The sequence below is a fragment of the Bacillus rossius genome, chromosome 3 (genome assembly GCF_032445375.1).
Source record: "Bacillus rossius redtenbacheri isolate Brsri chromosome 3, Brsri_v3, whole genome shotgun sequence".
Taxonomy (NCBI): Eukaryota; Metazoa; Arthropoda; class Insecta; order Phasmatodea; family Bacillidae; genus Bacillus; species Bacillus rossius.
In genome coordinates this window covers 4,062,504-4,134,592 of record NC_086332.1, presented here as the reverse complement: position 1 = coordinate 4,134,592, position 72,089 = coordinate 4,062,504, and the positions used below count along the sequence as shown (strand labels likewise).

At 41.5% G+C, this 72,089-nt stretch overlaps 2 protein-coding genes across 2 annotated transcripts in view; one reads left to right on the top strand and one right to left on the bottom strand.

The window, feature by feature from the left end:
- Positions 1-12,133: 12,133 nt before the first annotated feature.
- Positions 12,134-46,908, bottom strand: LOC134530005 (basic salivary proline-rich protein 1-like). The gene is made up of 4 exons (XM_063364531.1): positions 46,659-46,908; positions 20,647-21,591; positions 18,851-18,903; positions 12,134-12,928 (listed from the first exon to the last, which is right to left on the bottom strand). The coding sequence occupies exons 1-4, from the start codon at positions 46,906-46,908 to the stop codon at positions 12,134-12,136; spliced, it is 2,043 nt and encodes a 680-aa protein (XP_063220601.1).
- A 9,137-nt stretch (positions 46,909-56,045) lies between these two features.
- The window catches only part of LOC134530004 (proline-rich protein 36-like), a 258,535-nt gene continuing 242,491 nt past the window's right edge, over positions 56,046-72,089 (top strand). The window contains exon 1 of the mRNA XM_063364530.1: positions 56,046-56,718. Coding sequence (XP_063220600.1) covers positions 56,473-56,718 — 246 coding nt within the window. The 5' untranslated portion in view covers positions 56,046-56,472. The remainder of the gene's footprint in view (positions 56,719-72,089) is intronic.

Sequence of the window (72,089 nt, the reverse complement as noted above, 5' to 3'; positions counted from 1 at the left end):
TAAACCTTAGGCGTCACACAGATAAATGGTCTTACAAATGATAGCTTATTGCAGCTCTACACAAAATGTATTCCATAAAGGCAATCATTACGGTTATCTTTCTGTCATGAAACCAAAATAATCAACAGATTTCTATCTGAACATATTGTAAAAAATCGAACTATATTTAGGTACGTCAATAACGAATTTAAAAGGCTTTTTTTTTTTCAAATTTACGGGAACCCACGTGCATTTTACATAAAAGTATGGGTCTATGTGAAAATCACCACAGTCTCGGCAGTCTCGACAGTGTTGACAATGATGTTGTTCCTCTGGGGCGGCCAAGGTACATCTCTGCTTCAGCTCAGGCAATGGGAAATGGGAACGGCGAATGCTGACAAGCTGGGACAACTCGCGCGAGCAAGTAGCGCCGGTAGCGCCGGTAGCGCCGGTAGCGCCGGTAGCGTGCGGGCCTGGCAGCTGCAGATGGCATCTCCCGGCGGGCCCGGACCGGGACAGCTGCGCCCCATGCGGGTCACCCGCTCGCCGCTCACGCAGTGACGCGAATAACTTTTAGTGAACATGCTCGATGCTAACTGTCGTGTGGCTACAAGAAACAAACTATTTCTGTAACGACTCATTACATTATTACTGAATACAAAATTAGTGCTATGAGTAGTGGAGAAAACCGGGCTCGTAGGGAGAGTTTTATTTATTACTAATATTTACATCACTAATTAAGTCACCACACAGTTCGCACTCCTCACAGGAGCTAGGCTCAACAGTGGTTCGCCCCTTACCGCGCGCCTGTCCACACACACGGTCTCGCGCCACTCGGTCGCACTCTCACGGTCCCGTCGCTCCACGTCTGCGCCGCTCACATTACTCGCACTTAACTCAACTTGCGGAGGCCGGCGTCACCGCTTTTATACCCGTTGGTCGTATTTCTGGAACCGACTGGCGTGGTTGCGACGTGTCTCGTTATCCCCGGCCGACCCGACGATCGAACCATCCAGATGACAGCGCATTATTCACGCCGCTCCACGCGGCGGCCTCCCAAGCCACTCGAGGATGTATGACGGCGCCGAGGAAGGAAGGAGCGGGGACAGGGGGGCCCAGAGCCTCCAAATGTATGTGCATGTGACGTCAGTAGCCGTGCGGGCTCGCCAGGCGCGCGTCGCGTCCCGGTCTCCCGCGTTCGTGTCATAATTTTGTTGCCACCTCAATATATTTTGGCGGAGTGATTTCCAGAAAAATAGCATATTATCGTAGGGGCAGGCATTTTTCGCGAAAAGATCTGAACACATTTTAGACTGCAACAAGGTATACCCGCACCTGTGTTTTCTGCCTTGTGATTGGCGGCCGTCTGCGAGAGAAGTCGTTGCCTTATTTGACCGAGCCACTCAGGACGCGTTTGCTTCCGCACTGAATCACTGTGATTGGTGTTGTCACAATCGATATGTACCTGGGAGAAACTCACCCAATCACGAAACACAGACGATGCTAAAGTGCTTTAACTTAAATCTAGTCGCGAAATCTTTTCGCGAAATCTGCATGTCTCTACGGTATCAGTCATTAAACGATATTTGTATTTCGTTGGGACCTGAGTACCATCAGATAAGTTACTAATATTTTTTTTTGACGTGACAACGTCTAATAAATCGATGAACGCTGGCTGCACGCACGAAAAATTGCCCCAATACGGATGTCCCACTACGGATGTTCCACTACGGATGTGTCCTGTAATTTTTTTTTTTTTTTTCCTAACCTAAGTTAAACTAAGTGTATTGGGAGGGGTCCGGGTTAGGGAGAGACTCTAAGTGCGTCTCAGGCCGAAGCCTATACGCTCTAATCATGCAGGGGGTACCATGCAGAGAAGGGAACATGCATATGTGCTAAGGAGGGGGATTGGCCAGCCATGGCAGCAATTGGCGCCATGACTAACTCCCCTCACTTGACTATTCTAGGCTAAAACTAGAGATAAGTTGGGCCCAGGTAAAACCTCCATAGACAGAGGGAAAACCCTGGGCACTGACATGCGGGATGCAAAATTCATGCATTAATAGCAAGCAGGTTGGCTACGGGAACAGAGGGATGGTTCAGGAAGAAGAGTTGGACAGAGTAGAAAGTCACTACTTAGCAAGTGTTGCAAGCTTACTGTAATGCAGGGCTGTGAAATGATAACAACATTGTTCACTGCAATATTTACTGGGCATCTTTGTGTGCAGTCACACGCAGAGCCTACAGACACACTGTCCCCTCGCGAGCTCTCCCGCTCCCGCTTCACGGCACCCCTCTGTCCGCTACCCTTCAAAACCGGTTTCAATCCTCCCCTGCCTGACCCTCTTCTGCCAGTACAGTCTGTCCATCACCATTATTGATACACAACATCAAACATTCTCCACCCCCTTGAAACCATTGGTTTCAAATTTAAAATGCTAAGTACACACACAATTTGTTGAGAACAAACTCACAAAAACTAGTCTGTAGGTAAAATCACAAGTTTCTGAACAGGTCGCTTCAAGATGCCACTGGAAGTTTTTACATTCACCACCCTGACTACACCATCAGTTCCAGGATATGTCTCCTGGACAACTGCTAGTCGCCATCCAAGAGGAGGCATGTTGTCTTCCTTGACAAGGACCACCATTCCTGACTGAATGTTGGCATTCTTAGACTGCCATTTACTTCTTTGTTGTAGTGAGTTCAGATAGTCTTTAGACCAATGGGTCCACAACTGTTGAGATAACCTTTGAACATATTGCCACCTGGATAGCTGCTTCATTGGTAAGTCAGACACATCAGGCTCAGGAAAGGACATGAGTGGACAACCAATTAGGAAATGTCCAGGACTAAGGTAACTAGGGTCATTAGGGTCGTCGCACAACACTGTCAGTGGCCTGGAATTGAGACATGCCTCTATTTGAGCGAGCAATGTAGTCAGCTCTTCAAAGGTAAGAAGGGATTTTCCTGCCACCCTTCTCAAATGATGCTTCAATGATCGCACTCCAGCCTCCCATAGCCCACCAAAATGAGGGGAACTTGGGGGAATAAAGTGCCATGTGATACCCTCTGATGATGCAAACCCATGTAGCATTTGGCTGGATTCATCATTAAAGAAAAGTTTCCGAAGTTGTTGTAGTTCCTTGTTAGCACCAACAAAGTTGGTAGCATTGTCACTATAAAGATTTAACACCTTGCCTCGGCGAGCTATAAACCGCCGGAGTGCCGCAATAAAAGCCTCTGACGTAAGAGAACTGACCAGTTCTAAATGGATCGCTTTTGTTGCCAAGCAGACAAAAACAGCTATGTAGCACTTGACCACAGATTTGCTCCTGACACTACCAGATTTTACTGCCAGGGGTCCTGCATAGTCAATACCAGTGTTCAGAAATGCACGAGCAGGCCGAACCCTTGCTGCTGGTAATTGGCCCATCAGTTGTTGGGTAACAACTCCCTTCAGTTTTGAACATGTCACACACTTGTGGATGACAGAGCGCACATTTTGACGAATTTTTGGTATCCAGAACTCCTGGCGCAATGATGCTATCAAAAGTTGAGGCCCCGCATGTAGCAGACGTTTGTGTTCAGCTGTAATTATGAGTCTTGTAATGTGGTGTTTGGGTGGCAGGATAAGTTGGTGCTTGTTACCGAAAGGCAGCTCCGAATGATGTAAACGTCCACCCACACGTAAGCACCCCTTTGTGTCAATGAAGATATTCAAGTCCTTTAACTGACTTTTAGAGTTGACTACATTAATTTCCTTTAAATCATTTATTTCCTTTAGAAACTCCTCATGTTGTGCAATCTTGATGCAGGTTTGCAAAGATTTCTGTAACTCTTCAGCTGTCAAGAAGCCTGTCTTTTTGTTCACTGTATGTCTTGCATTGTATGCAAATCTTTGGACGTATGCAATTACTCTTTCCAGTCTAGCTAGTGAGGAAAAGTCTCTCAGAGTGTTTTGAAAACAGTTCATGGTTGGTTTTGTTGCCATTGCAGAGATCACTGGCATTCGTTGTTCTGGAGTATTTTTGTCTTGATCCTTGCTGGCTGTACAGGGCCAAGCATCTGGTTGCTGCAGAAGCCATGATGGACCATACCACCACAGATGTAAGTGATGCAATGTCACTGGATCAACTCCTCTAGAGATTAAGTCAGCAGGGTTGTCTTGCGATCTTACATGTCTCCATTGACATCCATTGGTTAAATCCTGAATATGTTCTACTCTGTTTGCAACAAATGATTTCCATCTTGCAGCTGGTGAGTCTAACCAGGACAGGACAATTGTGGAATCCGACCAAAGTGTGATACTGGAAACACTGAGTTCTAGAACTGGCAATGTCCTGCTTAATAGGTCTGCAAGTAGTACTGCACCACATAATTCCAATCGAGGAAGAGTTGTGTGTTTAACTGGAGCAACCCGAGATTTGGAAACCAGTAACTTCACTGCCACGTTACCACAACTAGAAACAGATCTGAGGTACAGACAGGCCCCATATGCTTGTTCGCTGGCATCTGAGAACCCATGAACTTGCACATCACAGTTTAGACCACTGACAAGTACATGTCTATCGATTTCGATGTCTCTGACAGCTGCTAGTCTCACATAGAGCTTTTGCCACTGCAATGTAAATTCTGGTGGAATGATTTCATCCCAACCTAACTGGAGGGACCAAAGTTTTTGTAGAAATATCTTGAAACAAATGACCACTGGACTAATCAGTCCCAAAGGATCAAATATGGATGAAACTGCTGAAGATATCATGCGCTTTGTTGTACCACTTAACTGATCATGTGTCCTCATAGCTGGTCCTATAGTATTCGTTGCTACATGAAATGTGTCAGTCACTGGCTGCCACAATAGACCAAGAGTTCTTACTTCATCTGAAGTTTCAAATGAGTGCAGTGCTTGATTTTCTCTATACTCTGGTGAAATTGCTTCTAGAACAGCTGGGTGATTAGAACAAAATTTTCTTAAGGGAAAGCCACCAGAGTTAAGAAGTTTGATCAGTTGATCTTGTATGCTAAGTGCCTCTTCTACTGTGTTAGCCCCACAGAGTACATCATCTACATAAAAATCCCTCTTCAATATTTCTGCTGCTTTAGGGTACTGGTGACATTCATCTGCAGCAAGCTGCTGCAGGCACCTTGTAGCCAAAAATGGCGCAGAAGCTGTGCCATAAGTTACAGTTTGAAGCTCATAGATCTTGACTAGATCATCTGGAGATTTTCTCCATAAGATTCGCTGAAGTCTGGTGTCATTAGGATGAATGTTGATCTGTCTATACATTTTTTCAATATCTGCTGTAAAGGCTATTGCATGTGTTCTGAATCTCACGATTATTGAATACAAGTCCTGCTGTATGGTTGCACCAACCAGAAGTGTATCATTGAGGGATACACCTGTTGTGGTTTTTGCAGATGCATCGAAAACTACCCGTGTTTTTGTTGTTGAACTTGATGCCTTTACCACTGCATGATGGGGAAGATAATATGCCATATTTTCATTTCTACTCGTATCCCTTATTTCTGACATGTGCCCTAACATCTCATACTCCTCCATAAATTTATTGTATTCAGTACGAAGTTCTGGTTGCTTGTGTAAACGATGTTCCAATTGCTGCAACCTTCTAAGTGCATGATCATGCGAGTCACCCAATTTAAGTTCATCTTGACAACGTGGTAATCTGACTGTGTACCTGCCATTGGAGTCCCTAGTGGTGTGGTTTATGAAGTGCTCCTCACACTGAATTTCTTCCTTTGAGCCTAGTGCTTGATTAACTTCTTCTATTTCCCAAAATTTTTGTAGTCTCCTGTCAAGTGTTAAGTCACGTCTGGAAAGGAAAGACTTAGAATGTGAAGATGGAACCTTTGTGTTATGTGATTTAACACGTCCAGATAGGATGTAGCCTAGCTCTGTGTTTTGAAGTACTGGATAATAACCTGTCCTGGTTCTTTTATCCCCCTTTAACAAATGACAGAAAAGCTCAGCTCCAATCAGAAGATCAATTCTTCCTGGCTGATCAAACTTATCATCGGCTAGCACAACATCATGAGGAATGTTCCAGCCTTGGGTGTCTATGGATACTGCTGGAACATTGTCAGTTATTTTTTGCAGAATTGCACAGTTGAGATTTGTCCTAAAGTTGCTAGTGTTAGAATGCAGCTCAATGTTTACACTATGAGTTGCTTGAGCCAGGACATTACCGATTCCATGTATGGGCATTCTGTCGTATGACCGCCGTAGATTAAGTAACTTGGCTAATGAGTCTGTTATGAAGTTGCTTTGTGATGCCGAGTCAAGTAGGGCACGGCACAGGTGCAGCTTTCCTGAACTGTCGCATACCTTAACTATGGCTGTTGACAGTAAAACATGAGTGGTACTTCTGATTTTCAAGCTACAATAACTTGCTGTTGAGCCCTTTAGGCTATTTGCATTGCCAATGCCAGATTCTTGTGTTGATGCAGTGCTGTTCTCTAGGTATGATATTTTATTGTTATGATTCTGGCGGGTTTCTTGATTTTCTCGATGTAGCAGTGTGTGGTGCCTTTTTGTGCATTTTCCACAATGGCCAGACCAACATTTTGCTTCATGATGAGATGATCTAAGACAATTGAAGCATAAGTTGTGCTGCCTTGCATATTCGTACCTCTCTTCTACACTGGCTTCTGCGAATGAACTACATTTGTAAAGTGAATGATTCTGATTACAGAATGGGCAATTATCAGTGTTAGTTGCCACAAAAATGTTAGTATTTCTAGAAGTGCTAGCATACTTGATTTTGGAATCATTTGAAGTGACACTGGAGGCATTATTGAACCTTGCATTTTGACTTGACTGAATAAGTTCCAGTGCCTGGCATCGCTTTTCCAGAAATCCCAACAGTCTCTCAAGGGAAGGAAATTCACAAGATGCAGTTTCGTGTTCCCACTCCCTTCTTGTATTGATATCTGTATGATCAAGCAATATATGTATGAGCAGGGTTTCATGAAGTGGTGTGTCAGTCTTGAGACTAGTTATAGCATTTAGATTACGCCTGACATGGCTAACAAGCTGTCGTAATTGTGGTCCTGACTCTTTGGTTACTTTTGGTGGTGTTAACAGTTCTGTTACATATTTGGCCACAATAAGCTTGGGATTGTTATAACGCTGGTTTAGTAACTGCCATGCCACTTGAAAGTTTTCGTCGGAAATAGTCAAATTTTGCACCATTTCAAGTGCTTCACCTTTCAATGAAGAAATCAAGTAGTGAAGTTTCTGTACTTCTGGGAGAGATTTATTGCCAACGATCAAACCCTTGAACGTGTCCCTGAATTGTACCCATGTTGCAAAATCACCAGAAAATGTAGGCAGATTGACTGCAGGGAGATGTAAATAATTGGGTTTGCCATGGGTAGATTTATCTGTTGAACTGAGTGTCATAAATGTTTCTAAGTGGGCCTTAACATGATAAAACATAGCTTCAAATTCCGCTCTGTGTTCACTATGGTCAGTTTCTTCATCATCCAATTCCAATTTTAATTGTACATCGTCAAACCGTGACCATAAGTCGGGAAGTGCCTGTAATCTACTTAGAATCTCACCAATGTTCTGAGATTCACTGTAATTGGATGCAAAGGTTTGCATACGAGTCAATGAACCCTTGTACACAGCGCGTTGTTTCTTAAGTCGTTTGCACTGATCCTCATCCATGGTCAAAAATCGACATACAATATACAATGGATATGAGTAGGAGGATTAGTAGGGACAAGGGAGGCCTGTCATGATGTCTGACTAACCTGTCTCTGTTCAATGTTGATCCTGAAGAACCCCAGTAGTAGTCCAAATTATACTTCGTCTGCTGGCATTTGCACTTTATTGCTGGGAATACTTGTCGCGGATGAACGCTAGTTCAGATGCGCGCGTAGTTGCGTTTTTACTGCTCGTGCCTCGCCGGAAACATGCGTGGACGCGACCGGGAATGATTGCGATGACGTAACACGGGAAGCTCCCAAACTGCACCAAGTCTCTTACACAAACACATTGACTGTTCGTTACATTTGTATAAATTACGCCACTGTATTGTTAGTCGTGTTTTCATAGTGCGCGGAACCGGTAAACACTCACTTGTCGTACCGATCCGGCCCGGAGGACCAAAATGTTGCAAGCTTACTGTAATGCAGGGCTGTGAAATGATAACAACATTGTTCACTGCAATATTTACTGGGCATCTTTGTGTGCAGTCACACGCAGAGCCTACAGACACACTGTCCCCTCGCGAGCTCTCCCGCTCCCGCTTCACGGCACCCCTCTGTCCGCTACCCTTCAAAACCGGTTTCAATCCTCCCCTGCCTGACCCTCTTCTGCCAGTACAGTCTGTCCATCACCATTATTGATACACAACATCAAACAGCAAGTTTGGGAGGGAACTTGGACTTTTTGTCCGCATTAAACTTTATTTGGTTGGGTACTGATCTTTAGGGGGCGACTTCGTCGTTTCCCGCCTGGCTGCCAGCTAGCCTGGTTTTGAGAAGGGGGAAAAAAAATTTGTGTTATGTATATATATATATATATATATATATATATATATACACGCTCAGGCGTATATACATATATATACACACGCATACATATGGTTGGTATGCATGTTGTGTGTGTGCGATGTCACACTAGTTGCAATGGTAGCTGGTATTCAAAATCTCATGCCATCAGAAACACGACCGTCACTGCAGGTGAGGCCTGCAGGCGAGCCATGCCCATCAGGCATAAAGAGTCAGCCCTAACCACACAGGCAGTGGACCTCTGCATAAGTCAAAACCTACACCTGCGTGCCTCGGACCATTTTGAATAAGCATCATGTTTGGTTATCACATGTATTACAGCCATCTGTGTGTTTATTTAGGTGTAATTCAAAATCTCATGCCATCAGAAACACGACCGTCACTGCAGGTGAGGCCTGCAGGCGAGCCATGCCCATCAGGCATAAAGAGTCAGCCCTAACCACACAGGCAGTGGACCTCTGCATAAGTCAAAACCTACACCTGCGTGCTTCGGACCATTTTGAATTATTATAATCATGTTTGGTTATTACATAATCACATATTTAATTGTCATGTATGATAATTAGGGCGCTTATGTTCTTAATTTACTTAACTTATAACTAAGGGGGTGAAACCTTAAATTTATATTAATTTAACTTTTACTTATTATCGAGGAGCTGCCAGCACACATGTGTATTGTGCGCGAACTTTGTTTCATTTGTTATGCACACACTGCCCTTAATTATGCGGAAGCATAGGCAGATTTGTTTTGCCGGCCTGCCACGAGTCCGTGGAAGGCCGGCGCGGGAGGTGCTGCTCCGAGCGCCGGCAACTAGTTTTGTTTGGAGGGGGTCGTGCGCTGATTGGCTGTCAGGCTCGGCCAATCAGAGGGCGCCTCGCCCGCAGCTACGGCGGGCGGTGCGCCAGGATTGATTTCGGAAGCTTATACTTCTGTGTATTATTTGGATCGTAGTTTCCAAGGGAGGAAATATGTGGATTTAAATTATTCACACATTTATCGTAAAAATTTTGGGTTGTGCGGATATAAAAATCTTGCAAAGTTTCAGTGTTAGTTTCACTCTGCAAGTTCTCTATTGGACAGTATATCGGGGCGTCTGCAGCGATTCGAATGCATCTATTCTGAACTCGCTGCAGTTTTATTAGATGGCAGTATGCTGCAGTAGCCCATACTGGGGCTGCATACGTGATTATCGGGCGTATGAGAGCTTTGTAGAGCAGTAATCCATTTTTGACTGTGCTGCCACATCGCCTGCTCATTACAGGATATAATGCGCGCATTCTAACCTGAGCTTGGGTTCGTTTAATGTCAATGTGCTGTCTCCACAGGAGCTTCCTATCCATGTGGACTCCTAGGTATTTAACTACGTCCTTGTGAGGGATTGGCTCATCAAATAGGCGTAGTTGCGGCCTGTTGTCGGCTGGCGGGAGGTTTTTGCGTGTAAACACAATCGCCTCAGACTTGGTCGTGTTTACTTTTATGCGCCAGGCTGTACACCACTGTTCAATTTCAGTGAGCGCAGTCTGGAGCCTGGTAGTGGCTAGCTGTAGGTTATGAGATCTGCTATACAGTACGGTGTCGTCTGCATAGCAGCCTAGCTTGACTAGTCTGTGTGCGGGGCGAGGCATGTCGCGTACATATATATTAAATAGTACAGGGCCTATGATGCTGCCCTGCGGCACTCCGGCTTTAATTAATTTTAGGTCAGACGTTGCCCCTTCAGATGACACTCTAAAGGTTCTGCCTGCTAGATAGGATGCTATGAGTTTAGTGTAGCAATCCGGGAAGTTTGCTGCATACATTTTATGTATGAGCCCTGCATGAAAAACTCTATCAAAGGCCTTTTCTACATCGAGAAACGTAGCAACTACGTAGTCTTGGACGTTGAATGCGCTGGTTATCTCTTCAGTAAGACGGACCAGTTGGTGGGTAGTCGAATGAGCACTGCGAAAGCCAAATTGCTCATTTGGCAGCAAGTTTTGTTCGTGTATGTGTACTTTGAGTCTGTGTAAAATTATGCGCTCCGCAACTTTAGACACAGTACTTAAGAGGCTTATTGGCCTGTAATTCTGGGGCAGTGTTTTGTCCTTGCCCGGCTTGTGGAAGACTATTACTTTAGCTTCCTTCCACTGGGAGGGAAAAATATTCAGTCTGAGCATTGCATTAATGCATTCAGCCAGATATTCTAAGGCTTCGTCTGGAAGCTGTTTGAGAACAACTGCTTGTATGCCGTCGTTCCCAGGGGCTTTTCGCGGCTTCATATTCTTGATAGCACGCTTAATTTCTTGGGCCTGGGTGGGGAGAGGCTCAGAGATAGTGGGCTGGTGCAGTTTAGCGCGGAGTTCGCGGTAAATTTGTGCAGTGAATGGCCTGTCGCAAGGCTGCAAATTGGGCTGGAATGCTGTTTCTAAGGTGCTTGCGAAAGCATGCGCCTTGTCCTGGGGAAGAAATGCAAGTCCATTATTTGTTTGGAGGGGTGGAATTTTATCAAATTTATTCAAAATTCGCTTAGTCATTGCCCAGGCACTCCCGTCCTGTACATTGAGCTTCGCGATTTTGGCTTCCCACTGGCTGCTACGCCACAACGAGAGTTCATCTGATATAGCAGTTTGAAGCTCGTTGATTCTGCGTTTGATAATGTGCGTGCGTCGCCGTGTGTATTCGCGGCGCAGTCTGTTCTTTTGCGATATCATATCGCAAATGTATGCTGGCAGCTCGTCATGCACTAACTTAACCTCCTTTTCTGGGATGCACTGGCTAATTCCGTCTTGAATTTTCGCGGTAAAATTGGTTATAGCGGTTTCTAAATTATCGCTATTATTTATTTCATCAAGTTCTGAAAGATTTAGTGACAAAAAATTTTTAAAACTGACCCAATCTGCATTTTTGTAATCCCTAACTTTGCGAGGTGGATTTGATTCGACATTTGCGTCGTCAAAAATTAAGTGAATAGGGAAGTGGTCAGACGTTAAGTCGTGTACAACTTCGAGTTCGAATCCCGAGTTCACACGCTTATTAATAACGATGTCTAGAACATCTGGGAGAACCCCCACACGCCCTGTGTCGTGTGTGGGCTCTATGGGAGCATGAATTTGGTAGTTGTGATTTAATTGGTGGTTATAAAGAATTGTACCATTCTGTGTGGCTCGCCTGCTGTTCCACTCTCTGTGTTTAGCATTTATGTCTCCTAAAGCGAGGAAGGTCGGGGCCGCCCCATACAGGGCGTCCAGATCAGCCTCGCTCAGGGACCTACCTGGTCGCGCATACATAGAAATATTTTTTATGTTTTGCCTGTTAATAGTTAAGTTAATTGCTACTGCTTCGAGATTCTGAAAATCGGGGAGCTGCCATTCAGTGTTTTTTATGCTTTTATGGACAATAAGGGCTACTCCCCCTCCTCTTTGATTAACTCTGTCGCGCCTATAGATTGCATAATTTAGTATAGTAATTCTATCAGTCGGAATTAAGTGGGTTTCATTAATCGCAGCTATTTTTATTTTGTATTTTTCTAAGTGGTGAATTAATTCCGGTATTTTATTTTTAATGCCGCGTGCATTCCAGAATAGGAGGGACTTAAGATTATGGGCCGCGGTTGGTATGCAACACTGGGCCGGATTACGAGCTGCCATTAAGCTTGGCAGCAAGTGTTTGTACGAAGCCCATCATGGCTTGGACTTTGTCAGGCAGGGAGATGGCTGGGTCGCACCATATTACCATCAACTGGCACATGGGGACGATTGTTTCGGCCAGTGTCGAGTCCTTGTTAAAGGTACTCGACTTTGTCAGTACTTGCATGAAGTCAGCCAAGCCAGGTTGGGCTGGCTGCTCCGTGCGCATGGGCGGGGCTGTCGGCTGCTCTGAGGCCAAGTCGATCAGCATGTCAGCCTCAGGAGCAGGTGCTACCTGGGGCTGCCTGGGCGGGGGCGTTCGCTGCGCCGGGGCTGCTGGAGCCAGTCTGGTGGCCAGCGGCTTGGGCTGGGCAGGCTGCTTATCGCGAGCAGGCTGCTGTGCCCTCTCCTGGGGGGGCTGCTGCGGTTTGCCCTGGCCATTTTTGTGGCCAGTGGCATTTTTCTTGGGCCCCTGGGGCCCCCTTGGCTTGCGCAGCCAAGGGTTGTTGGCCAGGACTGGGTACTCCAGCTCGTTGTACCCCTGGCTGCACTGCTGCAGAGGTGTCCAGGGGTTGACGCCAGCCTGGGCCATGTACTGGCCGAAAGTGGCGGGCGGTGGGTACCTGGGGGGGCCCCAGGGATTCTGCCTGGGGGGGCCCTGGTAGCCTGAGGGGCCTGACTGCGGAGGCTGGGCAGCAGCCCGCCTATTTTCCCGCACGTCGCGGCGAGACTGTTGCTCGCGCCTCTTGCGGACGTCGGGGGGCAGGTGACGGCGGGTCTCCTTCTTATAGGCCTGGCAGCCCTTGAAATTGGCGCAGTGTGCCTCTTTGCAATGAGCACACTTCTTGTGGTCAGGGTTGCCCCCATTGGGGCAGTCGGGGGCGCGGTGTGGCCCGCTGCACCACCGGCACACTGGGGCAGCATGGCAGGCCTTGCCAACATGGTTATAGCGTTGGCAAACGCTGCATTGGGCGGGGCCTGAGGGGCGCCTGTAGTCGACGACACGCACCAGCATGCCGCCGAACTCTGTCAGGGAGTAGATGCGCTCAGAATCGCACGTCTGAGGCACCTCAATGACCAGGGCGTCGCATTTTTCCCTGCGCAGCCTGTTCTCCAAGAACCAGTGGTTCTGGACAGGCAGGTTCAGGGCTGCAAATTCCTCCTGGAGGAAATCGGTCGGGGTGTGGCGGTGTACTCCGCGCAAGACGAATTTCTTGGGCACTTCGTCACTCTGAAGGAGGACGGAGTGCTGGGCGCCTATCGCCTTAAGGGCCTGGACTGCCCTTTGGTAGTCCGGGACGGACGCAGGATTGACCTGGATCTCGTCCTTGCCGCGGTTTTGGCAGGTGAACTTTCCCGCCAGGGCCTGCTTGAGGGCGGTGTATACCCTTGGGTACGTGTGCCCCTGGTCCAAAAACACGAACAGGGGCTTCACTCGGAGCTTTTTGAGCGGTGCCGCAGCTCCGGCGGCATGGCCTGCAGTTGGTTGTGGGCGAGGGGGGGAGGGGCCCGCCTCGTCGTCGCTGCTGCCTGCACCGGACACCTCCGTGTGCAGGCGCTTGTTGCGCTTACCAGTGGCAACACTCCAGCCACTGGATTGATCGTTGCTAGGCCCTGAGGGGGCCTCGCTTTCTGCCATCTCGACAGCGTCGCTCATGTCGTCGTCGTCGTGGTAGCCTACGCTCGGGTCCACCCACTGACCGTCCCCCGGGGCTAAGTTAGCCGGGTTCAGGCTAGGCTATAGGGGAGCTAGCTCCCCGGGTGTTGCCGAGTTGTTGGTTGCCAAAACTTACTTCACCGCAGCTCACTCTTACCGCCTGTGCGCATGTAGCACACAGGCACCTTTCAATACACCGCTGGGTAGCACTAAGAAGTGCTAACCACAGCTTGGGCGTCGACGATCTATAGATTCACGGCGAGCAGCTCCGGGACACGTCCGTCCTCTACCGAAGCGCAGCTGGACTTTTAGCCCCCTCTCTCATGTGTCCTGTTTACGCATGCGTGGCATCTCTCTGGTATGTTGCGGACGGTACAGAGAACTCGGCCGGCACGTGGCGGCGTACTGCTCAGGTTTCACCCCGCCATGCTGCAGGGATAGGAGGGTCGCGCCGATTGGATCACGCCTGCGCATGTCGCCACACACGGCTTGGGGCAGACGACAACATAGCGGGGGTTCGAGGTTATTTTTGTGCACCGCACCACGGGAGTATATTCGCAAGGAAATGGCGTTCTTACAAGTACGTATTATGGCATTTTGTCACAAATATTTGCTTTGTGGTCACTAAATGGAAACATTACAGACTTTGTCCACGAAATTAATGAAGTGTTTTTTATTTATTTTGTGATCTCCCAAACAGATGAAAAACTAATTAAATGCAAATTATAAAATCACTCCCTTATGTTATAGTTAAACCTATCATAAAGTTTATAAACATCGTTATAAACAAACGTGTATCACACCCATAAAAATACTTGAAAGTGCCTATATTGTTATTGTTAGGACCTGAGTAGGCCTAATATGATTTTAGGTTAAGTTTTCAACAGAGACGCCACATGGCGGTGTTGTCGCACACCAAAAAATATAAATTGGAAATAAAACACAAAAAACCTCGTGAGTTAAAACACAGGCCGACAATACTTAGGACACAGTCGATATTTTTTTTACGTGCATGAAAACGAAAAAAGCCTACTTACTTGAGAACAGTTGACTTTGCGATGTTGAGAAGAAACGCGGTCGTCTGCGTAACGTCACATTTCTTCAAGTCGCCTTTCCTAATTAAAAGATATAAGTTCTGAGCGACGTTAATGATGTCCATCTGACGCTGCGACGAAGTAGCTTTCCCCATCCCGGAACCAATTACCATTACAGCAATCACAAGAACCACACAAAATATCAAAACGATAACAAATTCCATCATTACAATAGTAGATAATAAATAATATAACAAAGTTAAAATACACAATATTAACACAAAATCCTGAAACACAAACTGTACGTTATTTCACGGTCAGTAATATATTAAAACACACTGCAAAATGGCGTACAGACTGCAGACTGCTTAAAGAGCTGCTGAAAGCGGCTGAAAGAGAAAACAAACAAGTGACTATTAACATTATTAATGCGCGACCACGGTTTCGGCACGTAATATTTTTTTACCGTTAACATAACGTTTTTATTTCACCAGAGATTTAAAAAAATGTTCAAACTTAACAAATACCCAAACAAATTCTTAAATACACGCGGAAAGTCAAAAAATATATATTTTGGCTATGGAACTATTTCGTTCTAATCATTGCCAACACACCACTTCTCTCACTGTTTCATTTACACACATGCGAGATCATTAATATTAATAATATTGTACATAGATAGTTACTTTTTTTGTAAAATTTTATTTAACATCATTATACGGTAATTTAGTGTTAATGCATGTTTAATATGCATATGATGGAAAGTATTTTTGCAAACGAACCAAACATGCTGCATCCTGGTGTGTTTTTTCAAAGGTTCGTTTAAAAAAGTAGGAGGTTACCGTGGATGGACTATACTAGTGTAAATCAGTATATTTAAACAGTGTTGTATGAGTATTTTTTTAGCTGTGTAACTAAATATTTATTGCTGGTATGATACTTTTCACGCTTTAGTTTGACATTGGTAATTATTTGTCATGAGTTATTATTTGATCAACTAAATCACACACCGTATTATAGTTATGAGCCCACGAGCGTGTAAATATTTCGAGTCCAACAGAGAATATGCTAGTTAAAAGAAATTCAAACAAATATCGTGCGTGTAATATTATTAATTTATAACATCTGAAACAAATGTATCCAATATGGACTCGTGGCTGTGCGGTTAGCATCGCTGACTACCAATCGTAGCAAATTGCAGATTTAATTTCACTCCTTTGTATCCATACAAAATAGTGATAATTCAATAAAAATGATTCAGTTTTATTCATAAAAGTATGCAAAGGTAGATTTTATCATACAAAATATAGAAAAAATTTTAAAAAATTTCTTCCTCAAAGAATATAATATTTTTAATGCCTAAATGGTTTGGTTGCAAAAACCTATTACGGCTCAGTCTCTGGCCGAATATGATATTTCATTTTCTTCTGGATCAATCATTTCATCAATGTTTTGTTATGACGTCATGTTAAACTATCGTCCGTAAACCGACTTTACAGACAACCAATGTTTTTCTTTCACCCTCCTCCTTCACAGAGAAAATGCTCCCCCGTGCTGATGACGTCCTAAGACGAGCGGCTGTCCAGAACTTCTTGTTCGTGATTGGTGAACGGGCACAGTGGCGAGTAGCGGAAAAGGGGGCTCGCAGTCGGCTTTAGATTGGCTCGTTCGTAATTAATCTGGCGGATGTGCAAGTTGGCGCGAGTCAGCGGGCCTTGATGGATGACGTAGCTGTGGGCTCGCCTTCTTGCCGCCGGGTGGGGAGGGGGGCAATTAACAAAACACGGGTGTACTTGCGGGGGTCCAGACGCAGGCTGACGGAGTTGCGCGAGAGTTGCCGAAGGAGAGAGAAACAGGACCGCAAGGGAGGGGGTTCGACAGAGCACCGAGCTGAACAACTTGCGAAACTAACTTTATTTTATCTCTTTTATTATTATGCTTTGAAAGCAGAAATTTCGGTGAAAATTTATGGGCATGTGTATATCATCACGTAGAACTTTGTCGGTCGTAGAGAAACCAAGGCTTAATAACAAATATGACGAAATCAGACACAAAGTTAGCTATCTTCAAAAAGAAATAATTGACACACTTTAAGAATTCTAAATAAGACATTAAGAAAATAAAACCATACAATACAATGTACAAAAACTACTGAAAATATTAAACCGACGAAACAAGTACAAATTCCTGACAACTGGCAGATAGTTACAGATGCCGCAAGGAAGAAAACAGACGGACACAGTAGGGGTTGTACGATGAGACAGGTGCGACGTTTCGGGAACCGACATCTGTTCCCATCATCAGGCACTCAACAGACTGATTCAGTCCATCTGCTGTGTACCTATAGCTACTACTGCGTTCATCATTGCTTTTGTTTTGTTTAAGCCTCCAAAGTTATTTGGAACAGTCTAGAATTTTTACATCTTTAATAAGGTTTATTAAATTTTTCTGTGTGGTTTAACTGCTTGAAAATCTTCTTCAAAATTACATACATATTTACATATGTATAAGTTCACCGGAGTTAAAGGATAGCTTGTTCCAAAATTTGTAATTATTCAGGAGAGAAAGTTTCCGAGATATGTCCACATAGTGTTCTATACCTCCAAAATTAAAATAGCTATATGCTTATATTCGCTACGTACTATTAATAGTAAGTGAACTTTGTGCGTTATACCTGGAGTTTGAGCGATAATTATACATCGTATTCTGGAGAAAAAATATATATGATAGGAGAAACCAAAACTGTTTACTCATTACCCTCCCCGACTGTTGATACAGAGACTGTTTCTGCAGCACAAACTACCACGGACATTGTTATCGCAGAGATATTCTGTAGTCGATTACCTGCTCATTTAGCCCCGTGCAAAGTCCATTATGCTTTAACGGATATCCCTAACCCCACGCAGGAAGACATGGCTAATTCTCTCTTAGTGCCTAAGGTCCAGGTAAGTCTTCTCCATTGACTCTTGGGCCGGCTGACACAGACGTGACTTGAGGCACAGTCAAGTATTTCTCCGTTTGATTAAACTGCAAAATTTTTGCTTGGATGTTATTTACCTGACTCTGCAAGCGGCCTATGGTTTGGTACAAGTCACTGATGCTGAATCCGAAATGACGCAATCCTCTGTCCTTCTAGCTTGTACTGTATTCATTCTCCCGAAACTACAGCATCTTGTATCTTTCACAATCTACTCCGCACATTTACACCCGTGACCATGCCTTTACAGTTCTAACACACTACTTCTGCCTCCATTATCAACCAAACATGACTTCCTTGCAACGTCAAGTCTCCTAATTTCCGACACGCTTCACCACAATATTGCCTCTATAACACTGTGACTAGTTACCCAATGTGTGCGTATTTGGGAGGTCTAGGTATGGAAGACTTAAGTGTGTCTCAGGCCAAAGCCTATATAGTTAGGAAAATGTTAAAGCAAGATGATACAGACCTATTCGTCAGACTTTTTCTGGGACCCATATGTTTCGCTGTTATTTTTAATACATTTCACATCAAAATGATATGACAATTACCAGTCGGGATTTGAACCTATGTTCTCTGGAATACGATTATAGTGTCTTATGACTCGGTCCATAAACTTCGATAGTGTATCTTTTCTCATCTTCAGATTGCCTTGTAGTGATTCCTTAAGCTACAGGCGTGAGTGTATGATTATTGCATAACAGTACAAATACACAGTGTCTATGCCCTTACAGTTCTAACACGCTACTTCTGCATCCAGTATCAGCCAAACATGACTTCCACGCTACACAGCCGTATGCCTCTACAACCCTGTGATTTGTTACCCAATGAGCACTGCTTGCCACGTGAGTGTTCACCTCGGCCTGGACAGGTCTTGCACCCAGGACCTGCCCGGAGCCTCCAGTCTGCTAGCGAGAGCAACAATGGCACTCGGTCACGCAACGGCAGTCCGGTTTAATTAATCGAATGACTGAGAGAAGGTTATCACGAAGATGTAATTAGAACGACTCGCTCGCTGGAGGCGAGGCGCCGGTGCTCATGTGATCAGCCGACCTCAAACACGCCCAGCTGGGCTGGCTTCCCGACGGAGCTCCTCCGACTGCTGCCTGCTCAGAGGGGACAGGGGACAGGGAGACTCTAGCACTGAGTGGTTTACATACTGTTACGATTTTACTGCGGGTTCGCAATAGGATAGTCCAATTAAAGATTTTTATCGCACACACAGTTTTATTGATAGCCACTACTTATGTCACTTACAAATAATCCTCCAAAATGGCAAATAATCAATTGCACTTAAAAATAATGTTGCTTCCCCAGTCACTCGTTTTCACACACCGCACACCTCGCTGGGCCGCACCTCTGGCGCAACTCTCGCCGCAGCATCCCTCGTGGACCTCCGTCGCCGCACTCCGCCGCCACCGTCACACTTCCCCTTCGCCGAGATCCCACTCGACGCCTCGCTCGGAACTTCGCTCGGAACTCCGCCGCGCCCGCGACACTATCGGCGGAACTGAACTCTTCGCCCTGGAACCTTCGTCCAGGGACATCGCCGCTCTATCGCCCGGACATCCCGCCGCGGGAAAGCTCCCGACTTCTCTCTGAACTACTCAAGGCCGGCGTCCCCCGGCTTTTATATCAGCCCAGACACCTTCCAGAACTCCCGAGCGCGGCCGGGGCCAGTCGCGTCATTCCGCGCCGACCCGACGGCAGAAATCTCTCGAAACACGTGTTGGCGAATCGCGTAACTCCGCAGCTGTCAGGTTTCGGATGTCAAACTCACAGCGCCGCGCGAGGAGCTGTGGGCTGGAGGGAGGGGAAGCGGCTACCCAGGTGCGCACTGCACATCTCATGTTACGGCGGCATGTGATGCAGCCCAGCTAGCTCTGCACCTGCGCGTGACGTGGCCTTGCTGTGCTTGCTCACGTTCGTAACAATACCTACAAAACCAGTACAAGTGTCCAAAAGTGTTGGCCGAGTCTCAGCGATCAATACCTACTTGATAAATATAATGTGGCTAAATACACTTCACATACAGCAGTAGATTTGTAAACATACGCGCGGAAGTCGAATGAATTGCAGCTGCCGCTCTGGAGAATAGCGCAAGCACTGGAACACAGCACTTTTTTGTGTGGCGATTTCTACTCGCGGCCAGCAGTCAGCGCTACGAAGGCAGCATAGATATCGGTACAACGAGAAGACAGAAGTATTTCACTCAGGTGATAAGCGTATTTCAAAAATAAAATATATTAGTAATTTTAATAACGTACTCAATTGAGTTAATCAATCCTAGTCGTTGAAAACAAAGCTGCGATATTAAATTTTGTTATTTAGGTTTTTCATCTGCCGCACATAATAAAAGCTGACGGAATTAAAATTTTGAAACGTCAGATGTCGAGGATAAAACTTTTAGAGTAAAAAAAATTAATGGAACGCTATTAATGTTTTGGAAGGAGTGTGCTTTAGCGGACGCAGCCCAGGCTGCAAGATGACAGCGACGGTGGCAAGTTATTTCCGGGCAAATCCGTTAGGGTGTACTAGGAGCACTACTTTGCTTGTTCTACCACCCAGACACACCCCTATTGAGGTGAGCAATGGAAGGAATTTTGGCCTTTGTTGATCCATGTTTCCTGAAATGGTATAGATACCATTCAAGAGGGCCTTTACCAGAAATAGCTTATCCATTCTGTTCGTACCGCCGTGCCAGCGGCCAGAATTAAAGCCTTAGTCGATTGTTTAATATTTCCATGTCCTTTTCATGTGTCCACGCATAAAACACGGCGGAGTTTATAAAGAACTTTGCTGTCGTTCCGTGTGAGATCTCTCGCGTGTCCCAGTGCCGGGGGGCATACAGGCATACAGCCAGGAGATGGAGGCCTCTGCAGGGACGGCCCTTGCACCTAGCGGGGACTCCTGAGGGCCGCCGAGCGGGGACTCCTGAGGGCCGCCGAGCGGGGACTCCTGAGGGCCGCCGAGCGGGGACTCCTGAGGGCCGCCGAGCGGGGACTCCTGAGGGCCGCCGAGCGGGGACTCCTGAGGGCCGCCGAGCGGGGACTCCTGAGGGCCGCCGAGCGGGGACTCCTGAGGGCCGCCGAGCGGGGACTCCTGAGGGCCGCCGAGCGGGGACTCCTGAGGGCCGCCGAGCGGGGACTCCTGAGGGCCGCCGAGCGGGGACTCCTGAGGGCCGCCGAGCGGGGACTCCTGAGGGCCGCCGAGCGGGGACTCCTGAGGGCCGCCGAGCGGGGACTCCTGAGGGCCGCCGAGCGGGGACTCCTGAGGGCCGCCGAGCGGGGACTCCTGAGGGCCGCCGAGCGGGGACTCCTGAGGGCCGCCGAGCGGGGACTCCTGAGGGCCGCCGAGCGGGGACTCCTGAGGGCCGCCGAGCGGGGACTCCTGAGGGCCGCCGAGCGGGGACTCCTGAGGGCCGCCGAGCGGGGACTCCTGAGGGCCGCCGAGCGGGGACTCCTGAGGGCCGCCGAGCGGGGACTCCTGAGGGCCGCCGAGCGGGGACTCCTGAGGGCCGCCGAGCGGGGACTCCTGAGGGCCGCCGAGCGGGGACTCCTGAGGGCCGCCGAGCGGGGACTCCTGAGGGCCGCCGAGCGGGGACTCCTGAGGGCCGCCGAGCGGGGACTCCTGAGGGCCGCCGAGCGGGGACTCCTGAGGGCCGCCGAGCGGGGACTCCTGAGGGCCGCCGAGCGGGGACTCCTGAGGGCCGCTGAGCGCTCCGGAGGGCCGAGAGTGGACCGAGACCTCTCCTTCCTTCCTTCCTTCCACGAGCCTGGAGCGCCGCTCCCTGTCTGTGAGTGCGGAGAAACATTGCAACCACTCTCTCTGTGAGTGCGGAGAAACATTGCAACCACTCTCTCTGTGAGTGCGGAGAAACATTGCAACCACTCTCTCTGTGAGTGCGGAGAAACATTGCAACCACTCTAGCAACTTCATTAGTCACTCCAGCGACCTTATTCGATTTGAAAAAGAAAAAAAAAAGGGGTGGGGGGTTGTCTGTAAAGTCGGTTTACGGACGATATATTTTACGTGATAACTTCATAAGAAAATATTGATGAAAAAATTGCATACTTTTTTTTAATTTTTAAATAGTATTTAAAGTTTTTTACAAATTTAATTTAAATAATTTGTTTGAATATAATCACGAACAATTTGTTTTAAAAAACCCTGTTTGATATTTGAGAAGATTTTCTCACGCGGTGGTTTGGCCTGTTTTCGCACGCTCGGCTCAGGCGGAACGTGACAATTTTCCGTGCGTGCAGCCGGCGTTCATCGATTTATAAGACGTTATCACGTCAAAAAATATCTTACAATTGTAGAATAAAACACACGTCCGAGAAAAGGTGTGGCCCAAGTGCGTGCCCGCAGAGGGAATGGCATGTTTATTCCAAAGAAATAAAACACGTGTATGCAACTTAATTTGTCAACAGGATGATTTTGTTGGGAAGCCTTATTTTCACAGACGAAAGAGCCAAACACCCGATCGTGCATCTTCTGTTTTTTTTTTTTTTTTTTTTTTTTTTGTTCATTGTAACTCATGATAACTAATGGTCAATATTAGGTTAGGTTAGCTACATTATAAATACTTAAAAACATTGTGGACGGTTGATTTGGTTAGGATAACTACATTAAAGATACTGTGAAATCATGTAAACGGTTTCCTAGCGCTGGATAGCTACATATTAAAAAGTTATTTGCTAAGCAACCATTAAATGATTTTACAAAATTTTTAATGTAGCTATACTTACCTAATATAACCAACCATCTTAAATGTTTGAAAGTATTGATAATGTAGCTAACCTATCCTAATAGACCGCAAAATTTAATGCCCCGCCGGTTTATACAATGAGATAGAACGGTAAAAAAAGCGAGCATGAACTTCGGGGAACTTCGGGTGTGGCTCTCTCGTCTGTGAAAAGAAGGCTTCCCGATTTTGTTGACCAAGCAGTTTCGCTAACTTTATGCTAGAGATGCCACACCCTCTGGCCTAGCGCCTCGACACAGCCGACCAATCAGCGCTGAGGGCGGAGGGACTGTCTGGTCGTCGAAAGAGCAGGTCTCCGGGGGACAGACCCAGGTGGCTCGTCGACACAAGCAGGTGGGACAGCAGCGAGTGCTACAACCGAGGCATTGCTGCTCTACAAAACTGAAGCGTCTAGCCCAACGTGACAGTGAATTTATTGGCAATGACTAGAGACCGGAAAAATTCGCGGATTCATTTCACGATATGCTAGAATCCAAACAACTGTACATTTATATTGCTTCTGTGATTGGCTTACAGTTTATCTGAAGGACTTTTAACCAATGGGAAACCTTCAACCAAAAAAGTATCGAATCGCAAGCGTCCTAGTTGACAAGTGTCACGAGTCAATAGCCAATGAGCAAGTGGCATTTGCCTGAGTATGTAGTGGGTTGTGGAGTCCATCCTAGAGGTCATCGAAAGCGCGAATTTTTCCAGTCTCTCCGCATGGCCCTAGTAATGACTTTGTTTACAGGTATTCCTCCTAATTTTTTTTATTAAATATCTACGGTAATAGCGCCTGGTTCACTAGCCATCTGTAAATGCATATCAAAGCGGCAAGGATGTTGAAGTAATGCTGTAATCTACATTTTCAACATTTTTGCGACAGCGCCAAATATAGAATTACAAATTTCGGGCAAATCATACAATTCTGAAAGCGATACATAAGTTATTTGAATGCGCAGAAGACTCGCATTCAATAAAGTCTAGTTTAAAGTGGTATCTGGCGAGGACCTCAATAAACTAAAAAGTTACTAATATTTCAGTAAACACAGCACTACCAAATCTTGTCTACTGGTGACACTTCTGGGCTTCTATCCATATGACTGCTTACCATCTTTTACAAACTGTTTCCTTGCTATCCAACATTTATTCATCACCATCTTTACCCGCAACTTCTCTCGCGTGGTTCACTTGTTGATTCAGGCATGATCTTCAAGACAACTTAGCAGCTAAGACCACACTGCACAATGACAGGACCAAGAATTACAATGGGTAATTAAATGGCTTCTCTAGGCATGCATAAATATATAAAAAGCAATCTGAAACTATATTTTAAACATTTAATAAATAATTTCACTCTTAACTATTTACTCATAATAAATTTAGTTAAAATAGTAATTTCCAGTAGCGCTAACAGCCAAATAATTAAGTGATTCAGATAGTGAAACTACAAAAATAATGAAATTATAACAAATTATGCCAAATAGCAAAAAAAGATTTTCAAAGAAACCCGTAAATAATTGCAGACTGTTTAATGTATGTGCATATTACCAATTGCTAGGGACCGGAAAAATTCGCTGGTTCAATGACCTGTTGGATGAACTCCATAGTTCTACGTACACTCGGTCAAATGTGACCCACTCATTAGCTGCTGTCATATGAGTAGAGACTGGAAAAATTCGCGCTTTCGATGACCTCTAGGATAGACTCCACAACCCTCTACATACTCAGGCAAATGCCACTTGCTCATTGGCTATTGACTCGTGACACTTGTCAACTGGGACGCTTGCGATTCGATGTTTTTTTGGTTGAAGGTTTCCCATTGGCTAAAAGTCCTTCAGATAAACTGTAAGCCAATCACAGAAGCAATATAAATGTACAGTTGTTTGGATTCTAGCATATCGTGAAATGAATCCGCGAATTTTTCCGGTCTCTACTTATGAGACGTCCCAACGTAGCAGCCTGTGATTCGATACAGCTTTGGTTGAGTGTTTCTCATTGGCCCAGAGTCATCTATGTGAGTTGTGAGCCAATAACAGTGGCTGCATTGAGGTATAACTATTTGTATTTTAGCCTATCGCGAAATGAACTTGCAAATTATTCCGGTCTCTACCAATTGCCATAGTCTCATAAATATTTATACATGACTCGTAGTTCTATAAGGACGTATGTAATAAATGTCGTCACTGCCAATATGTATGGTTGATAGAAGCTGGCTCTGACGGATGAAGGCGGGGATTATTTCCCGAGACGCCGCTAGATATCAATCGCACAAATTGAATTAGCGCTCCACAGAGCTGCGAGGCGCGAACGCCTTCTCCAGTCTTGTTTCAATGACTCGGCCACTCCCAACTGCGGAGTTTAATTAACCCGCACCCAGGCAATGGGAGCAAAATAAATTATACCATTTCTCCCGAGCGCTGTTCAAACAGGATTAGACTGGCGAACACCTTGGACGAACGACTTCATTCGGAGAATTATATCGAGGGGCGAAAATGTTTGTGTGAGAGATAAAATCGGTGTCACTGCTTTAACTACATGGCTTTCTGCAGTCACATCAACACTTCATGAAATGCAAATCGAGTTCTTGCCTTGTTCCAAAAAAAAAAAAAAGAGACGTAAGAAAAGATCGCAGGGGCAGATGTTTTCAAGCGACAGTCGAGTGCATAATTAATTCGCGACAAGTCATGATTATTTATTTCCTGACGTATACTTAGCCCAAGCACTGACGCATACAAGAGGTATAAAGAGCTTCGCAATACGATGCTATTATCTCAAAGATAAACCAGAATATTCCATGGCCTAACAGAAAGATTGCAACATTACCTATCGTTATATTTAAACGTGCAATAGTTAGCCTATTTACTCTTCACACTAGACTTGGAACCTGAATCCAGCAAAGTACAGAATGTCCCATTTTCAATGGTGTATTATAACAGTTTAATTTACACTATTTACAAAATATAAAAAATCCAATCAAAGGTAAATTAACTTAGTTTTTCTTATATTACAGATGTTCAAAATATGCACCATTAGTTATACTGCACGCATACAAACCGAAATCCAATTATTCCCACACTTTGGTTAACAATTCCGGAGTTACGGAAGCAATAGCCTCTTCTGCTCTTTACAAAAATGAAATAGCAAAGACGGGAATCGAACACTTTTATTTAAACTTTTATCCTCTTGATATAAACCCCGAGGGGTATGCAAGAAGGAATTTTCTTTTCTAAATTTTGTATAACATTATTAGCCACTACATTCTCTTTTAATTCTTTTATTTTGGTTTAAGGGCATGATTCCTTTATATACATTTTTATAATTACTTATATATATTATATGATCATAAATGATTAAATGTGATTATGAATATACATTTCAGCAACATATATTTTTTCATGTAAATTTCCGTTCATCAAATCCGTTTTAAAGCCGGTTCGCATATAATCCACTTTAAGCAGCACATTTATACTTGCTTGGTGGTTCGATTACCATGCATAGGAAGAACCACCAAGAAACCTATGCAGAAGGTTCTGTTTATCTTCATATATGATCTTTTCTTTATTTCTTTCTGCTGTATTAGGTACTTCCTTATATCCTAAACAGATTGGTATTCTTTAATTACAGGAACTTGAGAGCGATTCAACTTTTCCTCTCAATATTAAATCAGCTACGCAAATTCAATTACAATTTCTTGTCACTTCTGCCATCAGATCTACTTAATAATCTTCCGAACTTGAATACTTTATACTCTCCCGGTCTTCTGCATGTATCTCTGTGCATTATCAGGCCAGTATTTTGTATCTCCAACACCTACCAAACACGCTTCTCGCCTCGTGTGAACGCTCACTCACTCACTCGCTCACTCGCTCACTCGCCACCCGACTGAGTCGCTGAGCGAGTGCGAAGCAGCCCTTGGCGCTCCGTGTGACGTCACACGGCAGTGCTTGGTTGGAAGGGAGGGAAGGTGCTGGAGAAACAGCAGCAGGACGGACTACTTCGCACTACTTTGAACACGAAGCTTTGGTCCACGCGACGAACAGAACTATTTTGTATTGTGTGTTTATTACCGCCGCACACGCGCCTCACACACGACAGCCATCAAAGTTTAAAATAAAAATGTAATGCATCAGTTTGAGAAGTGTATTATAGGCGCAGGCATTTTTCGCGAATAAATCTGAACACTTATTAGACTGCAACAAAGTAAACCTGCACCAGGGATTTCTTCCTTGTGATAGGCGGCCGTCTAGCGAGAGAAGTCGTTGCCATATTCGACCGAGCAACTCAGGACGCGTTTGCTTTCGCACTGAATTACTGCGATTGGTGTTGTGACAATCGACATGCGCCTGAAAGAAACTCACCCTATCACTAAACACAGACGATGCTATAGTGTTTTAACTTATAACTACTCTCGGAATCTTTTAGCGAAATATGCATGGCCCTAGGTGTATATGTTTACTCCAAATTTAACATTCATTCGGAAAGATATCACCATACGAAAATACATTTAAAAGATTTTAGAAATAAATAAAGTAAAAAAAAAACTCCAGAAATGCAGGAATAATACTAGTATTACTAAAAGAAAACCCAAGCCAACCTTCTTGCGAATACAAAATGATCTCCCTCATCTCAGTTAAATCGCGCGCGCGACTGATGGAAACAGGAAAATGTGTCACGTCTGTCGGATCGATCGCGCGGTGACCTACAGATGTGTCGCACGTGACTGGTTGTGATCGCGTGCGTCGCGTCGCCCTGGTCGCAGCACCACCGAGCACCGCGCAGCACCGCGCAGCACCACGCGGCGTGTCCTCAGTCAGGTGGTGCGAGAGTGAAGAAGTCTCGTCGGCTGAGCTGACCAGATCAACTGCAAGAACAACACGGCTTTAAACACGCGATGACGATGAAAATACGAAACTATAATGTATGGTCGATGTGATATTATTCCAATGTAATTACACTGCTTGTAACTCCTTGTGTAAATAAGTATTTTAAAAAAATGGTACATTTTTTTTATTTTTTATTTATCGTCTTTATTAGTGGCGAAGTTAAGGCGGTACGCCTTTTCTTACACTTAACCACTTTCTGCAATTACATCAAATAGTGGAATATTAAAAATTAAGCATTATATAAGCAGATGTTGACTAAATATTTAGAGAACAAATCAAAATTTTTACTTAATGTTCAATTTTAAATTTAACAAAAGATTCAACCATAACTAATTTAAAGTAATTAAAAATTAAGCATATACATTCATAAAAAGGAAAGTGATTTAACATACAGCAAATAGTATCAAAAAAATAGGTGCTACTACATTAAAACCAGTCACTCGCACATTCACACACAGATTCAAGCAGTAGGGTAGCGGCGAAGTGGTCATGGTAAGCAGTTGTTACAAAGATGTTTTTTTAGCCTGTACTTAAAGTAAGCTAGATTTTTTGTTTGACTTGTCGCTTGGTCTAGTTTATTCCCGAGCCTGCTACTCACGGTTGCAAAAGATCCCGAAAGACATTTGGATGAGTGCACTGGGTTAGATAACATTGGGTTGCGTGTGGATCGCGTGTTTAAAAATCAATACTATGTAAAAGGAAATAAACAAGCCTCCTAATTAAAAAATGAATAAATAAAATCAACGCCTCTAGCAGCAGTCTTCAGCGCACTGCTGCATGCAGAAAATGGACAGTCAGCGAACACCAGGTCCGAGACGTCTGCAGATAGCACTGTCGGGAATGTTGGCTTTACAGACATCAGGTTGACGGTGAACGAACTATACTTGATGTTTTCGAACCGTGCTCGGGCGAGGCACGGAGGACTTGAGCCTTTATTTATTTTGTGTATGTGTGTGTGTGTGTGTGTGTGTGTGTGTGTGTTGGGCGCAACCGACAACCCCTCTTTCTCTCGAGCGGCACAATCGTCCGCGGCCCTCTTCCGGCCTCCCCCCCCCCCCCCGCCACGGAGCATTCCCCGAGCGGCTCCCCTCTCTGTAGGCGACACTCGGCTGTTGCCTCGCCATCTTGACTCCCGGGAAACAAACCGAAGGGAAGTTTTCATTTCACAGACGAGAGAGCCACACCCGAAGTTCCCCGAAGTTCATGCTCGCTTTTTTTTCCCGTTCTATCTCATTGTATAAACCGGTGTGGCATTAAATTTTGCGGTCGTTTAGGATAGGTTAGCTACATTATAAATACTTTAAAACATTGTGGATGGTTGGTTATATTAAGTAAGTATAGCTACATTAAAAATACTGTAAAATCATTTTATGGTTGCCTAGCAAATAACTTTTTAATATGTAGCTATCCAGGGCTAGGAAACCGTTTACATGATTTCAGAGTATCTTTAATATAGCTATCCTAACCAAATCAACCGTCCACAATGTTTTAAAGAATTTATAATGTAGCTAACCTAACCTTTTACAATGCACAAAAAAAAAACCGAAGATGCACGATCGTGCGTTTGACATCTCTCGTCTGTGAAAAGAAGGCTTCCCACAAACCGACAGTCCCCTGGCGTCTCCCGCAGCAACTCAGCAACTTGCGGGCAACCCGTCCGGCGGAACGGTGGCTGCTTCGACCCCGGCCTGAGTCTCGCCACGCGCAGCAACTGCTTCCATGGTGGGCGGCAATTCAAAGAACGAATGATAACTAGAGGCTGGAAAAATTCGCGCTTTCGATGACCTCTAGGATAGACTCCACAACCCTCTACATACTCAGGCAAATGCCACTTGCTCATTGGCTATTGACTCGTGACACTTGTCAACTGGGACGCTTGCGATTCCATACTTTTTTGGTTGAAGGTTTCCCATTGGCTAAAAGTCCTTCAAGTCTATTAATATATACCGGAAAAATTCACGGATTGATTTCACGATATGCTAGAATCCAAAAAATTGTACATTTATATTGCTTCTGTGATTGGCTTAATTACCCGTCAAATTTCAAGCTACGTATAAAAAAAACTTTAATGGGGAAAATGTCTGAAATTCAAACACATTGGTCGCTAAGGCGGTTATTCTCCACGTAGAGTTTACAGTATACGCTTGTTTTATTTATTACTTCCCTTTCCTATTATTCCTTCCGCATATAAATGGGGATTTTTTTGTTTTTTTCGTTTTCTCTTTACAATTTTGAAACGAACGCCATTTCCGGCGAGTAATCTCACAGGACTACGCGCTCGGCGAATCACAGACGAGTTGATGTAAATTCCGTCGAATCACAGGAAATCCAGTCGAGACCAGCGGACCTTGTTCATTGTTCACGGGTTTGAGGTCCAGTAATAAGTTGGTCGTGAAGTGTTAGTAGAGAAACTACAATAGACTGTGTCGCTCGTCATGAAGTCTGGTTACTACTTCTACGGACATTTATCAAAGAACTGTTCGTATGTCTGTTTCCTGCTCATTTCTATCATTGTTCGTTGCCGTCTGTAACGTGTTTTTCTCACTGACTCTGGCGGCGAGATAAGCTCGTTTCGCATTGCACTGGACCGATGAGACAGCAGCTACGGCGTATACACAGGAAACTAAAATTTACTGTTATTAAAAAAATGTGTTTTTCGTAATATCCTAAACACGTGACTTATTCTTGAAACAAAAAAGTAATACGAAAATATTTTTTTTTGTAGTTACCGATGTTTGTAATTATTCTGTAAAAAGCCGTTGTAATGTTTGGAATAATGTACCAGTAGTTTACTGATTAAACGATAAGTCAGGTAAGGACAGCTACATTTAAAATACTGATTAAATTTTATTTACATACTTCATTGTTGTTTACACTACACGCCTCAAAAACGGACCCAAAAAATATGAATATTCAAAACTAACCGAAATCAGACTTGTTCAAAATGTAAAAGTATAGACAGCACAGACAATCCCGTGGAAGGGAGTAGTCGGATAAACATCACAGCACAGACGGTCGCGGAGGGCTGACAACGACCAGACAGTAGCAGCAAGAACAGTAAATACACATAAATAACAACCTTGGACAACACAGAGACAACTCAGTTCCCGATACGTCGCGTCTGTTTTTTTTTTTTTTTGAAGTCTCCTGTGTTCGTCTGTGATGACCTCTTTGTGATGTCCAAAATATGTGTTTTTTGACCTGACGTCTAATAAATCGATGAACGCCGGCTGCACGCACGAAAAAGTGTCCCGTTACGCACATTGTCCCGTTACGCTTTGTCCCGTTACGCTCATTGTACGCTTGCGCCGCATCTATCTCTCTTCCACTCGATTGGAAAAAACCATCGATTTGACTTTATCGAGGCACATTAAACTTGAAATACTCCCATTCGTTTCCTTATTTTCCTATCATCGTCCTATCCTTAACAGAATAACACAGATTGGAAGAAGTTAAATAGCAAACATGTATAAAAGTTATAGTTAAAATAATCTCTTCGTTAAAGTAATAAACATGTTTGAATTAATGAGTGCAAATAAAAGTAAATTTATCAATTAAATTGTAAATTTCATTTCACTTTTTCTTTGTATCCAAACAAAATAGTGATAATTCAATAAAAATGATTCAATTTTATTCATAAAAGTATGCAATCATTTCATCAATGTTTTGTTATGACGTTGTCACGTTAAACTATCGTCCGTAAACCGACTTTACAGACAACCAATTGTTTTTTTACATTTCTGTTTCGCCTGTGCATCTCTTTGTTGTCGAGATTATCTGTTAAGTACCATCGTTAGGTTCGTATTTTTGTCGCTGTGTTATCCAAGGTGTTTTTATATTAGTATAATATATATTATTCTCTTTGCAACTGTCTTGTCCGTCTGTGCTATGTTTTTAACTTATGAACATCAGCAGATTTTCTGTTATTTTTAAATTTCTCCTTTTTTGTCCGTAATTAAGGAATTAAGCAGTTACCTATTCAAAAAAAATTTAAAAAAAAAATAATTTTTTTTTTAAATATATCTTCTCCAATTCAAGAACCATTATAAAAACGTGCCTTTTTAAAATACTGACTTCCCTCACAACAGTGGTGTCACAACTCTCAATACATCACTCCTTAATAACCATAGCAGCATACACTCCACACGGTGTCAAGGCCACAACTCAAATGGCACGGTATTTAATTTGTTTCCCTAACCTAAGTGTACATATTTGTCTGGTAGAGGTCTGGGTTAGCGAAGACTGTAGGTGTGGCACCGGCCATAATCATGCAGGGTTTCAGCCATGCAGGAAGGGTTTTCATGCATCGTGTGCTTTGCTAGGGGATTGGCCAGCCATGACAGCGATTCTAACTCCCCTATCTTAAATCTTGACTTCATATAGATAAGTTGGGCCCAGGTAAAACCTGCATAGACACAGGGAAAACCCTGGACTCATGCATGCGGGGTTTAATTATTGCAAGCATTAAGCAATCAGGTTGGGTACGGGAAATAGAAGGCTGGTCCAGGAAGAAGAGATTGACAGAGTAGAATGTTGTCTACCATGAGATGGTTGAGCGCTTGGACATTACGTCCGCATTAGTTTAGGGTGGGCACTGGTGTTCAGGGGGCGACATTTGTCGTTTCCAGCCAGGCTGCCGGTAATGCTGTGTGCTCAAGAAACACTGCAAGGAGGGGAAGTGACGACACAGCTGCACTCTCTCGCCGCGTATGAGAACTTCAGATTGCGACGGTCGTTACCACAATGCCGAAAATACCATAACACCGAATGTCAAAATTGACCACAACGCCGACAGCTAGAAAACTGCTGTGTACCACAACGTCGAAATAACAACTGAATGAATTTGTGTGTGTTTCTTAAATGTACCTTAACGCCGAAATACCACAATCAAACCTCTTACCTAACCTAACCTAACTTAGCGTAATATAACCTAACCTAACTTAACCTAGCCTATCATAGCCTAGCCTAACCTAACCTAACCTAGTCTAACCTAACCTAGTCTAACCTAACCTAGTCTAACCTAACCTAGTGAAACCTAACCTAACCTAACCTAACCTTTGTGGCAGTCCTGCAATGACATTTTTCGGCGTTAGTGTATTTCGGCGTTGTGGTAATTCAGCGTTGTGGTATACAGCAGTTTTCTAGCTGTCAGCTTTGTGGTCAATTTGGCATTTCGGCGTTGTGGTGCGTCCCCGATTGGTGACACTCTACCTGTTAAGAATCACGCAAGAAACTCTACACTGGTGTATACGTAATTCAAAACAGGCTGTTTTTTAGTCGTGACTTTGGCGACGGTAAGAGAGGCCAGGGATGGGTGGCGACAGGATGGACTTCAAAGTGCTGCGCGAATCTTGCATGTGCTTTCATGTCTAAATGTACCACGGGCTTCCTCAACTGCGCCCACTGGTGTCTCGGCAGCACGTTGCTGCCAGGTCGGACTTCCAGCCTTGTGCTCGGGTCCTGGAGGAGGGGCATAGGCATTTCCTCCTAATTCCTTATCATTAGGGGCACGCATATTTCGCGAAAAGATTCCGAGACTAGCTGAAAGTCAAAACAATGTATCACCGTCTGTGTTCTGTGATTGGGTTAGTTTCTTTCAGGTACCTACATGTCGATTGTGACAACACCAATCACATTAAGTAAGTGTGGAATCAAACGCGTCCTGAGTGACTCAGTAAAACAAGGAGACGATTTCTCTCGCAGACGGCCGCCAATCACAAGGAAGAAACCGTTGGTGCGGGTATACCTTGTTGCAGTCTAATAGGCGTTCAGGTTTTTTCGCGAAAAATGCCTGCCCCTACTTATCATGGTTTACCAAAGTATTATTTTACTGCAGTGGTAGAGACAAGAGGATGTTCATGAACCACAAATAAAATGTACTAAATATCTCAATTGCAAATTTACCGAAATTGTATTGCAAAATTTATTTTGGCCCTCCCCTGCCCATGGTTGGTGCTGGGTAGTTCGGAACCCCACAGCAGCTGCAGCTGCAGCTAGACAGCAATTAGCGATCAGCTCCACTAATCCCTGTGTTTAAACAACTTGAGGCCGCGTATTCCCGCGTCTTGAATCACGTTCTCGTAATTTATGAGGAACATTTGCAGGCCACTCACCTTGAAATGCACTCCATACTTAGAGCCTGCGGGGGAACAGGTATTCTCGCGAGGACTCGCCGATGTGAGACCAGGAGCCCCTGTTGCGGAACACCTGCGGAGTGACGTCAGTCAGTCGCTGTTTGTGACGCCTTAGCTTTCTCTTTGTTCGCTCTGAGCGCCGCGAGAAACCGCCTTTCGTCGAAATGCACTTTGAGGTGGACAATATTTCACGGCAATCTGGTTTACGGAAAACGATTTCTTTATCTGCGGCAAGCACCTGCAGGAAATACAAACACACCAAGGATTTGCCCCCCCCCCCCCCCCCGGGCAAATGCCAACCGTTCTATGAGCGCAACCCTCCTCTGAGCCTGCTGGGCAGCGACCAGCGACTGAGAGGCACGTGACGGCGCTCTGCCAGCACAGAACAAGGAGGGAAATAAACAAGTGCGACTCTTACAGTAGAAACTGAAACCATGCTTCACGCGACAAGTGTCGATATCTGTTGGGCGGGCCCATAACTACCAGCAAATAAAAAATCGGTATAGAGGTTCTCATACAAAGTTTTGTTAGTATTTTTTTTTTTTTTTAATTCAGGTCTCCCACTAATTTAATCGATGCGAAAATACTTAATGCTGTTTTGTAATAAACCGTCATGTAATAAATAAAGGAGTAGGAGGTGCAAAAACTCATTGTATTACACACCACAAAATTAGTGGCTACCTAGATAGAGTGAATTTTCACTGGTTTGTTTGCCTGATAATAGCTTATACACTACTTCTCCTAATAAATTAATGTAGTTATGTCAGCAATATTTTATGATTACTACCATCTAGCGGACGGGCCCATAACTACTTCAGAAAACTAGGTCTCAGTCTCGGTAATTAGAGTTTCTCCCCCGTGTCTGCCAGCCAATGGCAACACCGCGGTAATTGCACCGCCGCACTTGTGTATTCCGTCGCGCGTAGCCGTAAATACCGCTCGCGCTGCGGTTTACGAGGGCACGTCCCTACCAGACCCGGTCAGACCTAACTGTATTCATATTCCGATACACCTAATGGATAGGGACCGGAAAAATTCGCTGATTCATTTCACGATATGCTAGAATCCAAATAACTGTACATTCATATTGCTTCTGTGATTGGCTTACAGTTTATCTGAAGGATATTTAGCCAATGGGAAACCTTCAACCAAAAAAGTATCGAATCGCAAGCGTCCCAGTTGACAAGTGTCACGAATCAATAGCCAATGAGCAAGTGGCATTTGTAGGGACCGGAAAAATTCGCGGGTTCAATGACCTCCAGGATGAACTCCATAGTTCTACGTACGCTCGGTCAAATGTCACCCACCCATTGGCTGCTGTCTTGTGAGACGTCCCAACGTAGCAGCCAGTGATTCGTATAAAGCTTTGTAAGGGTGTTTCTCATTGGCCCAAAGTCCTCCAGGTGAGTTGTGAGCCAATAGCAGAGGCAGCACTGAGGTATAACTATTTATATTTTAGCCTATCGCGAAATGAATTCGCGAATTTTTCCGGTCTCTAACAATGGGGAACCTTCAACCAAAAAAGTATCGAATCGCAAGCTTCCCAGTTGACAAGTGTCACGAGTCAATAGCCAATGAGCAAGTGGCATTTGCCTGAGTATGTAGAGGGTTGTGGAGTCCATCCTAGAGGTCATCGAAAGCGCGAATTTTTCCAGTCTCTACTAATGGATTATTTTGATAATTTCAAGTAGCTCCACACGAGCTTATGCGTTGAAATACCGAACATTTCGCCAGTAGTTGTTTGCCATTTATGATCGTCCAAGATTATATTGAAATAAAAGTTGATACTTTTGTACTGATTCCGAAATTAATTATCTTCCATATTATTTTATACATACATCCCCTACCCCATCCCCCCCCCCCCCCCCCCCGAGCTATCCACTAACGGCGGCCGTGTCTGACTGAAGCCACGAAATCGTTCGGTGCACTAATTTTAGTTAGAATTCGAATAAATACTACCTATTGTAGCCGTTGCCATGGTGTGACTTCCAGAAAACAAAAATACGGAAGGTTTTTTTTTAAATAAATCGCTATAACTTTCATAATATGAAAAATATCACATACGTTTGAACGTATTATAACTCGTAGGAATACATTTTTGATACGACCAACTATAACTGGAAGTGTGGAAAAGTCAAGGCCTGGAGGGCAAAATAATTCATAACTCCCTTAGTAGGCACATTATCGAATCCGTTCAAATAGTCTGTAAAGGGCATAACTTTGATAGTTTATGTATACTTATTTATTCCCATTTTAATAATATTTCTGATAAATACATAATAATTTGGCTTTCATTTCTTTTTCAAAAATTTAAGTAACCGAATTTTTGTTAAACGAACCATTGCAGCAACAGGATGAAAACAGGGGTAGAATAAAAAAAATCATAATTTTCGTACTATGTAAACTATTAAATCTATTATAATTTATAGTAAAACCATAAATTATAATCTACAACTTTCATCTGAGATAATATTTCATACAATGAACTATTTACTGCAATGGGTGGAAAATAACCGGGGTTGAAAAACAATTAGATAATTTAATAACTTTCTTAGTAAGTAAAATATAAAATCCTTTCAGACTGTTTGTAAACCTTATAAATATTAACTAAAACTTTTTTCGGAATCAATTTTTGATAATACAAACCATTATTGCAGGGGGTAGAAAAAACCTGCGGCTGGAATAAGAAAATAAATAAAATTTCCCTACCCTTTATTTTATCGAATCCATCCTTTTTTTGGTTTCACTTTCGAATATTGTCTAAAACTTATGTTAGAATAAATTTTTATCCAATCAACCATTACTGCAAGGGATGGAAATAACAAGGTTTGAAAGTATACTTACTATCAAATCCGTTATAATTTATTGTATGAATCCTTAACTTTATCTAAAACAATTTATGATGAAACGAATTATTTCCTTAAAAACGGGGCCTGAAATTTAAAATAAAAAATTCAAAACTTTCGTATTATCAAATTAGTTCGAATTTATTTTAAACCATCTTATTATTACTTTAAACCTTGGTTCAAAGTAAACTTTTATACGACCACGTTATTAGTGCAGGATTGAAAAAATACTGTTTGAAGGTCAACAAAATTTAATAATTACCTTCGTTGGCAACATATCAAATTCGTTCTAAGCTATTCCAATGCTGGATGCATTGAATTAAAAACATTCATAATATTTTCTCTGCATGGAAATACATAAAATGTTTAATCGATCCTTTTGTAATAATAGAGAACATGAATATGTTAAATATTTTAAGTTCTTAAAACGTTCCAGAATGTTATAGAAATTGCCAAAATATTTCCAGAAGAAATAGGTACTTCGAAATAAACATAAGTCTGTAGGTTGTGTCATAAAGGATATTAACAAAATATTTGTTTTACGTTAATTCTTATACAAATATAATATTACAGGAATCTTCTATATAAGTTTAAAACAATAACATCTTAATTGTATTTAAAAATTATTTTTCATCCAATTAATTAAAAGCCACGAAATATATTATTTAGTAAATATATTAGAAATATATTTAGAAATATATTAGTTAGTTTCCAGAAACTAAATATTTTTCCTCTGTGCACTTACGAAGTACATTGTACAGAAGTCAATTCGAAATAAAAGTGTTTATCTATATAAATACTAATGTAATTATTTTTTCTTTTAAAATCTTAAATCTCAGAAAGTACTTAACCGATTGTTTTGAAGTTTTTGAACATCATTGTTTTCGAAAACGCGCGTGTTTTTACATATCTATGTTACACCTCTTACCGGCAAAAGACAGATAAAAATTATAAATATATAAAAACATAATTTTTTTAATATTTTCATTGCTATAGAGTTATATATATATATATATATATATATATATATATATATATATATATGTGTGTGTGTGTGTGTGTGTGTGTGTGTGAGGCAGAGCGATATAGTGGAATATACGTACATAGAGAGAGGTATATAGATATATTCAGAGATAAAGAGATACATATATATATATATATATATATATATATATATGGAAGTAAATAGTTATACATATAGAGATACAAAGATTTTATATGTGTACCTACTTCAAACAAATTAACAAAAAAAAAATTGGCATTGTAACGCATGTCGGGCCTTAGCTAGTTTAAAATAAAACTTATTGATTTAAAAAGTGTAAAAAAACTATAATCAGACGCCAAAGCCGCGTCTGTAGTGCATCTGAGCGTCAGCAGCTATTGTAGAGAGAGAAAGAGAGAGAGTAAAAATGGACGTCATACCGAAGCGAATCGTTGTTCGTTCCAGGTTAGTACAAAGCAATTGAGTTCTTGAGGACGGTATTTTCCTTTTTGATGTCGTTGAAATGTCTTCGCGTGTTTACACTTCAGTCACTCGATTACAAGATGACTTACAGACTTCAAGATTCAAGAGTGTGTGTGCCTATAAAAAAAGGTAAACAGCTGGCCGCTAAAGAGCAAAACTAATAAACACCAGCAAATTACTTTCTTGTTTCGTAAAGGGAAGCGTAAAACCTTGGTAATAAAAAGAGCGTACTGTACCAAACTTCGGTAAGAGGGTTTAGATGTGCTTTTTATTATGCCTCCTTTTTGGTTTCTTCGTGGAAGAGAAACAAAAAGGCGAGCTCCGTTCTCTCTCTCCAAGGAGCAGTTTTACTCCTTGTATCAGACTTCTGAAGCAGGAAAAGAGGTTTTTTTTTTGTGCCTCTTCTTCGTTGCTTCTTCGGCGGTATGCGCTTCTTCCAGCCGTCACTAAACTCAGTCTGCCGCTCGGCAGAGCGTCTTTGTTCGCTCCCGTCTACCCTAACCCTCACTATCCCCCCCCCCCCCTCCGAGGGCTGGGCCCGTGACGTCACCCTCGGAGCAGGGGAGGGGCGCGTGCATCGCCGCCGCGTCACAGCGGCGCTGTGTTCGCCCGTGGCCCAGGCTGAGCCACAAAACATGAAGTGCGACTCTTACAGTGGAAACTGAAACCATGTGTCGCTATCTGTTGGGCGGGCCCATAACTGCCAGCAAATAAAAAATCGGAATAGAGGTTCTCATACAAAGTGTTTTTGGTTATTACTTTTTTTTTGTTATATTAAGTTATCTCCTTGACGGCGCAATACTAATTTAATAGATGCGAAAATACTTAATGCTGTTTTGTAAAAACCGTCATGTAATAAACAAAGGAGTAGGAGGTGCAATACCTCATAGTATTACACACCACAAAATTAGTGGCTACCTAAATAGAGTGAATTTTCACTGGTTTGTTTGCCTGATAATAGCTTAAACATTACTTCTCCTAATAAATTAATGTAGTTATGTCAGCAATATATTATGAAAACTACTATCTTGCGGACGGGCCCACAACTACTTCAAAAAACTAGGTCTCAGTCTCGGTAATTAGAGTTTCTCCCTCCTTGGGCTGAGCACTAGTTTCTGAAGTAGTACTGGGCCCACCCGCTAGATGGTAGCTTTCAGAATATAACACTAACATAGCTGCCTTGATTGTGAGTAGTAATGCATCAGATATTATCAGGCAAACAAACCAGTGGAAATTAATTTACCTTGTTTTGTTGGCCACATATTTTGTGGTATGGCATGCCACAACTACTGCATCTCCTACTCATTTATATAGAACCAGACTTTTTATTACATAACAGTAATAAGTGTTTTTTTTCGTCAATTAGTTAAATGATTGCAAGTAGCTATGAGCCCAACCAACAGATAACGTCACATGTCGCGTTAAAATATAGTCTCAGATTCTAATTTATCTAATTATTTTGTTCCCTGAGATTTTAATGTAGCAATTCTCTTTTAAAATTCAATAAAATGGCAACTTACTCATTAATAAATCTTTTAATGGTTATACTGAACTCCCCCCTCCTTCACACATCGCTGCTACGTCTCTGACCATGGCACGCTCTGCAGTTTTATAATATCCCCATGCCCAATGTACACGTTATAAGTTATAAGCTATTGTTAGTATTCATACTACTAGTTTCATCAAAGTGTTCTTATTTTAAGTTGTTCAATCCACATTACAATTATTTGTGATGTCATATAGGAATTATTTATATCCTAGTGGTTTGAGATAGGATTTGTTCGACGGAATAAACCTTTTTATAACCCACACCAAATGAGTTGGATTTTTTTTCGCATAGAAAATCGAGCCTAAAACTTCAAAACCTTTCCTCTAGTAATACTTTAGTGAAATGAATATCAATGTCACATCACTCTTGAGATTATCTCTTTATGTACATTTACGAAGAACAACGATTACAAGTTATCCAGGAATTTTCACCAGTCTGCGAATAGTTTCGTGAATTTACTGAGACCACTTAATTTGATGATGAACCACAATTTTGTCGTACTTCAACAAAATTTCCAAATGCCTGCCACGTCCACACGTAACTCCTTTCTTGCGCCCAACTGCCGCGCTCACTACTTGGCTCCATTTGGCTCCATTTCACTCTCTGAGCTACCGTCCGTGGTTCTGCTTCGCGTCAGTAACACTCGCAACAACTGCCTGTGTTTACCGGCGAATAACTTCTGTGGCAGTACATTTCTAATTTTCTATGAACACAGTTTTATTTTCAGTTTAACTTGAAACAAGAAAACAAAACATAAATAATTTAATTTTAAATGTCGCAATATATAACTCGGACTCATAGAGTAATTCCTGAGCGAAATTATTAGAGACTGGAAAAATTCGTGCTTTCGATGACCTCTAGGATAGACTCCACAACCCTCTACATACTCAGGCAAATGCCACTTGCTCATTAGCTATTGACTTGTGACACTTGTCAACTGGGACGCTTGCGATTCGATACTTTTTTGGTTGAAGGTTTCCCATTTGCTAAAAGTCCTTCAGACAAACTGTAAGCCAATCACAGAAGCAATATAAATGTACAGTTGTTTGGATTCTAGCATATCGTGAAATGAATCCGCGAATTTTTCCTGTCTCTAGAATTATTAAATAATACTAACAATAAGTAGAGACCTGCAAAATTCGCGGATTCATTTCGTGATATGCTACAATTCAAATAATTTTACCTTAGCGCTGCTTCTGCAATTGGTTCACTGTTAATCTGGAGTAATGAGGGCCAATTACAGACCCTTGCTCAAAGAAGTGTAGAATCACAGACACTCGGTCGAGGCGACTCACAAGTCAGCAGCCAATGAACAGGTGGCATTTGCCCGAGTGTGTAGAGTGTAGTAGAGTCTATCCTGGAGGTCATTGAATCCGCAAATTTTGCAGGTCTCTAGCAATAAGTAGAGAACTGCAAAATTCGTGGTTTCGATGGCCTTCAGGATAGACTGCACATACCCCTGTACACTCGGGCAAACAACGCAAGTTCATTGGCTGCCGACTTGTAAGTCGTCTCAGCTGGTTTGTCTGTGAGTCGATCCTTTTTGGTTGAGGGTTTATAACTGTTTGAGATTCGTCCAGATTAACAGTAAGCCAATAGCAAAATTATCTAAGAGGTATATGTGTTTGAATTATAGTCTATCACCGAATGAATCCGCGAGTTATGCAGGTCTCTAGCAATAAGTCATAACTTGCAAGTAGTTTTTTTGTCATCTTTTTAAGTTCAAATAGTATTTATCACGTCAGCATTTGTGTACACCAATAGATCGCAAGTTAAGGAGGATTAGGCCCTTCCATCTTGAATTTTTCCATCTTTTCACTAAAATTCTAATTTTGAGCTATTTATCCCAATTTTTTTGCATTTCACGGCATAAATCATATCTCCCAGACCTTGTCGCAAATAAATATTTACTAACAGGCTCTAGTCTGTAGGAGCCGCGAGGGAAACACCTTATTATATCACGCGAGCGACACCAATTACTAGAGACCGGAAAAATTCGCGGATTAATTTCACGATATGCTAGAATCCAAACAACTGTACATTTATATTGCTTCTGTGATTGACTTACAGTTCATCTGAAGGACTTTTAGCCAATGGGAAACCTTCAACCAAAAAAGTATCGAATCGCAAGCGTCCCAGTTGACAAGTGTCACGAGTCAATAGCCAATGAGCAAGTGGCATTTGCCTGAGTATGTAGAGGGTTGTGGAGTCTATCCTAGAGGTCATCGAAAGCGCAATTTTTTCCAGTCTCTATGCATGACAACATTCACGCCACTTCTCTTCTATGTTTTAGTCGTCCCGCTAGATCGTCAGGATCCCTAGGGGTCCACGTTGGCGTGACAAAAAAAATGGGGGTCCACGAAAAATTTATCTGATTTCGATAGTGAAGAACTAAAATGTTGGCCTGACTTCACCTATCAATGTAGGCAGAGTGAGAATTGATTGGTTCCTTCTGGTGTGAGTAGATGTCAAAAAAGTAAAGTTGGATTGAATCACTTTTTTTGATTGGCCAACTTTACTTTTTTGACATCCACTCACAGTACAATCAATTAAATAACTAACCAATCAATTCTCACTCTTTTTTTTTCGTAAACTATTAATTCGTGGTTGGAACTCGGCCGCAACGCCAATTTCCATAGTTAGATCTAATCTTCACATTTTTTTGTCGAGTTTTGGGAATATGGTTAAAATGTAGCTGCATGGGGACCACCGGTGGTCTATGAGAAAAGACGTCAGGGAACCTCTGCACTAGATCATTATTAGTTCACTCGCCTCTGCTGCAAGGCCACGAGAGACAGCGAGTAGAGAAGGGAGGGTAGAGCGAGGAGACCAAGGAGCATGTAAGAAGATCTGGAGTGGACATGTGTAGGGCGAGAGCGAAGCCAGCCGGTTGCGAAGAAGGGTTGAAAAGAAAGAGGAGGAGAGCGTATTTCTACTGCAAACGCAGCCCCAGCCCACTTGTCCTTGAGGTTTGAGTGGCGCTGGTGTGCGGCTACAATGGTGATTTCCTGTAGCGCATATGGCTGAAGAAATCGATGGAATTCCAAGCCGGATGGCGTTGCTTTTCACATGTATTAAAGATTTTTTTTTTCATTTGTTAACTAAATTAATTCCCAAAACTTTTGAAGCATCAGAAAAAAGTGGCAAATGCTTTAAACAGAAGTAACTAATCTTCGAACTTTTCGAAAAACCTAAGAAAACTATTTAACAAAGAGAAGTAGTTTCAGTTGTATAATTCTTTACTTTTTTCATATATTTCCAAAACGTGACGATCAACGACAGATCTGGGAAAAAGCGACAAAGCGGAAAAATTGGACTGCGTCTCCGAACCATGCATTGTGTACAGTGCATTTTGAAGACAAATGGGTCTTAAGAAGCGAAAATCTAACTCGATTAAAGGATGATATGGTGTTCGGTATATTAAGGTTTCCCTCAAAGGAACGGTTTCACAATGCTTTTAAGATATTAGATAAATCCCAACATAAGTTTAAAACATTTCTCTTAAGAGTGTGCTTCGTAGCATTAAAAGACGTGCCTTAATTATTTTGCAAATTTATCATTGTTATGGTGACGATGTCAGTGGTTTTCGTATTTTTTTTAGAAATATAGTACAGTATGTATTAGCAACTACGTTAAGAACTGTTATTTTATTCACACAGAGAAAAGAAATACAAAATGCTAAAATTTGGCGTCTGTCTTTTTATATCCTATATAGGCTTGTTATTATATGTGTGTTGTAACATGTATAAAAATGTTAAATATATTCAACAATATTTGGTAATTATATATATTTCAAAACTTTTATGTACGCTACTTGAAACTACGTGAAAGGTTTTCAGTCTATAAAGGCCTATTCTATGATTTTTTAAAATTATTAATTCTTATGCAAACAATTAATAAAATTGAAAGTTTCTTACATTGTCAGTATATGCATAGCATTACAGTTATTCCAAACAATTCTCTACCAGTGTTAAGCTAAGGTTTGCATGTTACGTTGGTTGAGTAAGTAGACTGGAACATGAACATGATATTGAAAAGACTTCTAACTTCTACTAATACACGTATATTACAAGAGATTTGTAATAGATTAAATGAAGTAAGTAAGAATTCGTTTTTTATAAACGTTGTGTATGAAATTATAAAATTTGAGAAGTATAATAACAAAAAGAAGTGCGTTACGAAGACATATGTCGGTAGTGTTACCCACTGAAACATTATTCCCACTTCAACTCTCTGTAAAAATAAAAGTATTGGGTTGAATGCGTCTAGAGTGGTATATAAATAAAATTTGAAGCTTCTTCCTAATTTCATTCGCAGGTGTCCCCCACCTATAGTTGCAAACAAAAATTTTTCCACGATGTTGAAATTTACTCTGCGTATTCACAAAAAAATTTGGCAGTAAATAGGTATTTAATTTTTAAAAATGAAAGTATTCATGTTTCGAAAAAAAATATTAAAGCGGTGTGGGGAAGAATGTTTACAGATAATCCAGTAAAATTTTCAGTTTGATTGTTTTGATAGTTTCGGAGCTGTTGCGAGTTTAGTTTGGAGGATTTTTCCGCCGCGCGAGACAAGTTTGGCTCGTTTTCGTTTTCTTCCAGCGTAGGAAGCAGGGAACAAACGCCGATACCCGGCTTCACCTCGCATCCTTTGCTGGCCTTCCCTTGTCCTCTCCAGATGTATTACTGTATATTAGCTCCATGGAGGAGACAAGCGTACGCCCTAGTGACCTTGGCGATCCTCTCACTCAGGCTGTCGTTAAATTATAGCACCATTTGTTGAAAGAAAGGCTGTTGGCACACCATCCCAGTCGACGAGAGCCGGGATTCAAGTCGAGGGAATTGTTCCAACCCCCTCCGAGACTTGTTTCGCCCTCCTCATGGACATGGCAGTTGGTGTAAAGTTTATTGCAAGGTCCAGCATATGACCTTATAAAGGTGCCTCATACATCCCCGTGAATAATTTTTAAGATACTTCAGCCTGGAAACCCCCGTTTATTGGCTATGTTTTTGATGTGCGATCCATTTTTGAAGAGCTATTTACGTCATTGTCGGAAGTGTGTCAGAAACATATTTCTAAAATTTCCCGTAGTTTTCTGTAAAACCGTGTAATTCAAACTGTTCGTTGAATCAAAACGCCGAGCCAGGTGGGATATTGTGTAGTACATTCATCTCCATCATGACCCGGAGGATATGAGTGGATTGGGACCTATGAGCTAGTTGATTCCAGACGCAGGGATGAGTCAAGAGTGCAACCCCGACGGAGCGAGGCGGTGCAGTGGTAACACGTTTCACCCGCACTCGGGCATGCTAGCAGAAGTAAAACACCAAGGTCATCTATACGCTCACTTTGCATATGAGCATGTTTATAGTGTGATTCACCGACACACATAAATTCACACGAATATTTACGACTCGGTCACAAAACCTTCTCATGTTTATCTTTATGATGTCGTTTTCGTCGTGTACATTTGTGACCGAACCGGAAAGTTTATTCACTTACAACGCCATTCCCACGAGCGTTATAAAACACGCCTGAAGTATGTTCCGAGCTCAGTCCTCTGGCAGTTTGGAGAGAACTGTTACGAGAGTTGCGGTCGCGTCCGTCCGCGCGCCGAACTTTGTTCGCAAACAGCTTCGCCAGCCGTATTTGTCAAACATTCGGAACGTTGTTAGCAGACAGTTCGCCAACAGAGCTCTCTGCCAGGATCCCAACGCTTGAGTTATTAGCCTCGATTTGCTTCTGCGTCGCGAGAGACGGGACCGCACGCAACTTTGCGCAGACCATTCCGCGTGAGCGCGGCAATATGTGCGCGTCTTTGTGATGCACATACCTGAGGGAGGTGGTATTTGAAATGAAGAAGAACTAACGAAATAAAACTAATTAAATGAAAAACTAATTAACTAAATCATAATACACGGAAAAAATAATTATTTACCTTTCTTTCTTGATCTACATTCCGCAGGATAACCTGCTATGTTTTTTTCCTGCAATGTAAATACATAGGGACCGGAAAAATTCGCGGGTTCAAATGACCTCCAGGATGAACCCCATAGTTCTACGTACGCTCGGTCAAATGTCACTCACCCATTGGCTGCTGTCTTGTGAGACGTCCCAGCGTAGCAGCCTGTGATTCGTATAAAGCTTTTGTTGGGTGTTTCTCACTGGCCCAAAGTCCTCCAGGTGAGTTGTGAGCCAATAGCAGAGGCAGCACTGAGGTATAACTATTTATATTTTAGCCTATCGCGAAATGAATTCGCGAATTTTTCCGGTCTCTACTCAATATGCGTTTGCTTCGCGCTGCATTAATGTGATTGGTGTGCTGACAGCAGATACGTAACTGAAAGAAACACACCCAATCACGAAACACAGACGATACTACAGTGTTTTGAATTTCAACTATGTGGTCTCGAAATCTTTTCGCAAAAAATGCATGCCCCTATCAATTGTGTTTCATTACGAATGGAATTAAAAATTTTCATACTACCGTACAGCGTTCACATTTTCACGTTTCGCTTCCAATGTGTATTTATATGAGTGAGGTGGGGGGAAATGGATGAAACCGGTATCACCACCACTGTCCACAGCTTGACAGGTATGTAAATTCCAGTAGAGAGTACTCGAGGTACAGATAGAAGGGAATAGCTGCGCTTGTGTCATGACTAGAGACTGGAAATATCCGCGGGTTCGACGACCTTCAGGATGGACTCCACGTTCCTCTGCACGTGTGGGAGACGTCGCTTGTTCATTGGCTGCTGACATGTGATGCGTAGAGACCTGCAAAATTCGCGGATTCATACGGTGATAGGATAGAATTCAAACACATATACCGCTTAGATAATTTTGCTATTGGCTTACTGTTCATCTGGACGAATCTCAACCAGTTATAAACCCTCAACCAAAGAAGGATCGAATCACAGACAAACCAGCTGAGACGACTTCCAAGTCGGCAGTCAATGAACTTGCGTTATTTTCCCGAGTGTACAGGGGTATTTGGAGTCTATCCTGAAGGCCATCGAAACTGCGAATTTTGCAGGTCTCTAGTGATGCGTTTTTAAAAGGTAACTAACTGTGGTTAAATAATTCTTTGATTGATGGTTTCCAATTGGCTCAAAGTTCCCCGGATTGAAAGGGTGCCAATAGCAGAAGCAGCACAAAGATATAATTATTTGGAGTTTAGCTTCTGACGAAATGAATCCACGAATTTTTTTCCGGTCCCTAATCATGACCCAACCTGGCTCGTCCGCCGGCCCGCTGGGCAGTGACAGCTGTGCCGTGGTTGGCAGGCCTGGCTCGCCGGGGCCGGAGGGGGGAGTGGCGGGGAACAGGTTCCTGTACCCCCTCCAGGGCCGCCACTGTCGCGAGGACAATGTCTTCCGCGGACCGCAGCTGCCGCACATACCCCGTCCTCGTGCCACCCGTCCTCGTGCCACGAGCTCCGCGTCTTGCCGCTCGTTGGAGGTGTCCACCTTACCAACAGCCATCACACTCGCCTATACAAGCTCCATTGCATCAGTAATGTCCGCAGGCTTTCACGGCCATTGTCTGTCTGACGTAGCTTGACTTCTGGGTTGTAGCCTGCGTCCTTGGAGAATAATTCACCGACGTTTTCGGTCGATATTGCAGTCGCCATCACCAGGAAGCGGCAATATTTTGACCAATTCCGGCACATTTTGAAGGTCAAGGTCAAACTTTAAGTTCAAGGTCAAATTTCAAGGTCAAGGTCTCTTCAAAAAGTTGGCAGTTTACTGCATTTCTTGCCTTTCTTGCATCTTTTGCATAGCAGCAGTAGGTAACTGCTCCCTGATGATGGCGACTTGTAATGTCGACCGAAAACGTTGGTGAATTATTCGCCAAGGACACGGCTACAACCCAGAAGTCAAGCTACTTTCAATAATTTCATTGTTCCGTTTTCAACACGTAATTTTCGGTCAGCGTAAAGGCTGAAACAGGTGTTTCACGAACCGTCTAGGTATTAAATATGCGGTGCACAGTATCGTAAGAAGCAGGGGCGCATACCTATAGTATTCGCTTGTTGTGACTCGCGGAAATTAGATAAGAGGGGAGGGGATTACGTGGTCCGAGAGTTTTGCGCATGTTTTTTTTTTTTTACCAACAGGAGTCATCTCTGGATAATGTGCTTGTATGTATTTACACTGTCCACATTTAGGCACGCATATATGTCGCAGAATCCGAAGCTACTTTCGCACACAACGTAGCAGTTTTGAAAAATTCAACTTGTTTTCCCCCCCTCATTTACTTCTGTCGGAATATTCAGTTTCAAAAGTTGGAATTTTGACAGCAATTATTATTATACATGAGTAGAGACCTGAAAAATTCGCGGATTCATTTCACGATATGCTAGAATCCAAACAAATGTACCTTTATATTGCTTCTGTGATTGGCTTACAGTTTATCTGAAGGGCTTTTAGCCAATGGGAAACCTTCAACCAAAGAAGTATGGAATCGCAAGCGTCCCAGTTGACAAGTGTCACGAGTCAATAGCCAATGAGCAAGTGGCATTTGCCTGAGTATGTAGAGGGTTGTGGAGTCTATCCTAGAGGTCATCGAAAGCGCGAATTTTTCCAGTTTCTATACATGAGGCAGTTTGTTTTCATCCAAATCCAATAATTTAGTTTCGCTTCATGCCTGCTGGGGCAGTGTCCCCGCCTCCTCAGAGCGTGCAGCACACACGAGTCCCCGGCCTCAAAGAGCAACGATCACACAGATCTGTTCCGTCTACTGCGCTTGCTCCATCACTGGCTTTCAACAGCAACAAAATAGTGTTGATTCACATTTGGTATTCTAACAGAACCGCTGCTTATTTTGAAGCAGTAGATTTTTTATTTTAATTTACGCACAATTCACGAAAATAGAAAATAATTCTAAGACGTACAACGTGATAACGAGAGTCCGTGACGTTGCCAACCGCGCGCGCCAAGAAACAAAGTCTGTGACAAGATCTGCTGGCACAGAATGCGGTCCGTGTTGGCGCAGAAAGTTGTTGCTGCTCGTCTGCAAGCGCTTACATTCTTTCATGTCTCCAACTCTACGGATAAATGAACACCGGACTTAACTTTCTTCTTCGTTGTCTGAGTAGGTAACGTTGTTTTACCTACGGGGAAATATTGCTACTATCCTAGCTTCAGTTACGGCGATCGTGTTGTTATGATCTCACTGTCAACGCGATATTAAGACATCTAAATAAGTTTTTAAAGGTTTGAAAATGATATCAGGTTCACACAAAATTTAAAGGAAGTAAAATTGTTTTAAATAATGTCGTGTGTTATTCAACTATTTTATTTTCAAAAAGTGATAGGGCCTACATTTTATTCTGATATGTTCTAATATGTTCTGATATGTTCGTCTGTTCTGTCGTCACTGTGTTGTCTATAATACCTGTTTAGATTCATCGTTGGGTTTATCTGTCAGCTGATTTAGGCTGGTTCTCTCTGGGTTTATGTTTCAATTTTTTTTTCTTAATTTGCTTCCCTGAATTTTTCCCTTGAAAAACAGTGGAAAATTGCAATGTAGTATGTCCAATAAATCGTATTAAATCACCAATTACTTTACTGACGTAAATAGCGGGGGCGTTAGTCATTTACTGCAGAAACTTCGTAAATATTAGTTCTCAAAAACATTAATGACTATATCATGGGACCCAATTATTAGAGTCCTGTATAATTCGCGGATTAATTTCGCGATAGGATAGAGTCCAAATACTTTTGACATGGTTTTGCTTCAGTGATTAGGCCACAGTTTATCTGAAGGAGTCTGGACCAATGAAAAATCTTTAACAGAAGAATTAGCGAATCACGATCATTCCAGTCAACAGGTGTTACGAGTCGGTAACCAATCAGCAGATGTTAATTGCACGAGTGTGTAGAGGATCATGGAGTCTATCCTTTATGGATTTGAAAACCCGAATTTTACAGGTCTCTACCAATTATCTATGTTACACGACGAGTTAAATAGAGCTTCTAAAGAATACCATCAGGTAAAAAACAGATATTTATGCGAAAAGTTCACAGCACCTACACCCGAAGGAAAAAAAAAAGTTATCTCAGCCACGAAGGATAAAACGTACCCGACATAACTTACACCTACTTCTTTTTGCAGTATTTAACCAGTATTTGTTTTGTATCAGTTAGTTATTCTCGGAATGTTCGCGAGCGCGAGAGTCAGGAATAAGAGATGGCGAGGCGAGGCTGAATAAACATGTCCTCCTGCAGACACTTGCTGAGCGAGCCAGCATCACGGATAACGAGTAGTAAACCCGAGACTCTGTGGTCTCCACTCGCCCCGAGACCGCAACAGCCGAGAGCTATCGCGCCGTCCGTTGCTTTGGCGAAACTGGTTTCACATTCATCAACCACAAGTTCTTTTTATTTTTTTTTTATTTTGAGTTTAGGTTCTGGTGCGTGGAAAACCAGTTGTCAGTTTGTTTCTGCGTGGCACGCCTGCCGAGTCTGAAAAAAAAATGGTTGTCTGTAAAGTCGGTTTACGGAAGATAGTTTAACGTGACAACGTCATAACAAAACATTGATAAAACGATTGCATACTTTTATGAACAAAATTGAATCATTTTATTGAATTATCATTATTTTGTATGGATGCAAAGGAGTGAAATGAAATCTACAATTTAATTGATAAATTTACTTTCATTTGCATTCATTAATTCAAACATGTTTATTACTTTAACGAAGAGACTATTTTAACTATAACTTTTACACATGTTTGCTATTTAACTTCTTCCAATCTGTGTTATTCTGTTAAGGATAGGACGATGATAGGAAAAGTAGGAAACGAATGGGAGTGTTTCAAGTTTAATGTGCCTCGAAAAAGTCAAATTCGAGGGTTGTTCCAATCGAGTGGAAGAGAGATAGATGCGGCGCAAGAGTACAATGAGCGCAAACGGGACACAGCGTAACGGGACAATGCGCGTTACGGGACACTTTTTCGTGCGTGCAGCCGGCGTTCATCGATTTATTAGACGTTGTCACGTCAAAAAAACAACTAACTAATAAAGGAGTTTATAAAAGAACTTTAGTAACGATGCTGCCCTTGCAAATGAACTTACCTTCGTTTCTGCAGGCTCGGCGAGGCAGCTTAAAGGCTGAGTCGACAGGCAACGAGTAGTCTGGAGCCCGCTGGAGTCTCGCAGCCTGTCCTGTCACGCCTTGCGCCTCGAGTGGTACAGTTTACACATGACCAGAGCCAGACAGGGCTTCCCCGAAGCTCGTATAGTTATCGCCAGTTGTTTGTAATGCACCGACGAGACAGCCCACACCACTGTTCGAACTGAAGCAACTATGGCGAGCATTTACGGCATTGATCGATCAAATGTCATCGCAGAAAATCAAATATGGTGCAATGTCCCGCAGATTTTAATGATTCCTGCAATGAGGGAGATTGACATAACCTTTTTTTTTACAGACATACATTTCTTCCATGAGAAATTAAAAGCTTTACTTATTCTTTATTTATGAATTGTAGAAATATTTCTATCTTTTGATTTAATTTAATGTATTAATTTTGATTTTTGTTGAATTTGCATTAAAATTAATATTTATATTAAAAAAATGGTCATATTTTGAATTTTACAAGTCTGATTTTTCATGTAGATATTCTTTCCGTGTAAAATTGTGTGTTTGTATTGTTATACGTGTGCTTATATATGCGCTAGTAAATTAAATCAAATTGAAACCTTCATTGCTTCAGTAATTAAACTTTGTATCAAAACTTCACTGTCCTTGTGTTATTGTGGATACGCGCATAATTGAATCCTACATACACGTAAATTATTCTGAGTTCAATTAATTTTAACACATATAATACTAATATTCACATATATTAATATACTTCAACATATCAGACACTCTAGTTGTTTTTAATATTTATATTACACTACACTAAACTCTTTAGGAATATTTTGCTAACTGGGTTAATGTTATCAGATAAATTTAATCTTTGCCTGGTTAATAAATACTTTAAAGAATAGTTTACAACTCTCTCTATGACTTGATGATAATTTTTCTTCCTCGTCGCTTGTAAATTTTTTTTATAAGAATGGAAATAGCTTGGATAATTATATTCAGTTAATGTTTCACAAACACATTTTAAGTATTATAATTGCAGTGCTTCTGCCATAACGTGTTACGATCTGACTAACCACAGAGGAGCGATGCCCTGCTCTTAGAGGTGACGAGGCATCTGGCGTGCGCTCCAGTGTCGCCCTTATGGCACTGCGTGTTCTCCGATTCACTGCGCCATGTTCGTTCAGAACATGCAGCACCAAACCCAGGAACATTGCGACCATGGTAGCTCTGTTCAGGTATAAATGTATATTTATATTGTCAGCCAGCCGGCGTCTTTACACTAGTGCAACTCATGCAGGGTGTGTTCGATATATCGATTCGTTGTCACGTTGCCATTACATGACGGGCGAATGAAGCTGAACGAAGCTCATATAAATTAGGGTTATTATTAATCATTTTACTTTTAGTTTTTTTTTACTGAGATACTTTTTTAAATAGTCACGGAACCTAATTTTAAACATTTAGTTTGAGAATTTTTTATTTTATTTTTATTAAAGCAATACAATTGCTTATATATTTTCAGAGTGTTTGGTTAAAGCATATACTTATTGTTTTATGATTAAAATAGGTTTATGTATAAGTAGAGACCGGAAAAATTTGCGGATTCATTTCACGATATGCTAGAATCCAAACAACTGTACATTTATATTGCTTCTGTGATTGTCTTACAGTTTATCTGAAGGACTTTTAGCCAATGGGAAACCTTCAACCAAAAAAGTATCGAATCGCAAGCGTCCAAGTTGACAAGTGTCACGAGTCAATAGCCAATGAGCATGTGGCATTTGCCTGAGTATGTAGAGGGTTGTGGAGTCTATCCTAGAGCATGCTATAAGTGTCCTTTTACTTTGTGATATGTAAATTAACGAATGTAGTGCCAGTGTAAATGCCAGTAGATTTACAGTAAAATACTTTTTAAATATACACAAAAAAATAATGTGTAAAGTGCAGTTCCTTACGTCCATACGTAATTCACTGTAGTTTATTTTTAAGGCCAGTGGTCAATTCTCCTTATTCGCAAACTCTTTATCATGTCTTTATCAATCAACTATATTTATATTTTTTTTAATTTAAACCCATGCCTTAACCGGGACTCGAACCCAGTAGCGATTCAAGCCAATGGCCAGCAAGGATAACTGTAAAAAGTTATAACCCCAAAACTCCGGTCCGCAGCTTCGAGGGAAATGTATCCCAAAATGAAAATGAGGCGCGTGTTAACAATCTAGCAGAATCCAGAGGCAAACAAAAGAGAAAAGTCTGCCGTTTTACTGGGTGATCACTCATGAAAATATAAATTCAGGAAATAAAACCGCGCACCAGTGACAAACAGAACAATCCATAATCAAAGTAAAAAAAAAGTTGGTACGATGACTTTTCTCGCATGTGAAATAAAAATCTCAAACCGTGGAAGTATTTAGAAAAAAAAAGGTTTCTTACTCTACTGCTAAAAGCAGGGGTTTTTCCCCCAACAAATCCCATTAAAAAAAAAAAAATCTGCAAAGGAATGAAAAACATACAGAAAATATTCTTTCCGCGAGACAATACATTAGAATTACCACATCATGGCGAAGCAAGTCTCTTATGGAAACTTAACATCAAAACACAAAGGAAAAGCTTTTTGTAAGCTCTCACGGTTTTTTAATCTTTTTTTTCGCGCACGCTACGCTGGGTATATGCGCCATTTCACATTACCGACGGCAAATTCCCTTGTCCTGTTAAAGAGACTTTTTTTGTGATAATGGTTTTTCTGGAAAGCTACCAATACGCTGGATAATAATTCCAGGCCAGACATTTAAACGACGTACAGATTTTTCTCTTCTTCGCGCTACCCATAACAATGGCACAATTTCTTACGGTGACCTTAATTTTTGTTTATTACTACTATAAGCGCCAGAATATATGGTATAGCGTACAAGGAAAAGAACTGAAGTTATATGTATTTATTATACCTATACACGCTAAAGTATTTGAGGATTCGCCCCCAAATCCTCATACATACATTTTTTTCCCGTATACTAACAGAACACGAAAATAAATGTTAATTTAACACTGAACACTATTAGAGAGAGAAATAATAAGCAAACACATAACAAATACCTTCAAAAATATTGATGTTAACTTGTCGTTGTTTCATTTATTTTAGTACGTGTTTTGTTTTACTGACATGCATTCGCTACTTGTTCTACACATATTTAAACGAGCGAAGATCTGTGGGATTCGCGGAATAACGTTTATCATTCCATTCCACAGTCACGATTTAGCAAGTGAAAGCCGGCCCCTTTGGGATTGTGTGTGTACATATTATATATTACAAATATCCCACACACGTCCGTGAATGCTTCCCAAAACAAGTGCAAGTGTTAATGACAAACAAACTACAATGTTAAGAAGTTATCTTTGGATTTGTGCAATGGGAGTGCATGACTTGATGTAAGCTTTTGGACATACGCCATTGCTAAGCACATGCATGTCTGTAGAAGAAAACTACAAAAAACCCAAACGGCAAAAACACAAATTAAGCAAAAAATTGTTGTTGTCAACAAGATATAAACACCACATATTATTCCATAACAGGAATATGGTCAACAAACAAATAAAAACAAAGAAAAATGGAGTAACAGAACGAAAAAAAAAAAAAACCCACAAATGATGACAGCACAAAAATATTGAACCAAAAAAAATGGGCAAGTGGCATTTGCCTGAGTATGTAGAGGGTTGTGGAGTCTATCCTAGAGGTCATCGAAAGCGCGAATTTTTCCAGTCTCTACTCATAGCTTGTGTATGCGAGTACACAAATGTGTGTACTTCTCGCGTCGCCATCTTGAAAGGCATATTGTAGGTGTTATTTGGCTTGGGCTAATCCTCCCGGATGACATATTACAAACACATGTACAATTAATTATCGTAATTTACGAAACTTAAGAAATGACCATAATACGGGTTTTCGATAACTTTTTTCTCTGGCTAATACACACAGATAGATATATAAATATATAAGCGTAAAAATTTTAAGTTTATAGATTATCAGTTTATAGTTTATAGTTTATCTGCCTTAATTATTTTGTTTTATTTATTTTAATTTATCTTTATCTTATTCGCGCTCTAGTATAGCCAACACTGCATATATTTTTAGTTTGCATTAAAATGTTTCTTTAGCAAATGAAATCCATTTATTTTTTTCTGTATAGCTTTGAATATCTAATCTAATAAAAATGAATCCGTAAACGCTGTGTTTCAAGATCTTCGGTTTCAATTCGCAATTCAGCTACACTAGCTTGAAATGTACTTACATAAAAAAAAACTGTACACATATTTTATCTGAGGGAAAAACAAATTTCTTTAATTTAATTCTCTCATAAAACAAAAAAAAAAACAAAAAAAAAAAAACAAGTATCGAAATGAAAATTGCTCAATATTGACAACATTGTAACTTCATAAATAACCGAAACCTACCTCCACAACTTGACGGTTTCGGACTCGAAACTTTCCTTGAGAATGTTTTCAGTAAGTGCTCACTGGTTTATTAGGCGATCTACAGCTAATGCGCTAGGCTTTATGACTTTCCAGTGAACTCATGGGTACATTCGGCGAGGAGTCGTGAATTACCACCACGATTGTTGCTCTTACATCTTGTCTGACTGCCCGGCGATTAGTCATTCGCAAGAAATGATCTCAATCAGGTTCTTGGGACCTTAACTCGCCGCGCGGATTGCTTTGTGTCATACCTACACACCGCAGAGCGTGCTTAGCTTTGGAAAGTTGCCAGGGACTTATGTGTATTGTGGTTAACGTACGTAATCATAAATAATAAATTCAAGTACATGCCATTATAGTCATACTTCTTATATGTAAGATTGCGTTTGTTTTCACGTATCATAACACGGTTTCAATCCATTTACAGGAGAACCTGTTTTAAAAATAAAATAAAAATAAAGATAATATTTTTAATTCTGGAGTCTTAAAAATTGTAAAATACATTTCGAATAAACATGCTTACAGAAAAACTTAAAATTTATGTACGCCAATAAAAAGCTGATATACGTCATAATTTTAACTGAACAGAGTTAGACAACGGCTTAAATGCAAATGTAACTCTAATAAGCCGCAAATAGAGTCATATGTATTATTTACTTATTATTATTTGTATATTACATTATTTATTATTATAATATTGTATTATTTACGTAGATAGTTCTTTGTATTATTCTACGAACGTGCCAAGTGCTATAAATATAATATAAATCTTGGTTTGAAAATTATTGTTTATAGTATTTAAGAAGTAAATAATGACATAAGATGATTTACGTCTTAGGGAAGATTAAAAGTCTATAACATATTATTGAACTTTGTCGCTTTCATTATTAAATTTATTATAAATTGCTTGCAAAAAATTAGTTATTAAGTAAACAGCTACGCGACAGCGTCAACATTTTTTTTTCGTACTGTACCGGTCTCGGAGCGGTGTGCGCCGCGATATCGATTAGAAACTTTGCCGCTCCAATGTTGGCAACACTGGGCGCTGCTGCTGCCACAGCCTTGTTCGTTCGCACGCAGGCACGTACGCCGTCGCCTTGTATTGACTGTTGCGCGGGGTACGGCAGTTATGTTTTGAAGTAACTGTGCTGCAGTGTCATTTAGGGTGAACTGATGTGTGTTTGGAGCAGTCTCGAGCGCTGCTTCGCGCCGCGATGCGACGCTGGCGACGTGAATAGCAGGCGGTCGACCGGGCGGAAGGATACGCAGCCATTTTAGGTGGCGATGCGGCAGGCTGGTCGAAGCGTTCCGCCATTCCAAACAATCAAAGTGTTCGGTTGGAAGTGCCGCTCCTTGTATATTGTCGTGTATCGGGCGTTATTCGGCAGGGCGGGTGATGGCGTGATGTGACGGACGCGATAGCCAGGCAGTGAAGTGAGAATAGTTGGAAACGTGCGCGGCGCGGAATGGTGTGAAGCCATGGAAAACGAAAGGCAGCGCAACCAAAGGAACAGGAGACGCGAGCGAGCCCAACGCATCCAGGCTCAAAGGGAGAGCCGAGGGAATGAAGCGGATAGTGGCGACGACGAAGTGGCAGTTAGGGAAAAGCCTCCGAGGCCGCCCAACAGAAGGAAAAAATTGAAGGAGTTAAAGGAACCACTTTTTTTGGAAGACATCGTTGACGGATTTTCCATACTGGCGTTCCGCACCTACGAGGACCTCCAGGTAAGTCAGGTGTTTTGTAATTGCTAGTACTGTGTATTGTTGTGACGTTGCCAACTTTTACAACAAATATCCAGCTCGGCCGGTTCGAAGATAGGGTGTTTTATCGTATCACGTGTTACGTTTGTTTGCGAACGTACTCTTTAAAAAAGGCATGTTAGTTATATATAAAAAAAGATTGATCGCTCGTTTTTTGTAATAATTTTTATATTTCTACACACATGCAAAATGACTGCTACACGAGATCAATAGCTCTGGCTCCCACGTTCAAAGTGATTATTTGCTAATATTTTACTGGGAGTTATTTTCTTGTTAATATTATTTTTTATTAAATGTTGCAACAAATTAAAACATTCAGATGCCTAGACTAAAAATAGCTCCTACATGAAATTAACTAAACATACAAATCTGATTACTTCAAGTAGTTTGATTAATTTGAATAGGCTATCTTAGCTGCTTTGAACTAATGAAAGCATTTAGTGAATGACGTGATGTCCGAATTGGATTTATTTCCCGGCTATATTTAGTATTGTGCTGGACAAGTTGTCACTGAATGTGACAGGTTATTTAAGTACATATGTTTATTTTTTAGAAATTAATGTTTACCTTGTTGATATTTAAAATTTGCATCCTTAAGTATATTATTTCATAATCCATTTTTGAATATGGATTATTCGATTACAGCTCTGATAGGCTTTAGTGATTTAGATTGTTTTTAAGTTTATTTGATTTGTTAAGTGACCTTTATCTTTGACATTTATGGCTTGTAGGTATTTCTTAGTACCTAGCTAGCTGTGAAGATACAGGTTGCTTTGAAAGTTTATATGTGGTAAAAGTTTCCACTCATATTTAAATTTAAATCAGTAAAACTAAAATCTTAGTTATTAATCTAACCTATTTAATATGCACAACTTTGAAAAACGTGATAATAAACATAAACCTCTTCAAATATTTTTCCATTTAAATATTAAAATTTAGAAACAATGTTTTTTTGTAAATGTACAATGTTATCGTCTATTACTGAATTAGTTGTAGTTTAATTGGCGTGTAATATAATCAAAATAAATTTATGATCGCTTCAGGATGGAGAGGTCGTGCGAATCACAACCAACACAAAATCAATTCTGCCAACACAAACTGCACGGAAGTCTTAACAAAACAGCAAATATATTTTCCGCGAATAATTTCATTTAGATTTTACTCACTGGACAGTTACTGTGATAAACACCCTTTGCCCAATAAATTCCATGTCACAGATATACCTACTTAGTAAAACCTCAACAAAAAAAAACTCAAATTATTTTGTACTGATTTCAATGTCCAAAATGGTCGCATCGCATTAATTTGTGTTTACAAAATAACCAAAATTTAATGAAAACCTGTATGTTTGGATAATTGGCCCGTATAAGATAGGTACTGTTGAAAACATTTTTTTAAAATTTAGTATATTCGATCTATTTAATGTTTTTTGAACACTTTTGCACAAAGAAAGTTGACTTTCAATGTAAAAAATGACAAAATAAATAAGCATATAAAAATATTTCTTTCTCTAATCTTCCATTTTCTGGAATCGCCATTGGTTCCACAATAAAAGTATTCGGTTTCTGAACTCATTATAACACTGATATTCTTTGACAGAATGGGGGTAATTTTCAAGGAAGTCTTATTTGTTCTGTAAATGTTGAGGCAGCTGTATAAACTTACTTGCTTAGAGAGAAACCGTTTACTTTGCAAATATTTAAAGTGGCATATGTAAAGATTTTTTATTTCTTGTATTGTGCAAATTAATAGGATATACAATTTTCGCGGAAAAAATTCTGAACGCCCATTAGACTGCAACAAGGTATATCCGCACCAGCTGTTTCTTCCATGTAACAGGCGGCCGTCTGAGAGATAAGCTGTTGCCTTATATTGAGCCACTCAATACAATAAGCGTTTGCTTCCGCGCTGCATTAATGTGATTGGTGTGCTGACAGTAGATACGTAACTGAAAGAAACACACCCAATCACGAAACAGACGACACTACAGTGTTATGAATTTCAACTATGTAGTCTCGAAATCTTTTCACGTAAAATGTATGCCCCTACTTAATAAATATATTCATATTCCTGAAATAATTTAGGTTTGTTCATTAATAATAATAATGTAATATATGTATTTACATGCTAGAGGTAACATTTTATATAATTAAAAATATTTTACAACTTTCATCTTACAGCTTTTTTTAACGGTAAAAAAATGTACGATTTTTTTACAACACAAATTAAACGTGTTGGCTATAATTATATTAGGAATTAATTCCCGAGGTGGTTCGGGAAACAACGAAAATACATAATCGTTTTGGTTATGAAAAGCAACGAGACAATATTTTTTTTGTGAAAAAAAAAACGGGTCAGGAAACTTTTAAAAGTTTTATAGATATAAAAGTTTCTCACATTGAAAAGGTTTTCCGTTCATACGCGAAATAACGCAGTAAGTATTTTATTTTATTTTATTTGCACCCAATTGATTCAATTTTTGAACATTATGTTCACAGAATATAGGGCTTGTAAGTTTGATATACATTACAGTAAGTAAATAACACTTAAAACATATACAATATATACATGACTTATAGGCTGAACAAGACTTCAACAGAAAAAGTGCTTAGCAATGGCGTATGTCCAAAAACTTACATCAAGTCATGCGCTCCCATTGCACAAATCTTTTAAAGATAACGATAAGAGGTAACTTGTAAGCGGCATCCTGCAAAAACATTACATTACTGGTAAGTGACTGGGAAATCTAGCGTACAGGAACATATTAATTTATTAAATAGCTAAAATGTTTCTAAAAATAATAGGTTTCAGTAAAACTTTTTTTTTACAATTAATGTATACAAACAAAGACAGGCCAGTAATTTATTGGTGTATTTTTTTAATTAAAACAACTATTATGATCGGATATTTATTCCAAATAAGTAAATTATTAGAGACCCTGAACTTTCGTGGATTAATTTGGCATCAGCTGTGATTATTTTTGGCTGATTTCATTGTGAGAAAATAATTGTTCGTGTAGTGTGTGTGAATCACTGACAACTGGTAATTTTTGACTTTCTATAGTATAGAAACGTGGGCGAAACGTCCACAACTCTATACTATGGTATAAAGTTTTGCAGTTTAGCTTGCGACCAATTAAGCTGTGATATATTCGCGTATCTAGGTATTCTTGTATTCGAAGTTCAAAACAATATGGCTATGTTTAGAATTTTTTTTCGAATGTTTTAAATTTAATTTTTAATATACGTGTTCAATGCAAAAAAAAAATAGAAGTCAAATACGAAGTTAAGAAAAATCAAATTTTTTTTGTGTAAAAAGTACCATAATTAATTTTCGTCGACAAATTCAAATCCGAACATGATCCAAGGGTTCATTGTTTGGTATTATGTTCTTTGTAGGCTATTCTAAATTTATTTGAGGCTTTAGCGTGATGAGCTGAGGAATTGGAAGTTTATCTTTTGAGATGCAATTATTTGATCAGGTCATTTAGGTCGTGTTTACTCCCACACAGAATGGCTTTGATTAATGTACCAACAGTAAACATGTACCAGAAAGAAGCTCAATAGCAAAACACAGACGTTGCTACAGTGTTTTGCCTCTCAGCTAGGCTTTAAAACTTTTCGCGAAAAATACATCCTCCGGTATATAGCTTTGAAGCACTAGAATTTTGCTTGTCGAATATTAAAATACGTACCTAATGTTGCAAACATTTATCTTTTCTATTGTCTCCAACTCTTCTATCGCATTTTTAACATCTGAACAACCTTCATGTTTGAGCAACTGAACGATAACGATTCAGAGTGGTGACTTTTTAAATATTTAATTTAGCGCAGTCGTGTGGTTGAAGTGAGGCTACGGCTGATGTCGCCGATTTGTTTGTTTTTCTTTCTTTAAAATTTTGCGTTTCGGATATTGTGACGTAATGTTCACGCTTTCTGTTTAAAGTTCACTGACTTCAGCTGGTTCAAATCCGATCCAAGCGTCTCCTGGCTTATTTTAATTGAAATCTTACGCCCAGTAAGACAATTCAATGAATTAGTTTTACAGTGTGACGAATGTGAGGGGTGTTTATGTGTATAATGTTTATACTGATGTTGGAACGTAAAATGTTATAAGCTGACATAGATTTATTTTACGGCAACAAAATAAAAACTCATGATAACATGCTGTATTTTAACTACACTTTCAATTAATCTTAAACAGTATCTGGCTTGTTTACATATTGTAACACCTTTTTTATAATTTTTTTTTGGCTGCGTATAGGAACAAAGAGAGAAAGAGATATAAAGTGGGGAAGAAAAATCGTTCTCAACTGTGTCCGAAAGTTCTTCCTCTGCATAACTGTAAAATATTTTTCTGTTCTCGTACAAGGATAAAGGCAGAGTTTTGTACCATTTTCAATTTTTCAAAACTCCGTCTTGCAGTTTTACGAGTGATATCGTTGGCAACTGAGTTTTCAATGACTATCCTTGTACAAGTACAACATAGTTTTACAGTATTTTTCTACTGACAATTAAAACTAACACATCTCTAGGACACAATATTTATGTTCAAAGTAGAGGTGTTAAAGTAACGAAAAAAAGTGTACCCGTATGTATTCGTTACTATAACAATTAGTACTCGTTACTTTCGTATCGTTTCTCGTTACTTCTGATACCGCATAACATGCTATGTTATGTAACAGCAACGAATCGAGTCGTATTTCGTACGCGTACAGTATGACGTCGCATAAATAATAATAATAAATCGAATATAAACTATTAAAAATATTTGGTAATTAACAGCTTTTGTTAAACAAGAAATAATTAAATATCATTAGAGCGGCTTTATTATCATATATCTTTTAAGATAAGAACAAAAAACGTGAAAATACGCGATAATAAAAAACAAAAACATACATATTTATAATTTGTAAAAAATAATTTCTTACGTTGTTTCTGTTACAAATTCAAACTTTACACACACAATAACTTTAATAAACTGTAAAAAACTTGGACGACGAATTTCCAAATTATACAATAAACAAACATCGTTCTTTGTAACGAATAAGCGCGCGAAAAATGCGAGTAACGAAATGCATTCGTGTGTAACGTTTCGTTACTCGTTACTAGATGCCGCACCCGTTACTCAGTAACGAATACATACGGTTTGCTACAGCTCTAGTTCAAAGGGTGCCATATGTTAATTCTAACTCAACATTAAATGCATCGATAACAACTTTTCAAAATGATTAAAGTCATAGGTTTTAGATGCAGTAGTTTTATTTTGTTCCTGCAATCTTCTGCAAAATAAAATTCCCTCAGAACTAGACCTAAGTTACATTTTTTGAATTTTGCCAACCCGCAAACAAGACGCATAAACGATGCACGTGTTTTGCTTTTCGGTTTCATCGTTTTAATCCGGATCTTATGACTTCCGTGAAAGACATCGCAGCTGTGTGATTATCTAGTAGTAGCTACATAGTTTTATTGTTGCAGAGGGGAGTATACATTTGTGCGTATATGTATAAATTGTTACAGCATTTTAATTTTGTATGTGTAAGCCAGTATTTGTGTCCTTAAATAAGGCCAGCAGTTCATACATTAACGTTCTTAGCTTTAAAAGCTAAACTTGGCTATCTTTAACATTTGGTGTCCGTATGAAATTGATATGTGAGTCTCTTTTAATAAGGGGACTGATAGTGTGTGTTTTTATCTCGTAGTCATCTCCAGATAAGGTAAGCTATCTTTTTACGAAACCCGGTGTGTCCGTAAAAGACGCGTGTTAAGGTTTGTTGAAACTAATTGAGTTTTTTTCTTTGTTGAGGGCTAGAGAGCGATGAAGAGAGAGAGAGAGAGAGAAAGAGAGAAAAGCAGCACTTCATACATTCCCGTGGGGAAAATCCTAATTACTGATTTTCTTAAGTTTCATAAAAACTGTTCCGAGAGATATTAGCGAAATGTGTTCCGTCTTCTTGGCCGCCAATTCGGCCAAGATAGAAGCTGGTTTGGCTGAGGTTAAAAATAAAGTGTCATTTCCCTTCTGGCTTTTACCGTGGACCCTGTGGTCTTTTACACCCATAGTAACGACATAGACACAGCCAGTTGTGTAGGGAAAATAGTTCCGCGTATGGACGCCTTATTACCTAATAGTGCAAGTATTTTTTTTGACGTGATAACGTCATATAAATCGATGAACGCCAACTGCACGCACGAAAAATTGTCACATTCCGCCTGAGCCGAGCGTGCAAGAACCGGCCAACCACCGTGCGAGAAAATCTTCTATAATATCAAACAGGTTAAGGCGGGCGGGCTTTTTAACTAATTGTTCGTGATCATATTTAAACAAACATTTAAATTAAATTTAGCAAAAACTGTAAATAATATTTGAAAATTAAAAAGTATGCAATTTTTCATAAATGTTTTCTTATGACGTTATCACGTAAAATTATCGTCCGTAAACCGACTTTACAGACAACCACCTTTTTTTTGTATTTGTTTTGTGTTGAGCAGACCAGACCGGCAGGCATGACAGTCGAACAGTTGCGCGCGAGCCGGTAGCGCGACCAGGTGTGCGGTAGTAGCGAGGCCAGGTGGGGTCGTTACCACAACGCCGAAATACCACAACGCCGAAATACACTAACGCGGAAAAATGTCATTGCAGGACTGCCACAAAGGTTATGTTAGGTTAGACTAGGTTAGGTTAGGCTAGGATAGGCTAGGCTAGGTTAGGTTAGGCTAGGCTAGGATAGGCTAGGTTAAGTTAGGTTAGGTTATATTACGCTAGGTTAGGTTAGGTTAGGTAAAGTTAGGTTTGATTGTGGTATTTCGGCGTTAAGGTACATTTAAGAAACACACACAAATTCATTCAGTTGATATTTCGGCGTTGTGGTACACAGCAGTTTTCTAGCTGTCGGCGTTGTGGTCAATTTTGACGTTCGGCGTTATGGTATTTCGGCGTTGTGGTAACGACCCGTGCGGTAGTAGCGAGGCCAGGTCGAGTGGGGAGTGTCTCGTAAGATGTCGGCACACGCTGTGTATCCCCGCGTCATGGCGGGGAACAGCCCCTCTGCCCTCTGGGTCCGGGGGGAGGGAGGAAGAGGCGGGGGTTGTGACAGGAGCTATCGCCCCGTCGACCAGCCCTCCATATTGATTATGGAAAGCAGCTGGAGGGATGGAAATGAAGTGCCGCCGTATGTTGCTTCGGTGGGCGGGCCCATGCAGCGGTGACGCGGGCTCGCATCATTTACGGCTGTGGTTCACCCCCCCACCCCCCACCCCACTTTTTCTTCCTTCTTTTCCGACGCGCATTTTTTATTTTTTTTTCCTAACCTAACTAAAACTAAGTGTATTTTGGAGGGGTCCGGGTTAGGGAGGGACCTAGGTGCGTCTCAGGCCGAAGCCTATACGCCTAGTCATGCTGGGATTAGCCATGCAAGGAGAGGGTCGCATGCATCATGTGCTAGGAGGGGATTGGCCAGCCATGGCAGCGATTGGCGCCATGACTAACTCCCCTCACTCTTAAATCTAGACTATAACTAGAGATAGGTTGGGCCCTGGTAAAACCTGCATAGACACAGGGAAAACCCTGGGCACATTCATGCGGGATGCAAATTGGGATGCATTACGTGTAGGAATTTACAGGAGACAGAGGATGGTCTGGATGAAGTGTTGGACAGAGTAGAAAAGAGTCTACCATGCGGGGGTTGGGCACTTGGACTCGTGGTCCGCTTTTCCAGTTGTCCAGTACTGGATTTAGTGACCAGGGACGCAAGCGCCCCTGGTGGTGAGTGGTTGCACTGACCACTCACTCCGCCGCCAGTCAGCACCTAAAAAACTAAGAAACTAAAACAGAAAAAAGATAAATGACTTACAAACTAGGCATTTCGTTACGAAATATGCAAACACCCAACTCAGGGATGGACGTGCAGTGCTTAAGATAAAACTAAAATAAGAACTAAAAATATTTTTTTTTAAATTTTTTTTTAAATTTTTTTTTTAGATTTTTTAGTATTATTTTAGAAATATATATTTTTGATGACTATTACTAAGTATCTAGGACTTATTACTAATTTACAAATCTCTAATATCTACTACTATACTACTAGTTAAATATAGAGGAACTGTCGGTGTATAAAGTTACAGGTGAATTAAGTCAAGACCTATTCGCATTCTGGCATTTGTTGCAAGCTCGTAATTCAAAATCCCATGTATTTCAGAAACACAATCGGCACTGGAGGTGAAGCCTGCTAGGCGGGCCATGCCCATCGGACATAGGGAGTCAGCCCTAACAGCACAGGCAGTGGAACTCCCGGGAGACAAACCTACACCTGCGTGCTTCGGACCATTTTGAATTAGCTAATTATTAATTAATGTCTATAATTTAAGTTTCAACTTGCGGGAGACTGATTGGCCGATCGCTCAGCCAGCCACAGCACACTACGGAGGTCTGTGAGCCAAGATTGAATTTGGAATTTTATATTTTCCATGCAACTCTGGATCTTGTTCGCCCAGTGATGAAATATATGGGTTTCTGCTTATGGCACATTTATCATAGAATTTTTGCGCAGTTCGGAAATAATAATGTTTTAAAAGTTCGAGTTTGAGCTCTCTGTGCATAGCCCTTACGGGGCAATACACAGGCGCATCTGTCGCAATACGAATACTCTTATTCTGAATTCTCTGTAGCTTGATTAAGGGAGATTCCGCTGCTGTTGCCCACACCGGCGCTGCATACGTGATTATTGGTTTTATTAGTGCGTTATAAATTATTATTCCGTTTTTAACAGAGCTACCTAAACGTCTGCTCATGACGGGGTAGAGGGCCATGAGCCTAGTGAAAGCTGTTTTTCTTTTCGCCTCTATGTGATCGCGCCATAGTAGTTTCCTATCCATGTGCACGCCTAAATATTTAACAACATTTTTGTGAGGAATTTGCTCATTGAAAAGTGTTAGTCGTGGTCTATCTTCGAGTGGCGGGAGATGTTTACGCGTAAAAACTATAGCTTCTGATTTAGTATGGTTTACCTTAATTCGCCATTTTGTGCACCACTGTTCTATTGAATTTAACGCGGTTTGCAATCTGTCTGCTGCGAGTTCTAGAATACTAGATCTGCTAAACAATACCGTATCGTCCGCGTAGCAGCCAAACTGAACTGATCGGTGTGCGGGCTTAGGCATATCATGGATATAAATATTGAATAAAACCGGCCCCAAAATGCTGCCTTGTGGGACTCCTGCTTTAATTATTTTTAAATCGGACTGTGCTCCTTCTGTCGTGACTCTAAACGATCGATTTTCTAAATACGAGGCCATTAATTTAATATAACAATCGGGGAAGCCAGTTTTATATAATTTATAAATTAAGCCTTCATGAAGTACTCTATCAAAGGCTTTTTCTATGTCCAAAAACGCTGCGAGATTATAGCTATTCTGATTGAACGCAGTTATTATTTGTTCTGTCAAACGGACCAGTTGATGCGTTGTTGAATGCGCGCTGCGAAAAACAAATTGTTCGTCCGGCAGTACGTTATTTTCTTTAATGTGAGCATTTAGTCGCTGCAGAATTATGCATTCGGCTACTTTTGACAATGTACTCAGCAGACTAATGGGCCTATAATTTTGGGGCAGTGTCTTATCTTTTCCGGATTTATGAAAAACTATCACATTCGCTTCTTTCCACTGCAATGGAAAATACTGTAGTTTAAGTATTCCATTTATTAATTGAGCTAGGTATTCCAAAATTTCGTCGGGCAGTTTCTTAAGGACTACTGCCTGAATGCCATCGTTTCCCGGTGCCTTACGTGGTTTAATACGCCTGATAGCCTGTTTAACTTCCTGAGATTGAGTTAAGTAAGGTTTTGAAGTTAAAGGCTGATTAAGTTTAATTGTAATCCGACGCGCATTTACCTCGGGAAGCCTACGATTCACGCCGAGTATTCGACATGCCCGAACATTACCGAACACTTGCCTTCGGGTGTCTTCGGAATTATTTTTTTTAGGTGAAAAAAACGTCTGTTTTAATTGCCGGAAATGTGAATACTAACTTCTCCAATGCTACCAACGAGAAAATCTAGTCAATGTGAGTGCTACATATACTGGAAAGTTATGTATGAATGAAAATAAAAAAGAAATAAAACACCATTTATGTTTGTTCTTCTGAAATCTTAAGTTTGTAATTATTAAGGTGAGTAATTTTTATAAAAGGGAAAATAATAATAATAAAAATATCTACTTTTTGACAAGGTTTTTCTGACATTGTGATCTAATAGTCCACCATTTTAACAAATGATTAGGTTAGGTTTATGTATTACAAATCTGTGAGATAAAGAATGAAAATGGTCAGTTGGGTTAGGTTGTGTGGACAGTGGGTTATGATAGGTAAAGTCCATTTAATATTCTTTAAAATTAGGATGATTGGTTAGGATAGTTTAGCTGCATAGTTAAACAAAATAATCCCGAAGTCACCCGAAGGCAGGTATTCGGTAATGTTCGGGCATGTCGAATACTCGGCGTGAATCGTAGGCTTACTAATCTACCTCCCCTTTGCTCGCCGCGGTGGCCCTGCGCCCTGGGCGGATCACAAGCAGACGTTGCCGTGAGTCGTGTGGTCTGCTGTCCCCGTGGCTGCTGCACCCACCCGCCTGGGGTTGTTACCACAACGCCGAAATACCATAACGCCGAATGTCAAAACTGACCACAACGCCGACAGCTAGAAAACTGCTGTGTACCACAAAGCCGAAATAACAACTGAATGGATTTGTGTGTGTTTCTTAAATGCACCTTAACGCCGAAATACCACAATCAAACCTAACTTTACCTAACCTAACCTAACCTAGCGAAATTTAACCTAACCTAACTTAACCTAGCCTATCCTAGCCTATCCTAGCCTATCCTAGCCTAGCCTAGCCTATCCTAGCCTATCCTAGCCTATCCTAGCCTATCCTAGCCTAGCCTAGCCTATCCTAGCCTAGCCTAACCTAACCTAGTCTAACCTAACCTAGCCTATCCTAGCCTATCCTAGCCTATCCTAGCCTAGCCTAGCCTATCCTAGCCTAGCCTAACCTAACCTAGTCTAACCTAACCTAGCCTATCCTAGCCTATCCTAGCCTATCCTAGCCTAGCCTAGCCTATCCTAGCCTAGCCTAACCTAACCTAGTCTAACCTAACCTAGCCTATCCTAGCCTATCCTAGCCTATCCTAGCCTAGCCTAGCCTAACCTAACCTAACCTAGTCTAACCTAACCTAGTCTAACCTAACCTAACCTTTGTGGCAGTCCTGCAATGACATTTTTCGGCGTTGTGGTGCGTCCCCACCCGCCTGTGACGACCACGGAGGATCCGTCTGGCTGGGCCCTCGAGCTGACTGCGCGCTTCAGGACTGCCCACATCAAACATTAAGATTTAAATATACAGAAAACTAAGGATTTTCTTAAACATAAAGTATTTAAAAAAAGGGGGGGGGGGGGTTGTCTGCAAAGTCGGTTTACGGACGATAAATTTACGCGATAACGTCATAAGAAGAAACATTGATGAAAAAATTTCATACTTATTAATTTTCAAACATTATTTACAGTTTTTGCTAAATTTAATTAAAAATAATTTGTTTATATATAATCACGAACAATTAGTTTAAAAAGCCCGCCTTAACCTGTTTAGATATTATAGAAGATTTTTCTCGCACGGTGGTTGGTCGGTTCTTGCACGCTTGGCTCAGGCGGAACGTGACAATGAGTCATGCTTTTTCGTGCGTGCAGCCGGCGTTCATCGATTTATAAGATGTTATTACGTCAAAAATATTTAGAAGACTTGGAGTTGCCTGGCTTCTGGGTTGTAGATATCACCGATATCATCTTCATAATTCTTAAACCAGTCTATTTTTTTTGTTTATTTGATGTTATTGAAGAATAGATATAATGAAGCGTAGCATTGGACTTGTGAGAGCGGTACCATAATTATCGGCAGTGTAGCATGTCTGTGGGTGTGTACCACGGCAAGGCATGCAGTGGCTACGCTCCTTTGTGAGCCTTATAAGTATCGAAGTATCGGGGCCCGTGGCGGACAAAGGCCGCCGCTGCCCGGGGGTAATGGCCCGGTTAGCCTTGCCGAGTTCCCGGCTGGGCCGGTGACACACCTCGCCAGTCGCAGCTTCCACCGTCTCAACTTCGATCGTCTAGCGAGAGTTTAAAAATAATCCACAGGACAACACGATCCGAAACTCTAGCTTTCAAATAGCCATACATAGACACTGGAAAAATTCGCGCTTTCGATGATCTCTAGGATAGACTCCACAACCCTCTACATACTCAGGCAAATGTCACTTGCTCATTGGCTATTGATAGGGACCGGAAAAATTCGCGGATTCATTTCACGATATGCTAAAATCCAAACAACTGTGTATTTATATTGCTTCTGTGATTGGCTTACAGTTTATCTGAAAGACTTTTAGCCAATGGGAAACCTTCAACCAAAAAAGTATCGAATCGCAAGCGTCCCAGTTGACAAGTGTTCACGAGTCAATAGCCAATGAGTAAGTGGCATTTGCCTGAGTATGTAGAGGGTTGTGGAGTCTATCCTAGAGGTCATCGAAAGCGCGAATTTTTCCTGTCTCTAGCTATTGACTCTTGACACTTGTAAACTGGGACGCTTGCGATTCGATACTTTTTTGGTTGAAGGTTTCCCATTGATTAAAAGTCCTTCAGATAAACTGTAAGCCAATCACAGAAGCAATATAAATGTACAATGGTTTGGATTCTAGCATATCGTGAAATGAATCCGCGAATTTTTCCGGTCTCTAGTAATGGGTTAAACAAAACTTGGCGAGCAAACAAAAACAAAACGAAGCAGCAGAAGCAAAATAATGCGACTCGGAACAAAGAGAACATCAAGGATGTATGAGGCACAACAGCCTCTAGCCACAGAGACGAGTGAGGCTCGCGTGTAGCTGTTGGCAGCAGTGCATCCACCCCCCCTCCTCGTGGGAGGGCTCAGGACGGGGGGAGGGGTGACAGAGGGCTGTTTCCCGGTAGTCGGACGACTATCGATCAGCCGCGCTGCAGTAGGCACTACACTCCCACTGCACGTAGTGCAGAAGGCGTATTACAAGTCGCGTGCCGGTCACCCGCCGCCATTATCGTTATATAACGCCCTCACTTGCGTGGCTGAACGCTCGCATGCTTCGTATGTTTTACTGCCGATTGCTCCATGGTGGAAACACTTAACTTTTGTCTTCGCAGGAAATTTCAGCAGTCTGTTCGGCTCCGTTGCATTTTGTACCTGTTGCAACTTCTGCCTTGCGGGCTCTGATCTGTGAAACGAGACCGCAAGTGCTTTGAAATACATCTACACTGTTAGAAACCACAATAAATTTACGGACGATTGAAGGAAGAAATTAATTGAAAAAATTGGTTGTCTGTAAAGTCGGTTTACGGACGATAGTTAAACGTGACAACGTCATAACAAAACATTGATGAAATGATTGCATACTTTTATGAATAAAATTGAATCATTTTTATTGAATTATCACTATTTTGTATGGATACAAAGAAGGAGTGAAATGAAATCTACAATTTAATTGATAAATTGACTTTTATTTGCACTCATTAATTCAAATATGTTTATTACTTTAACGAATAAATTATTTTAACTATAACTTTTATACATGTTTACTATTTAACTTCTTTCAATCTGTGTTATTCTGTTAAGGATAGGACGATGATAGGAAAAGTAGGAAACGAATGGGAGTGTTTCAAGTTTAATGTGCCTCGAAAAAGTCAAATCGATGGTTGTTCCAATCGAGTGGAAGAGAGATAGATGCGGCGCAAGGGTACAATGAGTGTAACGGGACACAGCATAACGGGACAATGTGCGTAACGGGACACTTTTTCGTGCGTGCAGCCGGCGTATATCTATTTATTAGACGTTGTCACGTCAAAAAAACAAAGAAGAGTTCTCCGAAATTTTAAATAACTAAATTTTCTTAGAAACTACTTCGTTTTTCGACTTCCGAGTTGTATGTTCCAAAACGAACAAAGGTGGACAAAAGAAGACTTTTCTTATTGTTAGAGACCGGAAAAATTCGCGGATTCATTTCACGATATGCTAAAATCCAAACAACTGTGTATTTATATTGCTTCTGTGATTGGCTTACAGTTTATCTGAAAGACTTTTAGCCAATGGGAAACCTTCAACCAAAAAAGTATCGAATCGCAAGCGTCCCAGTTGACAAGTGTCACGAGTCAATAGCCAATGAGCAAGTGGAATTTGCCTGAGTATGTAGAGGGTTGTGGAGTCTATCCTAGAGGTCATCGAAAGCGCGAATTTTTCCTCTCTACTTATTGTAGATTTAACCAGTTTTTGAATGTTTTGTTAGTATACCAAGAATATTCTCTTGGATTCATGTTCAAAGTAATTTAACTTATTTGACTTAAATGTTCGAATATCCCTGGATGATTTGTTACGAGCGTTCTTCGTTAATTGAAGATCTTTAACATTGTAGACAAAAAAATAAATTGAATCGATAAAGACTGGAAAAATTAGCGCTTTCGATGACCTCTAGGATAGACTCCACAACCCTCTACATACTCAGGCAAATGTCACTTGCTCATTGGCTATTCACTCGTGACACTTGTCAACTGGGACGCTAGCGTTTCGATACTTTTTTGGTTAAAGGTTTCCCATTGGCTAAAAGTCCTTCAGATAAACTGTAAGTCATCACAGAAGCAATATAAATGTACAGTAGTTTGGATTCTAGCATATCGTGAAATGAATCCGCGAATTTTTCCGGTCTCTAGGTATCGATCATCGCATCTTCTCGTACAAGTCCAAGTCGGACCTCTTGTCCGTTCATGCTTCATCATTTAACTACCACAGAGGACATAAACAACTGATGTCGGCTCGAAGGAGCGCGCGAGGCAGTGCTAGAGTCATGCAACAGCGAAGCCGGTCCAAGATGGCGGACAAGGCGGCGAGGAAGACGTCGGCCAGCCGGCGGCAGTTTCGCGGCCTAGCGCCTCCGCCGCTTCACACTTCCCCCTCCTCCCCGGGGGTTATATATAGCGCGCCGCCGGCTAGGCGAGCACGGCTCCACTGCTGTCACTGCGCGGCCTATTAGCCTGGGGCAAGTTCTGTACGAACCGTGCTGTGTATCAGCCGGCCGCATTGCTGGTCTATGGACTGAGAGGCGCTTCGTCAGGGGTGTATGTGTGTGTGTGTGTGTGTGTGTGTGTGTGTGTGTGTGTGTGTGTGTTAGGCGGGATGATACGAACGACGCTCGCTGTTTTTTCCAGCGCGGTGTCTCCTCTGGACTGGCGCGCAGTCTTTTCGTCGTCACAGGATAACTGTGAAATTTGAGCGGTGA

What these genes read in the sequence shown, in the direction of transcription:
- LOC134530005 (XM_063364531.1), bottom strand. Translation starts at nt 46,908, where the DNA reads ATGGCTGTTGGTAAGGTGGACACCTCCAACGAGCGGCAAGACGCGGAG. An exon ending in CATCTCCTGGCTGTATGCCT is followed by an intron (nt 18,904 to 20,646) that starts GTATGCCCCCCG and finishes CCCTCTGAGCAG; the next exon opens with GCAGCAGTCGGAGGAGCTCC. An exon ending in CCCAGCTGGGCGTGTTTGAG is followed by an intron (nt 12,929 to 18,850) that starts GTCGGCTGATCA and finishes GCCAATTTCAAG; the next exon opens with GGCTGCCAGGCCTATAAGAA.